The sequence below is a fragment of the Citrus sinensis genome, chromosome 3, assembly GCF_022201045.2.
Source record: "Citrus sinensis cultivar Valencia sweet orange chromosome 3, DVS_A1.0, whole genome shotgun sequence".
Taxonomy (NCBI): Eukaryota; Viridiplantae; Streptophyta; class Magnoliopsida; order Sapindales; family Rutaceae; genus Citrus; species Citrus sinensis.
The window spans coordinates 33,480,416-33,541,363 of record NC_068558.1 but is presented as its reverse complement, the minus strand read 5'-3'; the positions used below and the strand labels follow the sequence as shown (position 1 = coordinate 33,541,363).

The window sequence follows — 60,948 nt, the reverse complement described above, 5'->3', positions numbered from 1 at the left end:
TTTCCTATAAAAATCTTGGGAAAAAGAATACTAAGAGAGGATTCTTTTTTTTTTCTTTCTCTCTTTGTGGGTGACTAAACCCATTGGATCTTTTTCTCTCTCTACCATTGGAAAATTTCTCTTTCGCTTATTATTTCTTTAAGATTAATTATGTCCAATTCTTTTCCTTTGAATTTACTTAAAAGCTTTTTGTTTAAAACAATTATAATTAAGCCACGTGAATTGTGGTATGGGTTTTTCCAAGTAGACCCAAATCGTTGACTTGAGCGTTAGAGGGTTTTCGTCAGAAAAACTTCTGGCGCCCCCTGACTGTTCTTTGTGCTCGTAGGCTTGCGGGTTATCTGCTCATAGATCATTTGCTTATTGGTTATTTGGTCATCAATTATGTGCTCATGGTGCTCACTGATCAACAGCTCATGAATGTTATGCTCATAGTCGGAGGATTTTCTTGGAGATCGACCAGCAACTTCCCACCAAACAAATTTAATGTTGATGCAAGGATCGGAGATCAAGTCACTAACCGACTCATCCGGATTTTGGCATCAACATTTGGCGCTGTATGTGGGGAATCGATACAAAAAGCCAACCTTTTGTCTCTATCTAGGGCAGAATATTATCATGCACGAATCGCAACAAGCTCTCTTTTATTTGTGAACAAAAATGCAAAGCAGGTGAGTTTAAACTCGATGCTAAAACTGCTTGTGATCAGATTATAGTAATGTTCAACCCAATAATATTCATTGCTGATTTGGTTTTCATTAGTGCATCACGTTTCTCAGGTCGTGAAAAATAAAGCGATAAAACATATTTGGCATTTGAGCATTGTTGTTTCTCTAAATTCCTATACCAATTGCACAAAGTGTGCATACTCCTCATCTCTTCTCCTTTAATTGCTACATATAAAACTTGCCCAAACGCAAAAATATGATGAATTGAACGGTTCATCCTGGCATCAACTCGTTGTTCATGCGATAGGCTAAAAGGGGTGATGATATAATTTTACTGTGTATTCATGAATTCTTTGCTTGTTTGGGGGTGGGGGATTCCGTGAGATTAGGCCGGAACCAAGATTTTGATTTGGGGTTGCCAAAATGTATATAAAAAAAATATTGCTGTAAAAATAAAGTAAATGCTATTCAAATCTGAAATGAATGAAAATACCAAAAAAATTATATATTACACCATCTAATTCAATCATATACAAAAACCTAAATTATGCTTGAAAATTGATAATCATAATTAATAAATTAACAATGGATAAATCTTAATATGAAAGTAACAGACATAATTCATAAGTTAACACATAAAAAATAATGCCTCAAAATATAAATTGAAGTTTAAAGTTTTGAACGGAAGATTCCTTATTAATTAATAAGAATTCAAAGAAATTAGTATGGATAAAGCAAGCAAACCTTGATATTATATATAACCATGCATCAGTTCAACCTCATTTATGTAACATTCAAACAAAAAATCAAATGACTATTTTACTAATTGGTTTGATGGCAGGGCAGAACTAGAAGGTAATTTTGGGTTTGGTTCATCTTGTCATAAATTTCGAAACGGTATATTATGTGTAAAAAAAAGGGATACATGCAGCCCAAATTATGACCTCTGGAAAGTATCCTACTTATCCCACTCAACCGTCCTACATCAATAAGAAATTGAACCGAGTAGTTCAATTTTTAAACAATTTCACTTAACTGTCACTTTAATTCGAATTTCGTAGCAGTAGGGGGCTAAAAATTAATTTAGGTTAAACCTACCTCATTACATGTTTTTTCCGGGTGTTTGATGTAATTATAAATTATTACACTACTCTTTTAAAACCTTACATTAAGGGCAGGGGTGTACCGTAATTGTTGATTATGTTGAACGGCCAAATAGAAATCTATTCAAAGTCGCACAAGAAGTCCGTCAAAGACTTTCTTTGTTAGTGCCCATCTGAATGCTTATGGCTATCCACCTAAAAAATTTAATTTCTTCATGGAAGAAGAGATCTACTCACAACAATGACAAATTCTACTCCCATGACACACATGGGGTTGATCTAAACGCTCGGACACAATAAAGATAAAGCGTGGAGCTAAAACCACAAGGTATATAAGCCTCTACATGCCAATCGGGGGGAGCGATTAGATAATTAATTTGTTTTTGGCTTTGGTTAGAATGTAGTTATTTGGTTGTTGTTCATTGTCTTCGCCTGCCCCTTGATCAACTGCAAAACTTAATTTATTCTCCCATGTTGTTCCAATGTTATCACACTTCTAGGAAGAATTACAGTGTTACTGATTGTCTTGCGAATTTGGGAGATCCTCCTATGGTCATTCGGAAGTTTCTTTCTTTATAGACTGATGGCTTCTCCAATTATAGATTCAGTTAATTGGCTTTTTCCATTTAGGATGGTTATTTTACATTAATGTATTTTTTTCTATTATATTTTATGTATATTTTCTTATTCTAGAACGATGGTACTTTTTAAGAGGTAAGGCTCACTCTGTCCTCTAAACTATTTTTCTCTTTCTTCTTTATTTAATAGATTTCTCACTTTAGCAAGGTTGCTTTAAAAAAAAATTAAAAATTTAACAAGTCAAAAATCAAGGGGAAAGGCATCCACACCCCTAAGGTTTACTTAAATGATTAAACAAATCTCCTTAATATCATAAATTGTTGCATAGACTCTTTTTTAACTATTAAATACTTAATTACAACAACTCAATAATTGACTTTAAATAAACATGTATGATAAATATATAAAATAAGATAAAATTTTTAAAATATTTTGAATGTTAGAAAGTTTTTCTAACATTATTAATCTGTCATATTCTTTTCATAATAATAAAATATATTTGACATTATAATAATATTAAAATAATTGTACTAACATTCACAGTTATTTATAAAATTTGTATTATTTTATTGACAATATAGTTTTTAATTATGTCTATATTACTATAAATCTTAAAGTCAATTTTTGGATTCATATATTTTAATTAATAAAATCTGTTGGGATAGACTAATAATAACTTAATATTAAAAATAATTTTCATTATACATGTTATTTTAATAATTATACTTATTATAATATTTAATTTGTATCATATGATATTTATTTATTACCTTTTATCTTATTACTAAATTTATATTTATTTGAGATGTTATAATAAAAGGGTATAATAATCATTTATGAAATTAAGGGGATTTCGGTGACTATTTATGAAACTAAAAGCATCTATTTGATTATTTAAACAAACATTGGGGGTGTTAGTGACTTTTTCCCTTTTCAAAATTTTAAAGTTCGACAGAGTGTACTTACATTGGGAGGGTGCACCTCAGTTATTGATGTGCCCATCCAATAACATTTATATATTTTCTTTTTCAGGAGTTGATTAATCATAATAGAAGGGGTCGGCCTGCAATACATCGTTGTATCTGGTACAACCAATTATTATTATTTTTTTAATTAATTTTATAACCGGCCACCGGTTGTCTCTTATTGTAAGCTATTAATGTGAAAAAATTAAAGGTAAATATCATACAGCTACCGTTATTTTAAGTATATAACAAGGTTATCAATTTAAATTATAAAACTACCAAATACTCCCTCAACTTTACATGAAAATATATTTAAAAAATGAAACTTATTTTTTTTTTCCTCAAAATATGTGACATTACTACTGCAAATATTATTGAAATATAAATAAATAAATATAATTGTAAATTATTAAATATTTTAATACATTTATAAATTTAGTAATTTTTTGCATAAAAATTTATCATAATATTTTATTAATTTTCTATAGGTCAATGCAATCTAAATATTTAGATCACTAATTAATCAGATTTATTTTCAAATAATTGAAAGAAATCAATCCGATAATACATATAAAGTGATTCAAACCTCTACCCACTAATATGAGAATAATTTTTGTCTAACTTTTGGATAATTATCAAACAAGTATCTTGTTAATTATACCAAGCATTATAATTATCAATCAAATATTATTGTTTTTTATTATTAATTTCTTACTAGTGGCCAATATTATTATATGACATATATAGGCAGATTTAATGTATCTCAATCTCTTATGCAAATTAATTCATACAAACCTATGTGAAATTAATTTATTCTTTTATACTACATTATTTTGATGGTTATATTGATTCACTATTTTCAAATGATAATATTTTCTTAAATACTTATAATAGACACGTCTATACATTAATGGTGTGTTTACTTGAGTATTTAGGAAATGAGAATGAAGGAATGTGAATGAAACCCATATTTACTTAGTAAAATATAATTTGAGAATAGAAATAAAATGTGTGGGTCCCACACAATGTTGTATCCCTCTAATTTTTTCATATTTTCCAAATTATCCTCGTTCAAAGCACAATTAATTTTATTATTTTAAATGTCATTATTATTATTATTAAATTTTATTAACTTTATTATTAATTATTGTTATTATTATTTTTATTAATATTATCATTATTAACATTTATTATTATTAATTTTATTTTTTAATTAATATCATTTTTATAATAATATTTATACAAATACAGTATAACCTCTATAAATTAATACTCGATAAATTAATAATCTCTATAATATAATAATTTTTTGCAGTCCCGACTTAGGCCCTGAAGCTAAATTAATAATTTCAATAAATTAATAAGATAATTTTTTTGAGAACTCCTATATAACTCTATGGTCACATTTATATCATAAATTAATAATTGTAGAAATTATAAATACTATGAAATTACAAATGTAACTGATTATGTCAATTTATTAAAATATGAGTCTATAGTAACTTGTTTTTTCTTGAAGTTTAAATCTAGTTGAATCTCATCTTTAATTTTTAACAAGTTAACAAGTTACTATGAAATAAAAAAATACTTTGTGTTTGTTTATATAGACAATAATTTTAACTTAATTTATTGAATACATTTAATTTCTAATTTAGTTCATTGGATATATGACTTAGCTAAATTATGTAAATACATGAATACTCTTTAATTACGTAGATAAGTAGTCAAATTCAATTGATACAATTTAATGAAATTACATTTATTTTAGTTCATTGAATACACTTAGATAAATTTATGTAAATACATTAATTTAGTTAATCAAGTAGATAGGTACATTAGATGAATTAGTTCAAATTCAATTAATACAATTTAATAACTAACATTTAGTTTAGTTCATTGAATACATTTAGATAAATTTATGTAAATACATGAATTTAGTTAATCAAGTAGATAGGTACATTAGATTAGTTTTAATTCAATTTATACAATTTAATAACTAACATTTAGTTTAGTTCATTGAATACATTTAGTAAAATTCATGAATTTATTTAATCAAGTATACATTATTTATTTGATGAATTTATTTAAATTCTATTGATTATATTTGTAAAATACAATGAATTTTCAATTAATTAAATATTAGTTCTTTGTACTGTGAACACACTCTGTAAATTAATAATTTATTAATTTATAGATTAATTAATATCTCTCTAAATTAATAAATTTCTATGGTCCCGACATTATTAATTTATAGAGGTTATAATGTATTTAGTTAATGAAAATTACATTATTTAATATTATAGGTATTTTGGTAAATTGATTCTCATTCTCATTTCTTATTCCCATTTATTTTGCCAAATAAACAGATCAGTGACATTTCAGCACATTTACATTCTCATTTATTTTAGCTAAGTAAATATTAGAATCTCATTCTCATTTCTCATTCATATTCGAGTCTATTCTCATTCTCGACCCATTTTCATTCCCAACTCATTCCCATTCCACCCAATTTCCATTGCATGAAGTAAACGCATCATAAATGTAATGCTAATTTTTTATCGATTGAATTTAGTAGTATCAAAATTAATGATTGATAATAAAACTTATTTTTTTATGTTGTTAGTAACCATTATTACTTTGTTAGCCAATATTTAAATTGATTAAAATGAACTCAACTGAGATACTTGTTATCAATATTAGACATTTATTATTAAAAATTGTATATAATCTGTAGTCTATATATATGCTTTAAGAAATTTGTTTTGCATATAAAATTTTTTGGCAAAATCTATTTATGCATATTAAATTTTTTCAATTTAAGTAAATCATATTTATAAGTTAAAGTTTATATTAAAAAATATAAAACAAAATCAGTTTTTCATTAAAAAATAAAAAAATAAAAAAAATATAAATAGCCCCACCCTCGAACCCTAATTTCTGGTTTCTACCTAACAATCAATTTTTTCGCTGCCGCTGCACAAAACCATAGCTGCTGCCGCTCCCTTCTTTCTTGGCAGCCGCTGCCACTGCCGCTGCCACTGCCACTTCCTTCTGATCTGGTTGGCTACCAACTTTAGCACTCGGATCTTTTGGCATAAATGTGAGCTGCTGCTTCCTTCTTTCTTTGTTGTCGCTGTTGTTACCACTTCCTTCTAATCTGGTTGGCTAACAACTTTAGCACTCTGCAAATTTCACTATATATTTATGCACACTACCGTATTGTGCTAAAGTTTCGCTTTAATTTTGATTTTTAATTTATTACCTTATGTTTTGGCATTTTTTATATTTTATAGCTATTGTTGGATATTTTAGGTTCCTTGCATGTTTAGAAAATTAATTTTTTTGGGTTAATTTTATGATTTTGAGTTAGGTTTTGAAGTACTGTTTCGGTAGTGAGTGATGATATTTTTCTTCTTACTGTCAATATATATAATTACGTGACTAGATATTAGATTATTGCTGCTTCGTTTTTATTGGCACCAATTAGCTGCTGATTTTTAAGATCAATTTTAATGGATTCTTTAGTTTTGTTATTAAAAAATAAATAAGCCTTTCAATGGAGTTGCATGTCTTTTTGCTTTGATCTTTTACATATTGTATTGAGACAAAAGCTTCATGTGATTCTTTGTGATTTTTTTTACTTAGAAGTCTCCAATTCTGCAATATATGAAGGACTTATAATCTTCACTGGCATTGAAAGTTTTTGGGGGTCTTTTTCCTTTAGGTTATTGCGAAATGTCCACGTATTTTGGAGGGGTGCCGGCGAAGCAAGTGGTTTGGTTGGTTCTTTGGATGCTCTTCATTTCTTGCACTTTTTTTTTTGGAACAAGAATTTGGGTATTATGCAGTTCCAAATTCGAGAAATCTTTGAATTTCAGCATTTTTTCCCCCCTTTATCATAGCCAGATTCACCACATCATTTTAAGCTACTTGATCTTGCTCAACTGATTATTAGAGATTGTTGGTGCATATTCCTGAGGTAGCACTTTCGAATTAATTCCCTTTTCCTACTTCTTAGCGATTTTCAAATTTAGAATTGTAGTTTATCTTGGACATTTACTAGGAGAATGGTGATTATTACATGAAAAGTGACAAGAATGGACAAGTAGTAAAAAATATTGGGGACGTCTGATTGGTACATTTTCTTTTTCTTGGGAATTTTGATGTTATGACAAGATCTCTGCATGTTATGTTTTAAGAACTACTTGCTTTTTATTTATAACTATTAAAGCTGTTATGGCCTACAAATGCTGTAAAACTTGACACTTCTATTATTATAAACACGTTTCATTACAATTCTATTGTAATTAAACTTTCTTTTCTTCTCTTTTTGGCACTTTTGTAACGGGGCTAGTTTGCAGAGCAGACAAATGAAAAGCATAATGACTGTCTTTGTTTCCTTCTGGATTTATGTCAGCATAGCAGGCTTGCAGCTCTCTACGGTAAGCATGTTCTGTTTATTTTTTTCACTAAATCAAAAAAATATATTTATTATAAGATTAATTTTAAGAAAAAATATGTTTTTGTGATTGTAATTGTGTGATTGATTAGAGATTGTGTGTTTTGGATTTGATCTCATGGATTTAGAGTTGGATTATGTTTGGAATTGGAATAATGTGTTCATGCACATATGATGTTTGATGAAGTTTGCATAAGATTGATTCAATTATATAAGTTTTTGATGCTGAATTAAGTGGAGCAAAAATTTTTATCAATAGGTTGATTTCTGTTATGCAGGTGCTGTTTTTACTACTTTTTTTGCAGAAACACAGAACCTCAAAGTTTTCAGGCACTGCTTAGCAGCTGTTATATAGTAAAAATAGCATTTGGAACTTCCAGGTGTTGTTTTTGCTGCTGTTTATGTAGAAACAAAGCTCCTGAAAGTATTAGTGTTGCTTAATTGTTGTTTGACTTCCAAGTGTTGTTTAACGACTGTTATGCAGTAAAAACTTGACCTGGAAGTTTTTGGGTGCTGTTTTACTGTGGTTTATGCAGGAAAACAGTACCTGGAAACTTTCAGGTGTAGTTTAGCTGCTGTTTATGTAGAAAAACGGCACCTGAAAGTTTGTAGGTGACATTTTACTATTGTTTATAAAGAAAAACAGTACCTGAAAGTTTTCTAGTGCTGTTTAGCTGTTGTTATATGGCAAAAACAACACATTGAACTTTTCAAGGGTTGTTCTACTACTGTTTTTGTAATTGAAACTACACTTGAAAATTTTAGATGCTGTTTTGCTGTAATTTTGCTTCTAAAAGTGCACCTGAAAAGTTCCAGGTGCTGTTTGGATGCTGTTTTGAATATTCTTTAGTTCTTTTTTCTTATGTCTATACTTCATCTTTTTTTTTCTTTGGTAATATGCAGGTACAATTTTTGCAAGGTAGTATCCAAGCACGCTGTTATTTTTTTTTATTAAGAGGTAGTAATCTAAACTTTAGGCCTCAGTTTTTTCATTTTCAAGTGTATGATGGATAGGTATTGGATGTCATATGAATGATGTAGCTAAATGCTTTTTGGTTGTCTCTATTTTGGAAAATGTAGTGTCATTTATTATGAAGTAGTTATTTTATATTTTGAAACTGCCTAATTAATATATTCCTCACTTTATAATTTTATGGAACAAAGAGTTACACCCAAGGAGAGATAGATTTGGTTAGACGCGAGTGGGCTATGTGCACATGGAAACTTGCAGTTACATTGTTACCTGATTGATAAATTTAAAATTAGTCTATAAAATTAATAGAGATATTCCTACTCTTTCAAATGCAATGGTAATTAGTAATCTAGTGATTTATTAGTGCTCTGGTTACCTGAACAATGTGTTTGGATGTAATAAATTATGTCCAAAATAAATTATAAAAGTTGTGAAAACTATTATAAATGAGTAAACAAATAGTAAAATACATCCAAAATAAACAAGGTTTAGATTTAGACTGTATTTTACTTATAAGAATAAATCTATTTGCTGATAAATTTTTGCTAGTTATTTTTAGGTGCTTAGTTTTACTCACGAATGAATCTATATGCTTACAATTTTTGTCAGTTCTTTTTAGGTGCTTAGTTTCTTTTGCCTTTTTTGATCTTTTCATTAGGATGCTATTTCATGATGTATATTATTCATGCAATCATGAATTTGTACTGAAATTTTATTCTTATTTATTTCGATGTTTTCTCTTCTATCTTTATCGCTGAGATCAGTTTGTCGTTAAAGGAAAGTAGACATAAAAGTTATAAAGAATGAGTACGCCAGTTGAGAATATTTTTTATATTCTAAATATTGCTGTTAAAAAATTCATCAAAAAAATATGTTATAATTAGAATGTAGTTTTGTGTTTATTTTATATTTAAGTTTCAAATTTTCTGTTGAAAACAATATATATCTAATCCTGCCTAAGAATTTAGATCATGCATTTGAAATTTGAATATATATTTTTTTTGGGCCTTTTTTTCTAATATCATTTGTTTTTTTTTCCTTGTATGCAGAGATCCATGAAATCTAAATCTTAAATTAGTCGAATCTGAAGTTTAGCTTTTGAAAGCTATAAATTGATTTAATTTTGTATTAGTTCTATTGATGTTAAAAATTCGTAAAGAGCTATTTTCTCGCAAACTTGTAAAAAGAATTCTTAGCAGAAGTGGTTTTAGGCTTGTTTCCTTCTGTAATTCTAACTTTTTAGTGGCCCTCACTGTTAACATAAATATGTTAATAATATTGATTTTGATGATAACAAATTTTAAATGATTTTTGATAAAAGTATTGGAGCTATTTCTTAATAAACGAGAGCCTTAGTAATCATTCCATTCATGCTTCATAAAAGATGGACTTTAAAATTAAAAAAAAGATTCTCTGCAAAAACTGGTTTAAAATGCAATTCTGGTTATAAACGGTGAACCGTTTATTTAAACGGTTAACCGATAACAGCCAGAGAGCAAACATTTTCCCTAAGCTCTAACCGGTTATGCTTAACAGAAATCACCCAAGATTGGAAGGCTACTGGAACCTAACGGTGAACCGTTTATTTTAAACGGTTAACCGATAACGTCCAGAATTGATGGTTGTCCTCCTCTGGCACTGATTAACGAAAACTGATAAGGCTGAATTGTTGTGCAGGTTACTGGAGCCAAACGGCAAACCGTTTATTTTAAACGGTCAACTGATAATACCCAGAGAAGCCACTTTATGCAATCCCTTAACCGCTAAATGAAAACGGATTAACTAATATTCATTTTGCAGGTTACTGGAGACAAACGGCTAACCGATTATTTCAAACGGTTAACCGATAATATCCAGAAACGTTACTTCATGCAAGTCCTTAACCGTTTAGTGTAAATGGATAACAAATGCTCTTCTTGCAGGTCTCTGGAAGTTAACGGCGAAGGGGCAATCCTAAACGGCAAACCGTTTATTTGAAATCTGGCCCAATGGTAACTTTGACCAACCGAAACGGTTAATCGTTAATGGTTAACGGCGAACTGTTTTCTGCCCGACAGTTTGTAACGGCTAGATTTTCAAATCCAAGTATAAATAAGCTCATTCAAATTCAAAGAAGATTGATCACAACACGACCAGTTTGAGCTAATATTTGAGAATACAATCTTCATAGAGCTTAGAACACATTCTTGCTTCATCTACTCACATATTAAGCATCATTGTGTAATCTTATATATTATGAGAGGCAAAACAGTTTGTAATCTTTTACTTTGAGTGATTGTAAGTGTTAGGATACATTTGGGTTAAGAGATTGGGGATAATCTCTTGTTGTAAAGGTCCATTGACACCTTGGAAGTCAAGTGTAAGCATTTGAAGCCTTGGAGGCTTGCTTAGTGGAATCCTCAAGCCCGGAAAGCTTGGAGGCGTGGACGTATTCGAGGTTGGCCGAACTACGTAAAAATCTTGGTGTTTGAATCCCTCTTCCCTTATCTTTTTATATTGTGATCATCTTAATTGTTATTGCTTTGAATCTGATTTATAATTGTATTAAGTTTTTATTTAATAAATTGAATAATTTTTTAGAATCCCAATTCACCCCCCTCTTGGGTTGCATACTTGTATTTCAATTGGTATCAGAGCCTCGTTCTCTTATTAAGACTTAATCGTCTAGAGTAAAAGATCCATGGCAACCCTAAATGACTCAACCTTTAGAGAAGGGCAATCCACAACTAGACCACCATTTTTCGATGGTAATGACTATGCTTATTGGAAAACTAGAATGAGAATCTATTTGCAAGCCTTAGATTATGAAATTTGGGAAGTTGTTTGTGATGGTCCATTCATGCCTACTTTCAAAGATGAAGTAGGAGATGATATTCCTAAACCATCGAGTCAATGGAGTGAGTTAGAAAAGAGAAAGATGTCTCTAAACTCCAAGGCTATGAATGCTTTATTTTGTGCCCTTGATAAGAAATAATTCCATAGAGTATCTAGTTGTGAAAGTGCACAAGAGATATGGAACAAACTTGAAGTTGTCTATGAAGGGACAAATCAAGTGAAAGAGTCTAAAATCAGTAGATACACTCGTCAATATGAGTTGTTCCAAATGGAACAAAATGAAAATGTGTATTCTATGTACACTAGATTCACGGACATAGTGAACACCCTAGGTGCCTTAGGGAAAACCTTCTCAAATAGTGAGAAAGTTAAGAAAATCATTAGGTCACTTCCAAAAGAATGGAGACCTAAAAGAACCGCTATTGAAGAGGCCAAAGATTTAAATACTTTACCTCTTGATGATTTAATTGGTTCTCTTATTTCGTATGAAGAGGATTTAGCTGCAGAAAAAGGACATGAGGAGAAGAAGAAAAGCAGTGCTCTCAAAGCTTCAAAATATGATTGTGATGGGGAGAGTGAACCGGATGATGAAGAGCTAGCCATGCTAGCAAGGAGGTTCAGAAAATTCTTCAAGAAAACTGGAGAGCGAAGAAATTTCAGAAACTTCAAGAACTATAGGGAGAAGAAGGAGGCAATCACTTGCTATGAATGCAAGAAGCCTGGACATATAAGATCGGAGTGCCCACTTATCAACAAACTTAAGAAGAAAGCAATGGTTGCAACTTGGGATGATAGTGAGGAAGAATCAAATGATGAAGAAGGATCGCAAGAAGTATCAAACCTAGCACTCATGGCAATAGGAGGGGATGATGATCTCAATGAGGTAAGTGATCCTACCTATGATGAATTATATGATGCTTTTCAAGATTTGCATAATGAGTTGATGAAAATTGGTAAAAAGAATGTATGTCTTAAAAAGGAAATGGCAAAGCTTAAAAATGAAAATGAATCTCTAAATGCAAGAATTGTATGCCTAGAAGTAGGAAACAAAACATTGCATGATGAAATTGCATTATCAAATGAGAAACCTAGCATCTTACATGAGCATTTGAAATCACACATAGATGAGTTGAAAAATGAGAACGAATTGCTCAAGAAAAACAATAATGAATTGAATGAAATTGTTTTGAAATTTACAAATGGGCAAAAGATGTTGGATAATATGCTTAACTCACAAAAATGTGTTTTTGATAAAGGAGGACTTGGATATAAGCCTAACTTGAAGCAAAAGTATTATAAGAATTATTTTGTTAAAGCTACCTCCACACATGATCATAAGATTGTATGTCATTATTGTAATCAAAATGGTCACATGAAATTTAGATGTCCCGTGAAAAGGAATGCATATTATGGTATCAAATGCATTTGGGTTCCAAAAGGAACCGTTGCTAACCCTCAAGGACCCAAAAAACTTTGGGTACCTAAAACTTGAGATTTTTTCTTGTGGGGCTTGAAGAAGAAAAATAAATGGTACTTGGACAGCGGTTGTTCAAGACACATGACCGGAAATTATGCATGGTTCTCAAGCTTCACCAAAATTGAAAATGGTGGAGACGTATCTTTTGGAGACAACTCAAAAGGAAAAATTCTTGGAATTGGAAATGTTGGTAAAGTCTCTTCAACTCTAATTGAGAATGTATGTTTGGTTGAAAACTTGAAACACAACTTAATTAGCATTAGTCAATTATGTGACAAAGGCTATAAAGTTATCTTTGATAAATTTAGTTGTGTTATTGAGAACTCATGTGATGGCAAAACCTTATTTGTTGGAAATAGATGTGGTAATGTTTATATCATTGACATAGAATGTGCATCTAATCTTGATAAATGTTTTTCAGCATTGCATGATGATTGTTGGTTGTGGCATAGAAGGTTAAGACATGCAAGTATGGATTTGATTTCAAAAATTTCGAAAGATGATTTAGTTAAAGGTCTTCCGAAAATTGGTTTTCAAAAGGATAAAATTTGTGAAGCTTGTCAATTTGGAAAACAAATTAAAACTTCTTTCAAGAATAAAAACCATATTTCTACTTCAAAACCACTTGAACTTCTTCACATAGATCTTTTTGGGCCATCTAGATATTCAAGTCTAAATGGCAAATATTATGCTTTTGTGATAGTGGATGATTATTCTAGATATACATGGGTATTATTCTTAGCCAATAAGGATGATGCTCTTGATGCATTTAAAGTGCTTTGTAAGAAATTACAAAATGAAAAAGGGCATGGTATTGTATGCATTAGGAGTGATCATGGAGGAGAATTTGAAAATCATGCATTTGAGAGTTTTTGCAATAATCTAGGCATTGAGCATCAATTTTCTTCACCTAGAACTCCACAACAAAATGGAGTTGTTGAGAGAAAGAATAGGTCTATTCAAGAAATGGCTAGGACCATGTTAAATGAAAATGCATTACCAAAATATTTTTGGGCTGAAGCCGTCAACACCGCTTGTTATGTTTTAAATCGGGTGTTGATTAGACCTAATCTTAATAAAACTCCATATGAGCTTTGGAAAGATAGAAAACCCAACATTGGCTATTTTAAAGTTTTTGGATGCAAATGTTTTGTTTTGAACACAAAAGACAATCTTGGTAAATTTGATTCAAAATCCGATGTTGGTATTTTTCTTGGTTATTCAAATTCAAGCAAAGCTTATAGAGTCTATAACAAAAGAACTTTAGTTGTGGAAGAATCTATGCATGTCTCATTTGATGAGTCTAACCCCTCCTCTACGGAGAAAGTCGTTGTTGATGATGATGCAGGAGAAGAAGAACAAGAAGAAGAAGCATCAAATGACAATCAAGAGAATGCACCACATGGAATTCAAGAGGAACATCATGAAGAACCAAATGTGGAGCAAAATGAAGGTACTTCTCAAACACTCCCCAAGGAGTGGAGGTATGTCTCTTCTCACCCTAAAGATGTAATTTTAGGAGATCCCACACGAGGTATAACAACTAGATCATCACTTAGAAATACTTGTGAGCATAATGCATTCATCTCTCAAATTGAACCAAAATCCTTTGAGGATGCAGAAAATGATGAATCTTGGATTATGGCAATGCAAGAGGAGTTAAATCAATTTGAAAGAAACAATGTGTGGGAATTAGTTCCTAAACCTGAACATCAATCTATAATAGGTACTAAATGGGTGTTTAGAAATAAGATGGATGAATCCGGTGTGGTTGTAAGAAACAAAGCTAGATTAGTGGCTCAAGGTTACAACCAAGAAGAAGGTATTGATTTTGATGAAACCTTTGCTCCTGTAGTAAGGTTAGAATCCATTAGGATGTTGTTAGCATATGCATGTCATAAAGATTTTATTTTATTTCAAATGGATGTGAAAAGTGCTTTCCTAAATGGGTATATTATGGAAGAAGTGTATGTAAAACAACCCCCTGGTTTTGAAAATGAAAAATTTCCAAATCATGTTTATAAGTTGCTTAAAGCTTTGTATGGTTTAAAACAAGCACCTAGAGCATGGTATGATAGACTTAAGAATTTTCTGTTGGAAAATGACTTTTCAATGGGTAAAGCGGATACTACTCTATTTGTTAAGCATAAGAACCAAGACATACTTATTGTTCAAATTTATGTTGATGATATCATTTTTGGTTCTACTAATGAGTTGTTGTGTAAAGAATTTTCATCATGTATGAGCAAAGAATTTGAGATGAGTATGATGGGAGAGTTGAAATACTTCCTTGGACTTCAAATCAAACAAAACGAGGAAGGAATTTTCATAAATCAAGCCAAGTACGTAAAGGATCTACTCAAACGATTCGGCATTGATGATTCAAAGACCAAGAATACACCAATGAGCACAACAACCAAGCTGGACAAAGATGAAAAAGGTAAAGAAGTGGACATCAAAATGTATCGAGGTATGATCGGATCCCTACTTTATTTGACTGCAAGTAGACCCGATATCATGTTTAGTGTATGTTTGTGTGCAAGATTTCAGTCTTGTCCCAAGGAATCTCATTTGCTCGCTGTTAAAAGAATTTTCCGTTATTTGAGTGGAACCATAGATATTGGCCTTTGGTATCCTAGGGGAACTCACATAGATTTAACATGTTTTTCGGATGCGGATTTTGCTGGTTATAAAGTGGATAGGAAGAGCACTAGTGGAACTTGCTATATTCTAGGACACTCTCTTGTTTCATGGTTTAGCAAGAAACAAAATTCTGTCGCACTTTCAACTACCGAGGCTGAATATATAGCTGCCGGAAGTTGTTGTGCACAAGCTCTTTGGATGAAACAAACACTTAGAGATTATGACATTAATCTTGAACAAATTCCTATTAAGTGTGATAATACTAGTGCTATAAACCTTTCAAAGAATCCCATTCAACACTCTCGAACCAAGCATATAGAAATAAGACATCATTTCTTGAGAGATCATGTTCAAAAGGGGGATATTGCATTAGAGTTTATTTCCACGGAAAAACAACTTGCCGATATTTTCACAAAACCCCTTTGCGAAGAACAATTTTCAAAAATTCGGCATGAACTTGGGATGATGAAATTTTTGCATTAACATCTCTATTCATGCTATTGAGTGTACTGAATTGATTGATTACTTTTTATAAAGTGCTTGAGCTTGGTAGATAAATGATGATTTTGCGTTGATAACTCTTGATTATATGAATTGATTGGTTGAAAACTTGTCCATGAATCATGCATTAAATTGGCTCATAAAATATTTTCAGATCAATTAAATGATCTTGGAATATATTATTTGCTAGCCAAAAATTAAATCAAATGTGTGAAATTGCAGATAAAATAAACGGTTAGCCATTTCCTATAAACGGATCACCGTTTAATTCCAGAAACTAGATTTTGTGTTTGTCCATTTACCCTTTCACCGTTTTCCACAATCGGTGAACCGTTTTTCAACAGAGAATCCTCTTACAAGTTACGCCTTAGCCGTTAAGCACTTAGGCTTTCACCGTTTCCCGTTCTTCAGCCGCTGGAAGTTACCCTTTAACCGTTTCAATAAACGGTTAACCGTTTTCGCAAAGTATAAAACTGTTCAAAGGTTTTCTTCTCCTTCTCCAGTAACCCTCTCACCGTTTCCTCCATTGTTGCGTAGCCGAAGGTCTCCTTGTCCTCAAATCCTCATTTTTCTTGCTTTTCGTGCCCAATCAAATCCTCAAAATCATTTCTTATCACCGTTAGAACATTTCTACCGATTCAAAACTTCAAATCGAGCCCAAAATTCAAAAATCCCAAATCTCAACCCTAACTGTCGCGGGTCGGGTTTCTTCGTTCTTAATCCGATTTCCACCTCTCTTCAACCAAATTGAACATCCTCTACTCTTTCTTAACCCTTTTATCGGTTCATTTTCGTCCCATTACGCATTGCCATGGCTGAACCCCCTCGGAGAAATATCAGGCGTAAATCTGTGCCTCCAAGGAATCCCATACCACCTCGGGAGGTCTCTGAATTTTCAAGGATTCACTTCCCCACACCTTCCTTGGCCAAGCGATTCGAAGAACGCTTCGATGGTGGAAAGGTACTTGAATCCTTCTTTGTTGACATTGATGATTTTCGTAATTTGGTTGTATGTGGTAGAAGTATTCGGGATATGCTTCAGCCTTGGGAGTCTGGCATTGATTTTGATGACCGAGTTTATCCAAACTTAGTGCGAGTCTTTTATTCGAACATGGAAATCTCTGATACTCGCCCAAATAGGATAGTCACTCAAGTCGGCCGTGTACCCATAGAATTTGATGATGCGAACTTAGCTGACTTTCTAGGTATCCCTTGTGAGGGGCTTGACATTTATACCTCTAGGAAAACCCTCTCCTTTGATACTTTTTCTCATACTCATGGCGTCCGTAATATATGTCGTCGTAGAGACTTATCGGATGAGATTTGTATGCTTCCATTTCGGTCTCAACTTTTACCTCTCCAAGTTCGTATTCTTCACTCTATTTTACAGCACATAGTGACTCCTAGGAAGGGTCACTCGGATGAGGTTACGAGGTTGGACGTTGCCCTATTGGATAGCCTTCTTACAGACCGTCCCATTAACCTCGGGTATATTATTGTGCGACATATGTTGAGTACTCCAGTGGTCAACCACCGCTTGCTTCCTTATGGCAGTATCATCACTAAGATACTGCGACGCTTTGAGGTTCCACTTCTTGATACTGGTCACATGGAGACTAGACGGATTGGTCCCGAGGCCATGACTAGTATCGGTTTCTCTAGGAAGAATGGAGAGTGGATAAAGACAAGCAATGCCAAAAATCGGGATACCTTGATTGCTCCAGAGAACGATCGGATGCTCAATGATATCTATCGTCCCGATCAGCTTCCTGACTTTAGACTAGGCGCTCATTCTCATCCTCCGCGTCGCCGTTTTGTTCCTCAGCCTCCAGCTGACTCAGACTCTGAGGAGCGTGCGATGGATGCTGACATTCCCTCCTCTTCCGAGCCGCCTCCTGCTCCTGAGCCTTCTACTGTTCCCGAGCAGCCATCTACCTCTATGCCGCCCCCAGCTCCAGTTCAGCCCCCTGCTTCAGACGCAGTGCAGCAGATGATCACGGATGTTCAGCGGATTTCGGAGCGCCAGCAGCTGATTCTTGATCGGTTGGACACTCTTTCCCGTGACCACCAGCAGCTGCATTCTGACTTTCAGATATTCCAGCGGCAGAGCCTTGATCAGCAGATGGAGCTTATCGCTGGACAGCGCACTATTCTTGGCTATTTCGGCTATGATCCGAGGAGCACGTCTTCTCCGCCTCCGTAGTTTCTAAGCTTTGTCTTCGCACATACATTTTACATTTTGGTTGCTAGCATTCTTATTATTATTCTGATTTTGATGCATATGTGTGTGATGTTCTTGATGATTAGCTTATTGATGCTCTGTGATTGCCTAATTGGTTGGATATTGTAGAAATGGTTTCTTTGTGGATATTGGAGTGTTGGTATATTTGTGGATATTGAAGTGTTATTTTGTCTTGTTTATGGAGTTGTTGGCTTGTTGAAAGTAGAAGTTAATGTTGATCTAATTTTGGAAGTGTTTTATCTCATTTTGTATTTATGGTTTTACTCATTTTTAAGGGGAAACTCTGCCAAAATTTTCGCTTGCCAAAACCGGGCACTTTCTTTAACGGATTTGCGTATTTCTTATTTCCTCTTTTCTTTTTGATGATGAAGGGGGAGATAATTATGGTTTTTAAGATAGTTTTTTAAATGGGGAGATATTATTTTAAGATGGATTTAAAATGGGGCGATTTAAAGCAAAAATCCTTTTATTCACATTTCTCAATTTGGCCATACATTTAGGGGGAGCACATATTAAGGGGGAGCTAAACATTGATTAGAATTTGTCATCATCAAAAAGGGGGAGATTGTTAACATAAATATGTTAATAATATTGATTTTGATGATAACAAATTTTAAATGATTTTTGATAAAAGTATAGGAGCTATTTCTTAATAAACGAGAGCCTTAGTAATCATTCCATTCATGCTTCATAAAAGATGGACTTTAAAATTAAAAAAAAGATTCTCTGCAAAAACTGGTTTAAAATGTAATTCTGGTTATAAACGGTGAACCGTTTATTTTAAACGGTTAACCGATAACGTCCAGAATTGATGGTTGTCCTCCTCTGGCACTGATTAACGAAAACTGATAAGGCTGAATTGTTGTGCAGGTTACTGGAGCCAAACGGCAAACCGTTTATTTTAAACGGTCAACTGATAATACCCAGAGAAGCCACTTTATGCAATCCCTTAACCGCTAAATGAAAACGGATTAACTAATGTTCATTTTGCAGGTTACTGGAGACAAACGGCTAACCGATTATTTCAAACGGTTAACCGATAATATCCAGAAACGTTACTTCATGCAAGTCCTTAACCGTTTAGTGTAAATGGATAACAAATGCTCTTCTTTCAGGTCTCTGGAAGTTAACGGCGAAGGGGCAATCCTAAACGGCAAACCGTTTATTTGAAATCTGGCCCAACGGTAACTTTGACCAACCGAAACGGTTAACCGTTAATGGTTAACGGCGAACCGTTTTCTGTCCGACAGTTTGTAACGGCTAGATTTTCAAATCCAAGTATAAATAAGCTCATTCAAATTCAAAGAAGATTGATCACAACACGACCATTTTGAGCTAATATTTGAGAATACAATCTTCATAGAGCTTAGAACACATTCTTGCTTCATCTACTCACATATTAAGCATCATTGTGTAATCTTATATATTGTGAGAGGTAAAACAGTTTGTAATCTTTTACTTTGAGTGATTGTAAGTGTTGGGATACATTTGGGTTAAGAGATTGGGGATAATCTCTTGTTGTAAAGGTCCATTGACACCTTGGAAGTCAAGTGTAAGCATTTGAAGCCTTGGAGGCTTGCTTAGTGGAATCCTCAAGCCCGGAAAGCTTGGAGGCGTGGACGTAGGCGAGGTTGGCCGAACCACGTAAAAATCTCGGTGTTTGAATCCCTCTTCCCTTATCTTTTTATATTGTGATCATCTTAATTGTTATTGCTTTGAATCTGATTTATAATTGTATTAAGTTTTTATTTAATAAATTGAATAATTTTTTAGAATCCCAATTCACCCCCCCTCTTGGGTTGCATACTTGTATTTCACTCACGTCAGTTCACTATTGTCACAAATTGGTTTAGTGATAGATGTTGTCCTTTGTGTATTGGGAATTTTTATTTCATTAATTTTTAAGTACATCGGATAAATTAATAGGACATTATAATTTTATTTGCAAATAAATGCCAACAAATTTAAGAATAAAAGACCATTTGATCTTGCTAATTCTTGATGTATTGTTATCTTTCTCTTTATTCCAAAGATCACTTGGTCGTTAAATGAAAGTAGACATAAAAGTTGCATCGAATAATTATGCAAGTAGAGAGTAATTTTTATATTTTGAATATTGCTGTTAATAAATCCCTTAAAAAAATATATGTTAATGAAAATATATTTTTGTGTTTATTTTAGATTAAAAGTCTGAATTTTTCTATTGAAAATCAAATTTATTTGATCCTAACTAAGAATTTGGATCATGCATTTGAAATTCTAAATATTGTTATTTATTTTATGGTTGCATTGTGTTTTCTAATGTCGTTTTTTTTCTTTTTTATGTGTAGACACTTACAAAATTTGGTAAGAAAATAAGTTGAAAACGTTGACCCAAAAGTTGGAACAACTTACAAAGAATTTGATAAATTTTAATGGAAAATATGGATTTGAAAACAGAACTTGATATATTTACCTAAATGTTGGAATTCAATAAAAAGAACAGAAACATAGAACCAATAAATTGTGAAAAAAGGAGTGAAAAAGTATAACCCCAAAGTTGGAACGACTTAACAAGAGTTTGATAAATTCCAATAAAAAAATAGAGATTTAAAAAATAAACTTGAAACATTCACCCATATGTTGGAATTCAATAAAAAGAGTAGAAATATCGAACCAAAATTTGATGGGAATAAAAGTTGAAGAGGTTAACCCAAAGGTTGGAAGAACTTACAAAAAAATTGATAAATTTTAACGGAAAGTAGAGACCTAAAAAATGAACTTGATATATTTACCTAAAATATTGGAATTCAATAAAAAGAATAGAAATTTAATACCAAAAAATGGTGGAAATAACAATTGAAGAGCTTAACCCAAAAGTTGTAAGTACTTACCAATAACTTGATAAACTTCAACAATAAATATAGATTTAAAAAATGAACTTGAAACATTTATGTAAAATATTAGAATTTAATGAAAAGAGTAGGAATATAAAACCAAAAAGTGCTGGAAAAAAATAGTTGAAGAGCTTAACTTAAAACTCGGAAAGAATTACCAAAAATCTGATAAATCCAACAACAAGTAGGGATCAAAAAATAAACTCGAAACATTCACAAAAAATATTGGAGTTTAATAAAAAGAGTAGAAATATAGAATAAAAAAATAGTGGAAATAAGAGTTGAAGAGCATAACCTAAAAGTTTGAAGAACTTAACAAGAATCTGATAATGTTTAACAAGTAGTCGAGATCTAGAAAATGACCTGAAATATCCAAGCAAAATGTTAGAATTCAATGAAAATAGTTGGAATATAGAACTAAAAAGTGGTGAAAATAAGAGTGGAAGAAGTTAACCCAAAAATTGAAATAACTTAACAATAATTTGATAAATTTAAACGCGAAGTAGGGATCTAAAAAGTAAATTTGATACATTTACCCAAAATATTGGAATTCAATAAAAATAGTAGGAATATTGAACCAAAAGTAGTGAAAAAACAAGTTGGAACCTCTTAGCAATAACTAGATAAAGTCTAATAGAAAATTGAGATTAAAAAATAAACTTGAAATATTAACCTGAAAACTGGAAATTTAATGAAAGAACTGGAGATATAGAACTAATAACTGATGGAAAAATGAGTTGAAACAATTTACCAGAATTTGATAAATTCCAACAGAAAGTAGGGATCTAGAAATTGAACTTGAAATATCCAAACAAAATTTTGGAATTCAATAAAAAGAGTAGGAATATAAAACTAAAAAGTGGTAGGAACAAGAGTTGAAGAAATTAACCCAAAAGTTGAAATAATTTAGCAAGAATTTAATAAATTCAAATGAGAAGTAAGGATCTAAAAACTAAACTTGATATATTTACCCAAAATATTGAAATTCAATAAAAATAGTAGGAATATAGAACAAAAAAGTGGTAGAAAAATAAATCGGAATAATTTACCAAAAACTAGATAAAGTTTAATACATTACAGAGATATAAAAATAACTTGAAATATACACTAAAAAAGGTGGAAGTTAATGAAAAGAGTGAATGTATGGAACCAAAAACTAGTGGGAAAACGAGTTGAAACAATGTACTAAAATTTAGATAAATAACCACGAAAAATAGGAATTTGAAAAGTAAACTTGAAATATGTATTATAAATATTGGAATGTGACAAAATAAGTAGGAATGTAACCATTTTGTGACATGTTTATATTTTTTTATATTTTTTGTACTATTTTTAAATTTAAAATTTTTACAATCTTTTTCCTCATTTAATTACAATTTTATCCTTTTTTTCCAAATTTTTTCACATTAAAAACAAATAAAAATATAATTTTCATTATATGATCCGGTTAAAAACCGGTTGTACCGGTTGCATGCATGCGCTGTATGAGATACAGTGCTGCATGGTAGGTTGACTCTAGAAAGATAAAATTCACTTGAAACACATGTCAAACATTTATTAAAAAATTTTATTGCAGTTGTCGCATCTAAGTTTTTCTCGAAAAAAATATAAACGGTTATTCTATTCCAATTTTTGGATTTTAAAATTGAGATTTCCAATATTTTTAATTATCAGGATTATTCTATTTCTTCCTTCAACAACTTTTACTTTCACTCGAGAACCATTAAAAAAAAAAAAAAAAAAGCAACATCTGTAGCCAATCAAAATGCAAAATCTCAATATTTCACAATTTAAAGAAAGTAATCATATTTAATTTAGAACCAATTAAATATGGTGACAAGAATATCCAAAATAGTTAATGAAATTTTTTACAATAGTAATGCTGATGGCAACACCACAGGCTCAAGCAACAAATAAACCCTATGCTATTACAAGCATAAATGCTTTTGACAACTACAAGCAACTTGTGGGCTGAACTAATCCAGAGGCAGATCCATCAGCATACAGGATGCTTCCGCCGGTTGATTTTTATACGTAAGCTTGACGTCTTCTAATTTTATCCTTGAGCATGGGTTCTTTGAACTACAATCAAAATTTACAGCTACTTCTGTTGCTGATGTTCCATGGATATCCTGGTATGTTACATCACTAATCCCTGAAACTTGTTACATCACCAATTACATCACTAATTGGTATGTGTATTGCAATAATACAATATGTTACTTAAGTTTAATTAAATATCCTTTTGATATCTCACCTTGCCAGGGCATCCTTCGTTATTAGGGCAATAATTTTGATCAATAAAGATGGGATTTTGGACATTCTTCATGACTGCATGTTGGAAAAGGATATTTCTGGCAAAACCACTGCTTGGTCTCCTCCATGACTTTATTCTTAGTCCATTTTGTGTACCTATAAATGTCACATTTTGCCCCCCAACTTCACTCAAATCTTTCCCCAAACTCCCAATGCTGCAAAATATTACCATAAATTGATGTCGTAAATATTTAAAATAAGAATATTAAAATGATAATATAATATCAGGAGTTTTCTTCCCAAACTTCCATTCCGCGCACAACAATCCAAACTCTTTTTAATAAAAATATTAAAATGATACCATCAATAGAAGTTACCAGTGGGTTAGCTAATAACTCTTAAGAATTAATGGTACCATGCGAAACTAAATCCCTTAAACAACTAGTAATGTATAAAAAAATCATTTGGTCAACACTCATAAACCTTTTTTCAGTTGGGCAGTTGAAATCCACATGTGGTGAACTTGTAGTCGATTAATTAACTTCTGCTAAATTTTGATTAACATAAAAGCAATTGACTAAAACAAGTCACGTCTTTGACCTGAGACATAGGATTTATCCCTTCGGTGTTGAATTTGGCGTGCAGAGGGACCTAACTGGTAACTGCTCTTTCTTGATAACCTAGTAATGTGGCTTGATTGTTTGCTTAATCTGAGTAATTGAAACAAGTCAAACAGTAATATGCATCAAAATTGATAAAATAAGAAAAAATATTTGTTTTCTTTGAAACTTTATGACATTTCATTAATCTAGTTAAAAAATGTCAGCACTGATGTGTCTTGCTGCATAACCCATATTCGCAACGCATTTTATCCACTTTCATTGAAATTTTCATTTTTTCGCGTGGCTTTTTAATATTTTTCTTAAAAATCAATAGTTGATGTTGGTGGAACTGCGCTCCGGATTCATTTTCCATATGTAACTAGAGCTGAACTTTGAATATTATATATTTATTTTGAGTCTAATTTATTCTCTCAAAAAAGCAACATACGGGCATAATTTTAGATAGCAGCAGAAAAGCAGAAAATGGATAAGCACTTTTTTCTGTTAATTTATTAACTACCTTTGAAATCTCCCATCTTACCAAACCAGATATAGATATGCACTTGTCTTTTGTATGAATTTGATGCTTCTGTCATCAAACATCATCCAAATTTCGGTTAAAGGGTAGTAAATTAAGATCGTATTAGTTAACGCAAAAATCACTCCCAAAATTCGGCGCAGATTGCATTCACTGTTAGTGCTATTGCCATTTCTACAGTTCATTCAAATCCTATAAATACCCATTTAAATCTTTTCAACTTCACACTAACTCCTCAACGTCTCAAATCTATTTCTCTCATTTCTATCAGTAAATTTAAGCTTTGAAACAATGTCAACATCAACGTCTTTGCCTATTAGTTCTTTAACATTTCTTTTGATTCTCTTCTTTAGTTCATCTTTAGCAATTCCCTTGAGTTACAATGTGCTGAGCTTTGGAGCCAGACCCGATGGCCGGACTGACTCAGCAAAATCCTTTCTTGCTGCATGGGCTAAAGCCTGTGGCTCGGCGGAGGCCTCAACCATTTACGTGCCACCGGGGAGGTACTTACTACACAATGCTGTGTTTCAGGGCCAATGCAAGAACAATGATATTACCATACGTATTGACGGGACTCTGGTGGCTCCAGCTGATTATCATGTTATTGGAAATGCCGAAAACTGGATTTTATTTGAGCATGTTAATGGGGTTTCTATTAATGGCGGCGTTCTTGATGGCCAAGGTGCTGGCTTGTGGGCTTGTAAAAAGTCAGACAATAGTAATTGCCCCAGTGGCGCTACGGTAATTAAGTTGAAATATCATCCTATATCCAGTCATAAATCAAGTGCCTTTTGGCTTGTCATATTGATTGGCTTTATACTTTAATTATTAGAGTAGATAATCCTTCTTTTGTATATACATGAGCAGACACTTCGCTTTACCAACTCAAACAACGTTGTGATTAACGGATTAGCATCCGTAGATAGCCAGAAATTTCATATTGTCATCAACGGATGCAACCATGTGAAAGTACAAGGGGTCAAAGTTTCGGCCTCCGGTGACAGCCCCAACACCGATGGCATTCACGTTCAATCATCAAGTGGTGTCACAATTTTGGACTCAAAAATTGGGACTGGTGATGATTGTGTATCAGTTGGCCCAGGCACCACCAATTTATGGATTGAGAATGTCGCTTGTGGCCCTGGCCATGGTATTAGGTAAAATTAAAAAGCATAATAATTTGTTTTTCTCTTCATTTTTGGTGTTATAAATATTTAGTGCTGATTAAATTGGATATTGTGATTTTGTTGCAGCATTGGCAGCTTAGGCAAAGAGCAACAAGAGGCTGGAGTGCAAAATGTGACAGTAACAGCTGTGACATTTACAGGCACTAAAAATGGAGTGAGGATTAAGTCCTGGGGGAGACCAAGCAATGGATTTGCCAGGAACATTCTTTTCCAACACGCTCTTATGAACAATGTCGATAATCCAATCATAATTGATCAAAATTACTGCCCTGACAACAACAATTGCCCTGGACAGGTACGATATTTATTTATCTAAAGTTTGTAAATGTAATTATTTGAACGTTGATGTGAATACAATTCAACTCAATAAATTTTTTTTTTCCCTTGTTCAATAGGCTTCAGGGGTTAAAATCAGTGATGTTATATATCAAGATATTCATGGAACTTCGGCAACGGAAGTTGGAGTAAAGCTCGACTGCAGTTCGAAGAATCCATGCAGTGGAATTAGCTTGGAGGATGTGAAGCTCATTTACAAGCATCAACCAGCTGAAGCTTCCTGTGCCAACGCTGATGGATCGGCCTCTGGATTTATTCTGCCAAATAGTTGCTTGAAGACTTGAAGACTTGGAGTTGTGAAAAGTATTTGAGTAGGAAAAAAAAGGCATAGGAAGCCGATCATGATTATATAGTTAGTAGTACGCAGAATTAAAAAGAAAATGAAAAAAAAAAGGGCATAAGAAGCCGTTCAATATACTTAGTACTAAGGTTGTTCGATTTTGTAAAACTACGCCCATTGGGCTTGCTAGTGGCAGCTCTTACAATGCGCCGAAAGTATTGCTGTCTCTTTTCGCACGTAGAAACTCATAATGTTAATGAATATTAATTTATCTTATGACAACCTCTATTTTCCAATTTCTGTTTCTTAATGTTAAGGCATGGGGTTTCTAACATCATAAGTTTCAAAAGTCATGTTTAATTCAACAAAAACGAAAAGTGAAAAAAAAATACAAAAGAAAAAAGAAAATAAAAACGAAAACGAAAAATTTGACTGTCTGGATTTTCTTAAAATCAATTGACACATTGTGTGCATTGTGGGTCCTGATTTTGGACTCACATCTAATCGTAAAAAAGACAACCTCCATGATTGATATCAGCATGTCTTGAACATTTCGTGATGCTGTTGAAAGCCGAGGGTCCAAAATTTCATTAAGTGATATGCTCCTGATGAAAGATGATGACGAAATTGAAGAAATAAAATCTCTGGGATGATTTTCCTTTATCACTTCTAATGCCAGTACTCCAAAGCTATACACATTGCATTTTTTGGTAACCATCATTGTGTTGGCAAGCTCAGCAAAAGTGAATGATCAAAATCATCATTTGGATATGACGCCTATTAATGTAAAAGTGATCGCTGAGTTTATTTAAGAACGCATACCTGGAACAACATATCCAAATGGCCCCCAAATTGAGTCCAATTGGACGAATCTGGCTTGAGGAATTTTGCGATTCAAACAGAGCTTCATTATCTAAACCAGCAACACATTCTTGCTTGATAAGTCTCGATGGATAATTGGTGGGAAGCAGTCATGATGCATATAAGTCAAGGCATTAGTTACACCTTTCATCAAATACATTCTCACAGTGCAGCTCATGAATTCTTCTATTGTTGCATCATTGCTTAGAATTGTGGTCACACTACCCGTTTCAATATATTTAGACTAAATACGAGCGCCACAATGTGAATAGTGTTGGGAAAATATGCTCTTGAAAAGCATATGTGTTTATTTAATTGAAATAAATAATTTTTCTGATTAATAAAATAAATGAGGTATTTTATTCAAATATCTTAATTGCATTAATATTTGTATTAAAGTCCATTTAATCATATTATATGTATTTTTGTGATCACCATGTGGATTCACAGAAGACATAAATACAAGTTATCTTATGATTAAATAAATTTAGTTCGCAGTTGATAAATAAAGTTGGGCACTTTATTTAGGTATAGACTGTAATAAATTCATTGAATGATTTGTCTTAATCATGTATGAATTTATTGATGTAGTACGACTACATTGAACAGGATCACATATGAGATTTAATTAACTTTGTAATAACTGTCAGACTTATTAAATCTCATAGGCGTTGATTTTACTGTAATCTTAATCTTGAGTTAATTATGATTTCATGATTGTAATTGTTATTCCATTTGAGTTACCAATGGGCACGACACATCCTTGTGGTCAAGATTACCCGGTATCTTGGTGGGAGCAATTATGAGTATTAGAGTTATGGATTAACAATATAGAATTTGTACAACACATCTCTTGATGGGTTTTCGGCACTTGATCATAAAATTCTCTGGCCAGAGTGTGTCAACATATTTAGTATGTTGAAAATGATCATTAGAGAAAACCAGTAAGGATCAAGGAAAAAGATGTTATTAAATTGATTGGACAGTTGAGATATCAATTTAATTAACGATGTGGTACAAAGGATTGTGCAGTAAAGAAATCAATATGGCTTGGGACGAATTATTATTCGAGCATACAATTATGGAAGTCAGTTCCAATCTTTTAGTGGAGTAGATTTGGAATTAAATAATTGGGCTAGTTTAATTACAGGCCTAATTATTGTAGCCACTATTGTATGTTCCCAAATGATCCCCGGGTTAGCTTATTTAATTGACTGCACCACTACTGGACTAATAAGTAAGATAACTAGCTATTTGGGTCAAAGCCTAAATATATCATTTAGTGGGAGGCTCCATTTAATTAGCTTTTGTATAAGGGGCCTTATGTTATTTTACAAGGTGGGTCCCCTATTGAAAAAGCAAATAAACGTGAGTTTTATTTAGGGCATTTTTTGAAGCCTATGGTTTTCACTAAAGGGTGATATAAAAGGCTTATTTTTCCCAAAAGAAAAAAGTGAAGCCACTTTATATAGATCAGAGAAAAAGATTTTTCTCTCCATTGTTGAGAGAAAAATTTTCTCGTGCTAGTTGCTTTGGTAGTGATAAAGGCGCCCACACGTCAAGTGCAGATCGAACCTGAGTCATAACCTGGAAGATCATTGGTGACAGTTCGTGATCTAACAAGCGTGGTGGTCACGAATCGTGATCTAACAGGAGTGGTGGTGGCAGATCGTGATCTAGGAGCCTAAATCACTTCAGCGGAAAAAGCCAACTCGGATTTTCAAGGTACGATTTCTAAAATACGAATTCTTATATATTATATGAGAGCGATCTTCAAAAGGTTTTATAAAAATTTTAAAAACCTAATTTTTCCCCAACAATTGGTATCAGAGCCATTTCATATTAATATATATGAATTTCGTATGAAATTAATCTTGAAATTTATGTATTAGAGTGGCATATTTTATTCAGATATATATTATTTGTTTAATATATGAATAAAGCATGTTATGGTTTGTCTTGATTCATGGTTAGATTTTTCGATGTATTTTTTCGTTTGGATCTGTAACAAGAGGGGTGGTCTTTTATCACCATGTTTCCCTCTTGATTTAGTTTATCGTAATAAAAATTTTGTTAGCCAAAATTAGCATCAGATAATTGTAAATCACTGGAATATTACGGAAACTTGCTGGAAACTGCAGCAACGAACCAGCGCACGCAGCAGTCGAGCGGCCAGCAGCACACGCTGCTGCGCAAGCAGCGCGCGGCCAGCAGCTCATGCTGCCAGCAGCTCATGCTGCCAGCAGCATGCGCAGCGGCCAGCAGCCACGCTGCAAGCAGCGAGAGCTGCACACGCAGCAGCTGCAGCGCGCGAGCAGCAGCTGCAGCGCCCAAGCAGCAGCATGAACATGGGCTGGAGGCGCGGAGCGTTCTGGTTGGCGTCTTTCCGGCGTCGATGACGGCTGTCCGGTGTGGAAACAGTAAAAAACGGCTGCGTTTTTGTGCTGGTGGCGGCTGGGGAAGAACAGGAAAAGAAAAATGTGATTTTAGGGTTCCATGGTTTTTATCATGGAAGTCCCTATAGTTTCATATTTTTTCAGTTGGGCAGAAACGTTTTTAATTTTTTGCGTTTAAATCCAAAAATAGTTTTGGGTTTAATGAATCCTAGTTTTAGGCCCAATTTCAATTGGGCTTAATGGATTAAAATGCATAGACAAAATTAAATACATTAAATTTATTTTTGGTCCAAAAATTTTATAAAATATTATTTATTTATTTCTTTTTAAAATTAAAAATTGGACCAATTATAAATTTAAAAGCCCAATTTCCCCTAGTCCATTAACAAAAACAAGATTATGGAAGATGGACATTGATAAGAAGCCCAATGAAGATTAGGCTTAGGGTTCATGTATTTTTCATTATTAGGAAAGCCATGAATTAAGATTATTTAATTGTTTTTCTATATGTTATGTTTTGGATGATCACATGCCATGATAACATGTCATATAGAATAGGTAGTGCCACTCTATGCATAATGATATATGTCATTCATTAATAATGAATTTCATTATATTGTTTGAAATTTGCACATGCTTAATAATATTTGATATCATCTAGATAATATTATAGGAAGCATGCAATTAACAATATGTATGTTTTAAAAAGGAAAAACCAATTTTAAAATATTGAGTGGGAGAGGGAAAATTCAAGATAATTTTCCCACGGGCTCCATTGTTAGTTCAATAATAAAATTATATATATACCTCGACTTCATGATACGGTGATGCTCCCTTCGGAGGGTATATATATTAGATATTTTATTTGATGAACTTCTTCAAAGATAAAATTGAAATATTTTTCAATCGATTGTTCACCCCAACGGTGACTATTGATATGAAAAATACGTAGATTGAAACAATGGTTATACACTCAACTAAAGTTTGTTATTAACCTTCCCAACGAAGCTCTGTTAACAAATTTAGGCCCAAAGGGATAACGATAATTATTTATCATGTCTCTACATGAAAGTAAATAATCTAATGGATAATTGGGTCTAGTAAGTGTAGACATGACTTCCCCAACGGATAGCTTGTCAAAGCGGTACTAGATTATCGTTACAATAAATTAAAATGCATTTATGGTTTTTTGCATTTTTGTCATTTATTGTGAATATTGTTTCAAAGTATTTATGCATGTGTATTTTGTTTTTTCAGAAAATGTCTTCCATCAACCCATTATTATTTATCCTTGTTAAAAATGAACTCACTGGCGAAAATTATTTAGATTGGAAACGCAATCTATTTAATATCCTCACTGCTAAAGGAAGCAAATATGTGTTGACCCAGCCTTGCCCTCCTGAACCATCGTTATACGATTATAGAAATCAGAGGGAGCCTTATGAGAAATGGTGCGAAGCTAACAAAATGGCTAAGCGCTATATATTGGCTTCGATTTCTATGGAACTGCATAAGAAACATCGGAGCATGGAAACAGCCACTGAAATAATGGCTAGTCTTCATCAGATGTTTGGGCAAAATACCCATTTTGCCAGAGAAGCAGCATTAAAACGTATTACGGATACTAAGATGGAAGAGGGCACAAAAGTTCGTGATCATGTCCTCAAAATGATGGACTATTTGAATGAGGTAGAGATTCATGGTGTTCAAATCAATGATAAATCAAAGATTAACATGGTGATTGAATCTTTACCTGATACATTCAAAGAGTTTAAGGTCAGCTATATCTTAAACAATAAAGATATGACCTTAATTGAATTAATGCACGAACTACATGCTATAGAAGAATTTTATAATAGCAGAAAACTTCCTGAAAAAGGATTCTCTTCAAGGCTTAAGTCGAAAGACAAGAATGAGCAAGCAAGAGTTGGGATCGGCAAACTGTCCATTAAAAGAAGTGGCAAGCCAAAAGGCAAGTGTTACAAATGTGGACAGAAGGGTCACTGGAAGAAAGATTGTCCTAAGATTATTAAAATCAGGTATAGGAAATCTTTAAGCTTCCTAATTAGTTCAGATTTCTATTGATTCATACAATAATGAATTCTGAGATAACTAATCTTATTTGTAATTCATTTATTTGGTTTTCAGGAAACCAAGAGATTAAGTGAAGAAAGCTTCAAACAGCAGTTGAGGACGTGCTAGTTTATATCAATTGAAAGACTAGATCAATTTTACAAGACTTTAGTTTTGATATTTGTCTTTATTTTTCCAAATATTAGAGGAATTTAATTTCGGTGGCTTGTTTTAATAAACAGGAGTACACTGTTATTTATGGATCCTCTGTTTATTACTTATTTTGGTTATTTATAAAGACAATTTATATCATAGAAGTACATTGATCTATTCAAAGTAAGATATAATGATAAAAAGTATATGCATTTATCTAAGAAAAGAAATGTTTCTTCTAACCAAAAATCACCTCTGATATTTATGCTTGAGTCATATAAACTATAATAAGATTTTAAGAAAATGATTAATGATAGACTTGTTGGCCTATTAAGATTGATCATTGTAACTCTATAAATCTTATTTAGAAAAGTAATATGACAAGGATGCTCTTTTTGAGCTAAAAGCGTAACATTGTATTTGATGATTTAGCGCATACAAATGTATACGGACTAATCAGTTTACATGTTATAAGAGGTTATGAGTATTCTATCAATCTTGTTGATGAATATTCATTTTATTTATGTTTGTCTAAGTGCGTCATGATTCCATTGCTTTTGAAATTCAAAAGAGTACGTGGATAAGACAGAAGCAATTAGACAAGAATATAAAAGAACTTCGATATGATCGAAACAAAGAATATCTCTATGGAGAATTCAAACACTATTTGGTTGTTAATGAACACTATGATACAATAGTGTAATTAAATGGAGAAACAAGATTCTTTTGAAACTACTAAGTTTAATTGAACTTAGTTTCATCTATCTCGGTGTCTACTACTCCAAGATATTATGAAAAAGTCACAAACATAGTTTGAGACACATTCGTATTTGGAGTTTACTAGAATCAGAGATAGAGAAGATGGATTCGTGTTCAGAAGCTTGCATGTTTTAGGTATCTTAAAGGAATAAGGGAAAGTCTGAATTATAGTCCTCAAGATAGGAATGTATTTATAGAAATATTCTTTACTTTCTTTGAGGAAGACTATATAATGACTTATAACCTAAGAGTAAGGTAAAACTAGAGAAATAAAAGAGATCAGGTTGATGCTCAGCTTTCAACACCTGTTATAGAACAGGAAGAACAGCAACAACCAGCTGATCAGTACAGGATTATCCTTGAACAACCATCACTTTTAGAACCTCGTCGTAGTGGGAGGATAACTAGGTTACCTGCGAGATACATGCTTTTGGGAGAAACCTATACGGCTATCTCAGATGAACATGTACAAGATCCAACTAGTTACAACGAAGCTCTAATAGATAGAGATGTTGAATTTTGAAAAAGGCCATGAATCAAGAAATGGAATCTATGTATTCCAATAAAATCTGGGAACTTGTAGAGGCACCAAATGGGGTAAAACCTATAGGGTGCAAGTGGATTTACAAGAGAAAAAGAGGAGTAAACGGAAGGGTGGAAACATTTAAAGCAAGATTAGTAGTTGAAGGGTTTACTCAGAAAGAATGAATCGATTACGAGGAAACCTTTTCTCCGGTTGCTATGCTTAAATCTGTCAGAATTCTGCTCTCCATTGCTGCAGTGCTAGATTATCAAATTTGGTAAATGGATGTCAAGACTGCCTTTCTTAACGAGCATCTTGAAGAAAACATCTACATACAGCAACCAGATGGATTTATACAAAAAGGCCAAGAACACATGGTATGTAAGTTGCATAGATCCATTAATGGATTGAAGCAAGCATCCCGGTCATGGAACATCAAATTTGATCAAGCGATTAAATCGTTTGGATTCATTCAGAACATTGATGAACCATGTGTGTACAATAAAATTCAGGGAAATTTTGTAGCCTTCCTAGTTCTTTGTGTAGACAATATTCTCCTGATTGGAAATGATATAGGAGTATTGACTACAATAAAGATTTGGTTAGCAAAACAATTTGATATGAAAGACCTAGGAGAGACAAGTTATATTCTTGGTATCAAGTTACTATGAGACCGGAAGAATAAAACTTTAGCCTTGTCTCAAGCGGTCTATGTCGATAAGATATTGGCTAGATTTAGCATTGAAAATTCCAAGACTGGTTTATTACCATTCAGATATGGAATTACATTCTCTAAGGATCGATCACCTAAAACATCTAAAGAGATAGAGAGAATGAGACGAGTTCCCTATGCAGAAGCTGTGGGAAGTCTCATGTATACCATGCTTTGCACTAGGCCAGACATCTGTTTTGCGGTAGGGATGGTTAGCAGATATCAATTTAATCCTGGACCTCAATACTGGGCTGCAGTCATGCATATTATAAAGTATCTGAAAAGAACTAAAAATTACATGCTTGTGTATTCTGGTGATGAACTCATTCCAGTGGGTTATACTAATTCTGATTTTTTGTCAGACAAGGATTTTAGAAAATCAACTTCCGGCTATGTGTTTACATTAGGAAGTGGAGCTATTAGTTGGATGAGTGTGAAACAATCTTGTATCACAGACTCCACAACTGAAGCTGAATATGTGGCTACATCTGAAGCTACAAAAGAAGCTATATAGGCTCCGCAAGTTCCTACAAAATCTTGAGGTGGTACCTGTTGTAACTGCACCCCTTAAACTATTTTGTGATAATGGTGGTGCGGTAGCTCAATCTAAGGAACCAAGGAACCACAAGAAACAAAACATATTGAAAGGAAGTATCATCTTATAAGGGAATAGTGTAGAAATGTTATATGACAGTACCCCAAATGGCATTAGATGCTAAATGGCAGATCTTATTACAATGGCCATTAATGGGAAACCTTTATAACCTGCACTTAGAGCCCTAGAGCATGTGCAATATGCCAGATATGCTTTGAGAGCTAGTGGGAGATTGTTGGGAAAATATGCTCTTGAAAAGCATATGTGTTTATTTAATTGAAATAAATAATTTTTCTGATTAATAAAATAAATGAGGTATTTTATTCAAATATCTTAATTGCATTAATATTTGTATTAAAGTCCATTTAATCATATTATATGTATTTTTGTGATCACCATGTGGATTCACAGAAGACATAAATACAAGTTATCTTATGATTAAATAAATTTAGTTCGCAGTTGATAAATAAAGTTGGGCACTTTATTTAGGTATAGACTGTAATAAATTCATTGAATGATTTGTCTTAATCATGTATGAATTTATTGATGTAGTACGACTACATTGAACAAGATCACATATGAGATTTAATTAACTTTGTAATAACTGTCAGACTTATTAAATCTCATAGGCGTTGATTTTACTGTAATCTTAATCTTGAGTTAATTATGATTTCATGATTGTAATTGTTATTCCATTTGAGTTACCAATGGGCACGACACATCCTTGTGGTCAAGATTACCCGGTATCTTGGTGGGAGCAATTATGAGTATTAGAGTTATGGATTAACAATATAGAATTTGTACAACACATCTCTTGATGGGTTTTCGGCACTTGATCATAAAATTCTCTGGCCAGAGTGTGTCAACATATTTAGTATGTTGAAAATGATCATTAGAGAAAACCAGTAAGGATCAAGGAAAAAGATGTTATTAAATTGATTGGACAGTTGAGATATCAATTTAATTAACGATGTGGTACAAAGGATTGTGCAGTAAAGAAATTAATATGGCTTGGGACGAATTATTATTCGAGCATACAATTATGGAAGTCAGTTCCAATCTTTTAGTGGAGTAGATTTGGAATTAAATAATTGGGCTAGTTTAATTACAGGCCTAATTATTGTAGCCACTATTGTATGTTCCCAAATGATTCCCGGGTTAGCTTATTTAATTGACTGCACCACTACTGGACTAATAAGTAAGATAACTAGCTATTTGGGTCAAAAGCCTAAATATATCATTTAGTGGGAGGCTCCATTTAATTAGCTTTTGTATAAGGGGCCTTATGTTATTTTACAAGGTGGGTCCCCTATTGAAAAAGCAAATAAACGTGAGTTTTATTTAGGGCATTTTTTGAAGCCTAGGGTTTTCACTAAAGGGTGATATAAAAGACTTATTTTTCCCAAAAGAAAAAAGTGAAGCCACTTTATACAGATCAGAGAAAAAGATTTTTCTCTCCATTGTTGAGAGAAAAATTTTCTCGTGCTAGTTGCTTTGGTAGTGATAAAGGCGCCCACACGTCAAGTGCAGATCGAACCTGAGTCATAACCTGGAAGATCATTGGTGACAGTTCGTGATCTAACAAGCGTGGTGGTCACGAATCGTGATCTAACAGGAGTGGTGGTGGCAGATCGTGATCTAGGAGCCTAAATCACTTCAGCGGAAAAAGCCAACTCGGATTTTCAAGGTACGATTTCTAGAATACGAATTCTTATATATTATATGAGAGCGATCTTCAAAAGGTTTTATAAAAATTTTAAAAACCTAATTTTTCCCCAACAAACAGAGGCCATAAAATTTCACAATATTTCGATACCATAATTCTGGCAATGCCTTGATTTCTCGTTTCTTTGTTGCATGCTTTTTTCTTTCGTTATAAATCATTTATATAAATATGCAAATGAACATGTACATTCATAACTGATTCTTATATTTAAAAGAATAGACATGGCATAGACACAGCTAATCATCAAGAATTTGTGTTTATCAGAAGAGGCATGTATGCAGCACATAAATTATAAATTCTCACAAACATATGTGACATTGTTATAAATTCTCACAAACATATGTGACATTGTTATAAATTCTCACAAACATATGTGACATTGTTATCTTACTCCGTGTTATTAATTTCGAATTTCGATTTTTTTTTTAAAAAAAAAACCTTTTCACTGTTTATAACTCATATCAGTTTTTTATGATTGAATTTAAATCTATGTGAACATCTGCTCTAAGTTTCCTATCATAAATTGTGGAAAATAATTAATTTCACTATCAAGTTTTGTTGGTTTTATTGGTTTTGTTTGTACTCTTGACTCTTTTAGGGCATGCATTGGAGACGGCTTTAGCACTAAGCCAACTAGGTGGTCTCCTAAGGCCCCAAATTTTAGAGAGGCCCAATATTTGACATTTGTTTAATTAATACGCTAATAAATAATTATTCTTCTAAGATTTCAAAGATTTTATTTAAGTTATGTATATAAGAAAGCCTAACTTTTAGATCTGTTCCTATTATTACTCCCATTTATAATTATCCAAAAATAAGATTTGTTTTCTCAATAAAAATTGTATATTTGATAATCTTCACATGTGGTAGGATTAATAGTTTTACAATTAATTATTTATTTTATTAATGTTTCCAAGGAAAAAAATAAATACTTTCACTTTTCGAAAAGAATACTCTATTAAAATTACCAGCATTAGATTTGACTTTTAGTATTCCTTTAAACCCTATTAAAAACCTCAAAACTAATAGACATTGAATCAACAATAATCTTAGCTAAAATATTTCTTTATCTCTTCTCTACAAAGAAAATTATTCTCTAAGAAATATATTGCTATAAACTAATCATCATATTCATCTCAACTAGACAACTTCTATGTGCTATTCTTCTTTTTTTTTTTAAATTATTATTATTCTTTTCTTTTACCAATTTAATTTATTTTTAATTTTTATATTGGTATAGGGCTTGTGTAATCCAAAAGAATTTAGATTTTAAGTTATTTTATATATCCTTCAAAAGTTGATGTTGTTCAATGTACAAATACCTAAAAAGAAATTCGCCTAAGGCCCTGAATCCCTTAAAGCCAACCCTGGATTACATGATGGGTATAATTTTATTGTGTTGTTATTTTGTTGCATTTTTACCAAGAATGTGTGTGTGTGTGTGCAGTGGCAGACCTAGAAACTAAAATGACGAGGGGCTTAGTTCAAAAAAAAATTAATTTAACTTAGATTTTTTTTAATGTTCACTTGAATATATATTAATTCTTATAAACTCAAATTTTATTACTTTTTTAAATTCTAAATAATAATAGTAATAAATTATTATTTTTAAATGCATGAAAATATCATTTTTTGAAGTAGTATTTTAAATGCGTGAAAATATCATTTTCCAAAGTAGTTTCCACAAAATATTTTTAAAAAAAATAATGTGGCTAATGGGATTTGAACCAAGGTTTTGAAACCATTAAATAACACTCTTATCATTGAACTACAAGTCATTTAATATATAACAAATGTGTCCAAAGTTTTTTATCTAACTTTTTCAGAAAGAGTTTGGGGTACATTTAAAAGAAAACTTAATGGTCCAGGAGGGGCTGAAGGCCCTCCTGGGCCTTAATTGGGTCCGCCCATGTGTGTGTGTGTGTGTAACAGATTCAATTAACATGTTTTCATTATTACATACTAAGGTCTAGCTCCTCTGGTTAGTAGGCAACCTTACCAAGACCTAGGTCTTAGGTTTGTGTCTCATATAGTATGTGTCTATGTTTAATTGATTTTTTTAAATAAATATTTTGTTTATTAGGGAAAAGAACATGTGACATTGCGTGGTCTGGCGAAATTAAAAGATTTAGCATACACTTCCTCAAATTTTAAGAAATAGTCATATAAACTTATTTTAGGACACATAACACATTTATTCTTTTTTGGAAAATTATCAATCATTCATCCAAACAATAATTTGTTTTCGAAAATACCAAAAAAGTTTAAATTTGTTCAATTTTACACTCATTGTTTTCAATTTATATCAACCGTCCACCAAAATATTAACTTTGCTAGAGTACTTATAAGGATCTAAACAAAATGACTACTTTACTATTTTTAACTTAATTAAATTAAAAACAAAAATAAGTAAAACATCTCGCCATATTCTTCCTTGTCATATCTCTCTAAATTTTTAGTATTCATGAAATAAATATACAATTTGTGTGAAATCCTTCATTTGCCAATATCGTTTCCCACCAAATCCTTCAACCACCTTTGATTATTGACAAAACATGGATACATTGGACTACAATCAAACTTTACAACAACTTCTGTTGCTGATGATCCATGAATATCTTGGTATGTCATATCACTGATTTTAACTCCTGATGGCTGTTGAATATAGAAAATATAATTATTAAGTTTAATTATATCTCACAGAGCCGTGGCAGCCACGCTTTCCCCTGAACCGTGGCGTAACACGCTAGATCCCATGTTTTGCCCATAACGCAGCAGTTGGAGTCCCATACCGTCTCGAAAAGAGCGGAAGACTAAGATTCAGAGGAAGCCTATAAAAAGGTAGCCAACGAAGGTAAAAGGGTTGGCATTCTTGAGAAAAGAGGAGAAAACCACAAGAAACGCCATAAGACCTGTGGCAAGCTTTTCCCGAACCTTCATATCTGACTTGAGCGTCGGAGGGTTTGCGCCGGGAAAACAACCGGCGTACTCTGACTTATCTGTGTACGCAGGGACCTCTGGAGAAGAAGCCTGGCGAGGAGACCTCCTGGTCGTGACGAAGTTGATCGAGCAGAGATCCTGATCGTAGAACGAGGAGAACCGGAATCTCGCATCAACATTTACTACACTTCTCAAATATCTTGCAGTTTAAATTATATGCTACCTATCATTTTGGACAGTTGTTTCATATTAATTTCTTATTCGATCATACCCATGTATATGATGAATGAATGATATATTACTAAGATAAAAGAAAAAGGATATTGATTGGAAAGGAGAATTTCTTTTGATCTTTAATACTTTTCATATTCACCACGACGTTACTTATTATTTAATCATTTAACTTTACGATTAAAAAAAATTAACATACAAAAGTAAAATTATATATTAGACTAGACAATAAGATGAAAACTAATTTTTACCATAAACTCCATTAAATCGAATTCATTAATTTTTTATTTTTTTTTGAGCGATGGTTGGGCGATAGCCATCTCTCAATCCGGGCAATGGGCTATCGCCCAAACAGAGTGGGTGGGTGAAAGGCCGTCTCCGGATTTCAAATTTGATTTTAATAGGAAATGATAATTTTAATACTTTCAATAGGCAGAATTTCGGATCAAACATTAGTTACCCAAAACATATGACTGCATTTCTTTGAGTACAAAGGAGTGAAGTTTTGATTTTGTCTTATACGGCAATTAGTATAAGCATCCTCCAAGAAGCCCAATGGGTTTTCTCAGACAGGCCCATGGAACATTCCTAAGCTCACTATAAAGGAAATGAAAAATTAAAATAGGCAATTTAACGCAAGAATTAATTTTATTTTTCACAATTTCAAGCAACTATTTGGCTGAACAAAACCAGAGGCCGATCCATCAGCATTCCTACACGATGCTTCAGCTGGTTGATTCTTGTAAATGAGCTTCACATCCTCCAAGTTTATGCCAAAGCATGGATACATTGGACTACAATCAAACTTTACAGCAATTTTCGTTGCAGACGCTCCATGAATATCTTGGTATGTTACATCACTGATTTTAACCCCTGATGACTGTTGAATATAAAAAATATAATTATTAATTTGAATTTTATTCACATAAACGTCTAACATTCTCACATACAAACTTGTGATAAATAAAATACCTTTCCAGGGCAATTCTTGTTGTCCGGGCAGTAATTTTGATCAATTACGATGGGATTATCGACATTCTTCATAAGAGCATGTTGGAAAAGAATGTTCCGAGCAAATCCAGTGCTTGGTCTTCCCCAGGACTTAATCCTCAATCCATTTTCAGTTCCTGTAAATGTCACAGTTTTTACTGTCACATTTTGCACTCCAGCCTCATGCAGCTCTTTGCCTAAGCTACCAATGCTGCAACGAATTCACAATAGTAGCACTAAATATTATGACATAAAAAAAAATGCTATAAATAAATCATCATGCATGTTCTTTATTTTCTACCTGATGCCATGGCCAGGGCCACAAGCAACGTTTTCAATCCATAAATTGGTGGTGCCAGGGCCAACTGATACACAGTCATCTCCAGTCCCAATTCTAGCGTTCAAAATTGTGACATCACTTGATAATTGAACATGAATGCCATCGGTGTTAGGGCTGTTTCCCGAGGCCGAGACTCTCACCCCTTGTACTTTCACATTGTGACATCCATTGATGACAACATGAAACATCTGGCTATTTTGGGATGTTAGTCCGTTAATCAGAATGTTGTTTGAGTTGCTAAAGCCCAGTGTCTGCTCATTTACACAAGAAGGAACGTTATTAATTATTTTAATCTGAGGAGAATAACCAAAACCAAAACCACTTAATTTATGACTATAATTAAAAGTAACGATCTTCCAACTTACCGTGGCACCGCTAGGGCAATTATTATTGCCTGATCGTTTACAAGCCCACAAGCCAGCACCTTGGCCATCAAGGATGCCACCATAAATATAAACGCCATTAACATGCTCAAATAAAATCCAGTTTCCCGCATCTCCAATGACACGATAATCGGATGGAGCCACTAGAGTCCCATCAATACGTATGGTAATGTCATTGTTCCTGCATTGGCCTTGAAACACAACATTGTGCAGCAAGTACCTCCCAGGTGGCACGTAAATGGTTGAGGCCGCAGTTGAGCCACAAGCTTTAGCCCATGCAGCTAGAAAGGCTTTCGTTGAGTCACTCCGGCCATCAGATTTGGCTCCCAAACTGATCACATTGTAAGTGACCACTGGAATTGCTAAAGATGAACTAAAGAAGAGAATCAAGAATATTAGTACTAAAAGAATATGCAAAGACATTGATTTTGCCATTTTCTTGAAAACTTAATTTGAAGATAGGAATGAGAGGAATAGATAAATAGTTTGAGGATTGAATGTTTGTTTGATGGAATTTGAAACGATTTAATGGGGGAATTTATAGGATTTGAATTGAGTGAAAGCAAGCTGCAAGCGCCGAATTTTGGGAGAGATTATTTTTGCTTTAACTAATACAAACTTTATTTACTTAAATGCCCTTACTTGAGACTTGGATAATATATATTTGATGACAGAAGGCTACAGATGCAAACAAAGGACAAGTGCACATACATGGTTTGTAACTTTGCATGATAATGGGAGATTTCAAAGGCAGTTCTAATAAATTAACAGAAAAACGGAAAAAGTATTTATCTAATTTCAGCTTGTCGGTTGCTATATAAAATTATGCCCTTATGTTTGCTTTAAGCACAAGATCAGGCAATTCCCGTGGAACACATTTCTGAACTATTTCCCCTTATTGCTTGAAATGGCAACCTATTCTTCGTTTTGACATTTTGTTTCCTCAATTCATGTGGATCAATCTATTCATTTGTGAACTATTTGTTATCGTCGCTTCAAATTGCAGCCTTTGCATAATTTTGTTTTTGTCCATCATGCCAAAAAATTACTAGAAATTAACAGTTTGTGGCAACAGCTAGCCAGAATATAGCACACATAGTTAACGGAGCTAAATTTCAAATTGCTATATCAAAGAATGTAGCACAAACACAACTAATCATTAAAAAGCTGTAATTATTAAAAGAGTTATATATGAGTTCGTTCAATATCTTATTAACTGAGTAAGACCACCAGTATAAATTCTCACAAACATACGTGGCATTGTTATATTACCGTCATGTTATTATTGTTAATTTTCTAATTTTTTGAAACTTTTTCGTTATTTGAATCTGCATAAGCATATCCTCTAAGTTCCCTGTTATATGATGTTAAAATTATTAATTACGCTATCAAGTTTCGCTAGTTTTATGGGTTTTGTCTGTACTACTGACTCTTTCAGGGCAATGGGCATGGCGCGATGGATGCAATTTTATTGTATTGTTATTTTGGTCTTTTTAGCAAGAATAATATGTGTGTAACAAATTCAATTAAGATACTTAATAAATAGAAAAAGAATTGTGACACTCTGCGAAAAGTTACAACAAACACTTCTTTAAAATTTTAGAAACTGCAACATGACTCGGAGGCTAGGACTTCATATGTGGAGCAAAAAATGGAGAAGTAATCGGCGGTTCTTTTTAATTATAACAACAATTTCAAAAGAGGGAGAAAAAGGAAAAAAAAAAGGATGAAGAAGAAGAAAAAGGCCCTCCAGTCTCTAGATGTTCATTACTTAATTGCTTTTCACTCCTTTCTGCTAAAAGCATTCCATATTAATTAATCAATTACATAGCCGTCATAATTGTTGCTTGTAATGGATTAGTATAAAAAATGAATAAACTTTTAACAAAAGAGTTTCCCCACCCGGGCCACCCCCACCCCCGACCCCATACCATTACGTAATATAGACCTACTTGCTTGAGATATGGTAAGAATGAGATGGGGTTGGGGGGTGCTTCCATGTGGCAAAATATCATTTGCGAGTTAGCTTACAAGTTAATCAGTCACAGCACAGCAAGCCAAGTGAGTTTAATGATAGAAATCAATTTTTATTTATTCTGAAAATGGTCGTGTAATGATAAAATAGAAAGTTTAATTGTTGCAATAATATATGTTTTAGACATTGTTTTACGACAGCAAGAGACGTATTCTAAAATCTTCATGGTAAAAAGGTATGTAGGACATTTTTATTTTGAATAGCACAATAACATAGTAATTACCTCAATTGATTTCAATTTCAATAATTGTTCGTTGTTTTTACTATTTAACAGAAAATTGAGGAAATAATTATATCATATTTTGTTGGGTTAGCTATGTTGCCACATCGCTCATTTTAATAAATGATGTTTCTTGGTTCTCATAAGGATATAAAGGGATCAATATTAATATACAATGAGCCAATTCATGGGCACTGGCCACAGACGTATTTAGAAGTACTTTTAGCACGAGTTAATGTCATCAATGTACACTCATCGCACAGACGAATGCTGCAATTATTCGTGCTTTAATTGATGTACCGAGGGCTACATGCATGGTGCATTACCAAGTTTTTGGTGTTGGAAATACGAATTGATATTGCTTCTTTGAATTTCAAAACCTGCCGAAACATCAATTTCAACATAGAAAAGAACTCCATAAGTAGCAGCTATTGATACTGTTTATGTCACTGTTCACAGACATTGTTTATCAGATACTATTTACAACACTGTTCATCCACCAACAACTACAAAATTTGTCAAGGCGTGCACAAAATACTATCCTTTAGACCGATTTCCGCTCCTCTACGAAGATTTCCCAATGAAAAAAAGAAAACAAATAATGCGGATTGATCTTCAGGATTTAATCATGATACTGCTGCCATGTCGCTCATTTCGATATATATGAGTTCTTACAAGGATATAAAGGAATTAATATTAATATATAATGAGCCCAATTAATGGGCAATGGACACAGACGTGCTTAGAAGTACTGTTAACACGAGTTAATGTCACAATGTACACTCATCACAAAGACAACGACATCAATTATTCATGCTTTTATTAGTGTACCGAGGGCTACATGCATGGGTGAATTGCCAAGTTCTTGGGGCTCCCCTGTTTAATGCAATTTTTGTTTGCTACGGATAGCAAGTGATTGATCGAGTACTGACCAGCACACACACTGGAATTCGAGAAATCATAAGTATATTGTGAGGCTTATAGTTTACCATAAAATAATGGAGTTACCTCTAAAGGAAAGTCTTTAGTTAATAGGCCTCTGACGATGTAGAAATATAAAGATTGAAAGATAAGAGAAACTAGATTTTTGAATAACGAAATTTTATTAGGAAAAGTTTGAACGAACAAAATCAAATTTTTTGGCCCCTTTTATAATAATCTTGAATATCGCTAATTTATCGAAATAGACAAATTTGAAATATTATTTTATAATAAAATTCTCGTAATCTTAAGGAAACCAAAACAAAAAGCACTTAAATATGATATTTGAAAAGAGATAAAAATCTTGAAAGTAATAGAAAAAATAGGAAAATATTTTAAAATTGAAAAAAGATTGGGAAAGAAACAAAATTATTGGTTCGACGGCATCTTGTCACAAGTTTCGAAATGATATATTATATGAAAAAAAAAATGAACAATTGTAGCCCAAGTTATGACTCTGAAAAGTACCCTGGTTATCCTACTAAACCGTCCTACATCAATCAGAAACTGAACTGAGTAGTTTAATTCTTAAAGAATTTGTTGGGAAAAGGACTCACACAAGCAATTGCGAATTAAGCGGAAATAAAACTCTTTTCCACTTTGTGTTATTAAAATAGGATGTGTACCATAAATAATAGGCAAAAAAAAATCAATCAACTGAATCTAAAATAATAAATCAACTACAAAAGACACAAATTTTTACGTGGAAAACCCAAAGCAAGAAAGAGTACGGGGCCATAGTCTGATACAATCTTCCACTATATTAATGAGATTACAATACAAGTTTTTCTCTAAATAATATTGAAGGCTAACAACATCAACAATCTCAATATTCTTGGCTGCAGTAATAGCCTAATATATGTCTCTCTAACATCTCTACTTTTATGTATTTAAGTCCCTTGTGATTTAATTATGTGTGTTTTATTATAATTAAGTATTTTATGTATTTTAGGGGGCATCATAGTCATTTCACAGTGAACGAGAGATCAGATAGCAAAATGGACAGCAATTTTGAACTCAGGACAGTCGAAAAACCTTAGGAAGAGTATAAAAGGATAAACGACATTGTTCACATATACGGTACTATTCATTGTACTGTTCACAATACTATTCACATATACAGTATGATGATGTGGCATTGATTGTTGACGTTGACCGATGATGTGGCATTGATTGATGACGTGGCAACATTCGATAGGACGAATGATGTGGCATTGAGTGGTGTTGACTGATGACGTGGCTTGACCAATAATGTTTCACGATCCTATTGGACTAAAATGTTAATGTGGCATTGACTGATGATGTGGCAGTATGTTAGTGGACCAAAAAATGTGCGTATGATACATGCATATACACGGAATGATAGCCCTGATGATGTGTTCTATCCAATCAGAACTTGTCACATGTCACAATCCTGAGCGTCTAAATTGTTTTAATCCAATGACTGTGATTTACTTATTGTATCTATAAATAGGGGGCTCCCCCCCTAATTTGACACCCCTGAATCCATTTTTGAGCTCATTTTCTATAATTCCTTCTCTGTCTTGTATTTTCTACATATTTTAATAAATTTCTATTTTACCCCTAGGTCAATTATGAGTAGCTAATTTTCTTTCAAGCTTGGGTTGAAGATGAAGTCTCAACATGTTCCATGGGCTTAATTTGGCAAATTTACTTTCTCTTCCCCTTTAATTTTTGTGGATGATTTGACTTTTTATCAACAAATAATAATAATATTGTCTAAATATTACACTGGTATAACTGTCTTCCCAATGCAAGGTTATTACTATTTGGCACGATAAGCACTTAGCACCATATTTGTTGGAGTGAGGTTCATGAAGAGTGGAAACCCTCCCTCATGATTTATTTGGCACTAATAAAGAATATTAAGCCAATGATGCATGTTGAGTGCAGATCCATAAACCCAAGCTAAAATGACCCGCCCCGAATCCCCCCGGGCAAGTCAATCTAGTCTCATCAAAACGGACTTGATAATAATCTAATTAGTAAGGATTCTGCCGAAAATTCGGCAGAGGCTTCTATATATATATATATATATATATATAACACTCCCAATATGAAAATATGTAAAACAAGCACTCCCAATATAATTCAATATACAACAAACTCCAGTGATCAACATCATCAACCAAAATGATGAGTTTCACTCAAGATATCTCCAGAGTATCAAAAGATAATATTATAACTAATATTAATATCTCAGTTAATTCTTAATCCCAAAAGAATAATATAACAAAATTATACAATCCCAAAAGAACGAGATAACCAAGATGTCATAATAAAAACATTTATATCTTCTAACACCATCATGTGGCCAAGACTCAATATATATTTACAGTCGCTGGGTCGGTCTGGTGTACCTGCAACCTCCTGGTGGGGGGGGGGGGGGAAAATAATAAAAATGGGGTGAGTTTAAAACTCAGTGAGTGGATAGTAGTTTTTGAAAACTAATTCTTACTTTAAAAGAAATAATCATATCATTTCCAAACACGATTTCATCAAACCATATGCGAGAAACCAATAATAAATCATTTAACATTTAAATCAGATTACTAACCATGAAAAGCATATATAATATCGTACTAAATAACTATGGAAATCATATCACAATATCATATAAAATACACAAATCTGAAAATCATCACAAACAAGTACCCAGGGAAATAATCTCGTCATATCCAGACCTCAACGGACAGGCAATGACGTACTATCTGGGCACCGTCACGCCCCGGAGCTACACGGATAGACAGGGAAATACCATCTCATATCTCATCATATATGTGCATCCATAATCTAGTCCCCAAAGGACAAAAGCACCCAAGCACACGACCCAAAACCTCTGTGTGTACTCAGACGGGCCGCAAAGGCCTGTATCTCATCTGTATCATCTGTAGCTCAATATTTGTCTGTATCTCATATTTGTATCTCTGTAATCATCATACCGCATGCATATTCCCCCAAAAGGCAAAAGCGCCCAAACACACGACCCAAAGCCTCTATGTGTATTCAGACGGGCCCCAAAAACCTCTCATCTCATCTCATTTATATCACTATATCTGGTGGGAAGGGTACTGCCTAATGATTTCAAAAACAATCACTATACTCACATTCGCATATCTTTTAACCATACTTTAAATCATACTACATTTGAATCCACTTTTCTTATCTTTAAAATACTATCATGCTTATTCAAAGTCGATACGCAAAATCATTAACCAAACATTTTAATAAAACACCAATGCGTGAATAAAATCCATTTTGAGGAAATCATTAAATCATAACATTTAAAATACTTATTTCGCAAACATGCTTTACTATTATAATCAACTATGAACATAAGTTTTATATATTCCACTCACAGTGACGGTGTTCACGCTCGGTTATCGTCCACGTCCACGAATCGGTTCTCGCTCGCGGATCCTCCTAAATCAAGGAAACGACATAATTATTTTCTGTAAATCGAAATTATGACTTAATTTATGCAATAAACTCGAAACGAACATCTATCCATAATTCACAACTCCTGTGTCGGTAAAATTACTAAAATGCCCTCGAGTCCGTAAATCATTAAAATATTCTGAAATTATAAATCACTGAATTACCCTCAGAATCATAATTACACACAATCTTCAATTCTAGGAATTACTAAAATATCCACAAGCTCATAAATTACAAAATTGCCCTCATAGTGTGAAATTACCGAAATGCCCTTGCCTGTCAACGATCATCGGAATTTAGTCAACACTGGCTGAGAAGCTCAAGTCTGAAAGTTCCAATCACGCTAAGTTCAATGGTACCGGCAGTGAGCTCCAACGCGTGGCAACGACGCCGGAATCTAGCTCGACAGCCGTGAATTCCAACAATTGGCTGACAAAAAAACAGTGACTCCGGGTGCCTATGGATGGTCAGAAATGGAAGAGGGAGTCGTGAGGAACAAAATCCAACTAGTGGTGTCACCCAAAACCGACGAAAATTCCGGCGGAAGAAAGCGAAACATTTGCGGGTTTTCAAGCTTCGATCGCTGGCGTTCTGGCTGCATTTCAGCGGCGAGAATGGCAGGGAAATGACGGTGGCTGAAAATGGGAGATACGGCCGGGTCACGTTCGCCGGTTGGGTCGGGTTTTTGGGTCGGATTGACAGCTTCTCTCTGACTTTGTCACACGTGCATATGTTCCCCTGTTTCCAGCTTATTATTTTGCTTTTACTAACTTCTTAATGGCTTCTTTTTATTTATTCATTTTTTAATTCACATATGTTACACAAGCACTTCATTTTAATAGTTTTCATCGTAAGTTGTTCTCGCCTTTCTAATTTAAATTTTAGGACAGTCTAAATCACTTTCAATGCAAATCCAACCACCCACATAGAAAATTAACTTTGCACGCAATTAAAATCCACCTCTTTGTGGGATCGACACTCATTACCGTTGATCTATTCTACAATAGATTTGTGCAGTTGTGAGTTCAATAAAATTTGCACAACATTCAACACTTTTTTTAAATTTATTTTAGATTCTTCATTCCGCAGCCTATCTGTAACTATATCCAAGGTTAATTTCCTATTCAGCTTTGATTTATTCACTAACACCACTAATATCTTCCAACTGTCAGGTAAAGAACTAAGTAACAACAATCCTTGTAACTCATTAGCTCATATAGTTTTCATAATTTTCATCGTAATCAACTGATCAACCAAGCCCTAAAACTCGCTAGTGTGTTCAGTTATACTACCCCGTTTCTTGTGTTTCAAATTAACAAACATTTTCATCAATTTGGCTTTGTTCTATGCTATCGGCTGCTCATAAATCATCTCTAATTTTCTCCAAAGAACATCAACCCTGGATTCCTTCACGACATGATGGTACACACTCTAATCAATCCATGATCTAATAGTACTCATGACCTTTCTGGTTTAATTGAGCCCATTTCTTATAATCTAAATCGGTGCGTCTAGCTTCTTTGCCTTTAATGGGTTCATGTAAGCCTTTCATGTACAACAAATCTTCAATCCAAGACTTTCAAATACTATAATTCTATGACTTTAATTTAATCTTGCACGCCAAGGACTTCTCCATCTAAACCACACAAGTAATAAAAATACAAAACCTGAAACTCCGAGACACTTTATTAGGAAAGGGACTCACACAAACAGTTGTAAATTAAGTGAAAATAAAACTATTTCCCTCTTTATGTGATTAAAATAGGATGTGTATCACAAATAAATAGGCAAAAAAATAAACCAACAAAATCCAAAGCAATAAATCAATCACAAGAGACACAAATTTTTACGTGGAAACCCAAAGTGGGAAAAATCACGGGACCGTAGTCTGATAGTCTTCCACTATATTAATGGAATTACAGTAAAAATTCTTCTCTAGATAATACTAGAGACTAACAACATCAAAAAATCTCAATATTGTTGGCTTACAGTAACATCTTAATATATGTCTCTCTAATAAGTGAGTATCTCAAATAATAGCCAACGAGAGAATAAAATAAAAATCAAGACCAGTAAGATTGTAGAGGGAGATGCTAGGAACTTACCCTTAAAATTTGGGAGAAAACGGAGTTAATTTTGCCTTCTGATCGTCTAATCAAAAATTAAAAATCTTACCCCCAAATTGTAATAGTCAGCCACTTGCTCCTTTTCTTCTCTCTTCTTTCTGTATTTTTTCTCTTTTTTTCAGCCGCCTCCACTTACTCTTCTAAAGCCACGTTCTACAAACCGAATTTTATTGTAAAACTTCACGTAGCCCCTCAATCTTTCTTTAATTATTTAAATACCTAAATGAATGAAAATTGGATTTAGGCCACCCAAATGAGATAAACCCTACCTCATTACTTGTTTTTCCCCGATGTTGATGTAATTATAAATTATTACACTGCTCTTTTAAAACCTTACATTAAGGGCAGGGGTTTACTGTAATTGTTGATTATGTTGAACGGCCAAATAGAAATCTCTTCGAAGTCGCACAAGTAGAAGTCCGTCAAAGACTTGCTTTGTTAGTGCCCATCTGAAAGCTTATGGCTATCCACCTAAAATTTTAATTTCTTCATGGGAGAAAATATCTACTCACAATAGTGACAAATTCTACTCCCATAACACGCATGGGGTTGATCTAAATGCTCGAACTCAATAAAGATAAAGCGTGGAGCTAAAACCACAAGGTATATAAGCCTCTACATACCTATCGGGGGGAGCGATTATATAATTAATTTGTTTTTGGCTTTGGTTAGAATGTAGCTATTTGGTTGTTGTTCATTGTCTTCGCCTGCCCCTTGATCAACTGCAAAACTTAATTTATTCTCCCATGTTGTTCCAATGTTATCACACTTCTAGGAAGAATTACAGTGTTACTGATTGTCTTGCGAATTTGGGAGATCCTCCTATGGTCATTCGGAAGTTTCTTTCTTTATAGACTGATGGCTTCTCCAATTATAGATTCTGTTAATTGGCTTGTTTCATTTAGGATGGTAATTTTACATTAATGTACTTTTTTCTATTATATTTTATGTATATTTTCTTATTCTATTCGGGTAATTTTTAAAAACCACCCCTGAGGTTTGGGCTTGTTGCAAGTAGATGGTGAGAATTTGTTTATTTGTAAAAAACCCCCTACCATCAGTTAACTTTAACATTGACCGTTAGTTGACTATACAAAGACAATATTACCCTTAACAATAATTTGTAGACGGAAATAACTAAAAAAAATTAAAATTGCTGGCTATTTTACTCTCTTTAAATTATTGATATTTTCTTAAAGTTCCTACAAGAAAGATAAAATTAAAAATTTAAAAAATCCTCTTTAAATTATTGATATTTTCTTAAAGTTTTTACAAAAAAGATAAAATTAAAAACTTGAAAATGAAATAGTTATAATTTTTACCTATGATATTGTAAATCTTTGGAATTGACAAAGATAAAATTGTCAAAAAATAGGGTTTGTGCTTTTCGCGCCAACAATTTTAATTTTTTTTTAGTTATTTCCATTTACAAATTGTTGTTAAGGGTAATATTGTCTTTGCACAGTCAACTAACGGTCAATGTTAAAGTTAACTGACGGTAGGGGGTTTTTTACAAATAAATAAATTCTCGCCATCTACTTGCAACAAGCCCAAACCTCAAGGGAGTTTTTTAAAAATTACCCTATTCTAGAACGATGTGGTACTTTTTAACAGGTAAGGCTCACTATATCCTCTAAAATATTTTTCTCTTTCTTCTTTATTTAATGGATTTCTCACTTTAGCAAGGTTGCTTTAAAAAAAATTAAAAATTGTTAAATGATCAAACATATCCCCTTAATATCATAAATTGTTACATAGACTCTTTTTGAACTATTATATACTTAATTACAACAACTCAATAATTGACTTTAAATAAACATGTATGATAAATATAAATTAAACCTAAAATCATATAATTTATAAAATAAGATAAAATTTTTAAAATATTTTGAATGTTAGAAAAATTATTCTAACATTATTAATTTGTCATATTCTTTTAATAATAATAGAATATATTTTACATTATAATAATATTAAAATAATTATACTAACATTCACAGTAATTTATCAATTTACATGTGTGGCTGAGATTCGTAATTCATCTAACCTAAATTTTATATTCCACATGTACCATTAAGGTGAGATCTATGATTATAATGTACAAAAAGGTGGGGGGTGGGGGGAATTGTTTGGCTCCCTTGGCACAACACCACTGACTTTGAATGTTTGCAACTGTGGTTAGTCGAGTACGAGTAATAATACTGGGTGATAATTGGAGTTTCATGGGTGAGATTTCTAATTCATTATAGACTTTTATTTTTAAAAACAAATTATATAAGAAATGGTATGATATGGTACTAAATACCATTTCTTTTATAAGGATGGTAGCATATATCAACATAATTTTGACTGTTAGTCGATCAGTTTTATCTCCTTTATCACTTCATTAATTAGTTAATTCTATGGTAACTATCTTTAATTAGGGTTCATTACACCCCCGATTGTCTAATCTTCTTTTGTTCTATATTACATTTTTTTTAGTAAAACAATCTTTTCTGAAAAATAAAAAAACAAATTGCTTTCGAGCTCATCGTATACCTATTTAACTAATTATAAAACAAACTTTGTGGTGATACCATCAATAGAAGTTACCGGTGGGTTAGCTAATAACTCTTAACAATTAATGGTACTATGCGAAACTAAATTCCTTAAATAACTAGTAATGCATAAAAAAATCATTTGGTCAACAGTCGTAAACCTTTTTCAGTTGAGCAGTTGTAGAAGAAATCCCCATGTGGTGAACATGTTATCGATTAATTAACTTCCCCTAAATTCTGTTTAACAAAAAGCAAATGACTAAAATAAGTCACGTCTTTGACTTGAGACCTAAGCTTTGTCCTTTCGGTGCAGAATTTGGCATGAAGAAGGACCTAACTGGTTACTACGCTTTCTTGATAACCTAGTAATGTGGCTTGATTGTTTGCTTAATCTGAGTAATTGAAACAAGTAAAACAGTAATATGCATAAAAATTGTAACCAAAAAAAAAAAAAAAAGAAAGGGGGTTGAACTCATCTCAAACATCCATTTCGAAAGTAGGAAAATTGCGGCTAGGAAACTTCTTCCCATCTGAATAATCTTTGATAAAATGAGAAAACATATTTGTTTTCTTTGAAACTTTATGATATTTCCATCAATTTAGTAAAAGCAAAAAATCGTCAGCACTGATGTATCTTGCTATGTAACCCATAGTCGCAACGCATTTTATCCACTTTCATTGAAATTTTCATTTTTTCACATGGCTTTTCAACTTTTTTTTTCTTTAAAAATCAATAGTTGATGTTGATGGAACTGCGCTCCGGATTCATTTTCCATATGTAACTAGAGCTGAACTTTGAAATTTTCGGAAACAAGGGAAACTTTATTTATGAATTTAGCCTTCCGACCTAGAGCTGGCAAAATGGGTCATTGGGTCGTGTTCGTGTCGTGTCAGCTTCCGGTCGTGTTAAATTTAGCTTGACCCAAGCCCGACCCATTTCATAATTATGTCAAAATATTGTGACCCAAACTCGACACGGAAAAATAATTGGGTTACTCAATAACCCACTTAATATCTATATATTAAACAAAAGTTACATCAAATATTTACACACTGTCATACATACATACATACATACATACATAATTTATCGATATTATAAAATATACATATCTACCAAAATATTACATATTTACACTATTGAAGTTTTAATTATATGTATGTAAATAATATTATATATCATTTTGATAAAATATATATGTCTACCAATATTTTACGTATTTACACTATTGAATCTCTAAATGTATTTAAAATTTTATAAATAAAACACTATGTTTATATTCATCCTTTTAAAGAATAAAAATAAAAGAGAAAATCATCTCTAATATTTGAGTTTTGATTACAAGAACTTGTAAATTATTTTAAAATAGAAAATATAATTGGGTCATTGATCGGGTAAATGGGTCAAGAATTTTAATCCTAACCCGACACGGAAAAAAATTGTGTCGACCTAGACCCGACCCATTTAATAATCGTGTTAAATTTGACGACCCATAGCCATTTATTTATGTCGTCTTCGTGTTGGGTAATCGGGTTGTGTCAAATTTTGCCAGCTCTATTCCGACCCAAAACCACTATCTGTGTTTTGAAGATATGGTCATTAAGAATTCAGGAATTTCAATATTCTTATTAGGCATTTTCTAAAATTGTGGGTCAAACAATAATTCAGTTACTTTCAGAAAAAAGAAAAAGAATTACAATACAAGGGTCATGCTATGATGCTGTTAAGTATTAATAGTCGCATAAATATGAACTGTTGGATTTAATCAATGGCTTATAAAATTAGAAGCCAATTAGTGAAATATTTTAATTTTAATAATTTAAAATTAACAGGCTATCAGAACAATCTATTTAAAGATTAAAAAAAAGTTACAATCTATCTAAAATTATATATATTTTTAAACTATTGTTTAATACTAACATAATTGAATATTATTTTTAATAATAGTCTTTCTTTCTCACCAAAAAGTTAGTAGATTAATAAATATAACGCCAAGAAATTAAAATTGTATTGTTCCAATTATAAATAATAAAAAGAGATCACTGTTAATATGTGTTGGTGAAGTTTAAATAATATTTCAATATTTATTACACATAAATCTAAATTAATATGTATATTTGCATGTTTAATATTTTTTTTGTTAGTGATTAAGATAATATTTATCATTTAATTAAAATAAAATTCTATTCACAAACATATATATTACCTAGAAATGGAAAATTACCTATGGTTTATTAATAGGTAATTTTCTCACATAATGCTCCACTACTTTCCTGTAGTTCCACAAAATAAGTGCAACTACTTTTGACTAGTTCAAAATTAATTAATACCATAAAATAAAATAAATAATTTTAATTATTTTAAGAGTTTGTATCATTCCTTCCCCCTTGAAAATACCGTTGTTCTCAAGGGTAGATTTTTTTTAAATAATTTGCTTTCTCTTCCGTTTCCAATTCATAATTAGATATAATGATGCCTTGAAGCTCTTTTGAAAATCCTCCATTGATCCAACCATATTCTTCATCTCAATTTTTGGCACTTTACCGATGAATAATTTCTCATCATGGTGGCTAGGCAATTTGGCTTTGTCCTTAAAATAAACACTCTGCACCTTTGACTTGTAAGACAAACCTTTTGAATGTTGATTTATGGAATTTTCTTCAATGATGCCACTACTTTGCTGCATTGTTTAACACCTCTCATGCGTTGCATTTGCCAAATTGTCACTTTGTTGGAGACGTTGAACTTCAACCAAAGACGTAGAATTTTCTTTCACATGTTTGATATGAGAGCTACCTGAGTTCAACCTTGCATCCCATGTTCTTGATATTTCATCCATTTTGCACAATAATTTCTTGGTAAGTTCCTTCTGCCAAAGAATTATACCCTCCATCATTATCTGAATGCTCTCAATTCTCTGCTCCACTGTAAGGATTTACTCCTTTTTTATTACCAAGCTCTTATACCAAACGATACAAACACTAATGTTTATAAGAAGAAATCAAATGAAATAGAAAAATTAGATACAAATGTGTTGAACATGTGCATGCGTGTGGCAAACAATTGCATGTGGCTAACATGCAACTTTTGACTCTTGGCATAAATTTGTTGAGTAAGTGGGAGGCATGCAACTTTTGACTTAAGCACCAAAGTGGAAATTTAAGAGAAATTTATATTATTTTAGTGCCCACCATTGTTGATTTTTGGGCATTGCCTGACCTATAATTAGCGGCTTCATTTGTCCTCTCCATTCATCCCATTTTCTCCAATTCAAGTGAGAGTGCTAAGAGGTGTAAATTAAGAGTGTTAGAGCTTTGAGCTCTAGTTCTAGTGTTTTTGAGAATTTGGGTGTAATTGGGTTTTGGGTTGTGAGATAAAACATTACAATACTTGTAATTTTCCTTCTATTTTTGCCCATGGACGTAGGCTAAAAGTCGAATCACGTAAATTTTAGTGTCCCTGTGTGATAATTATTTCTCAATTTCACTTTAGCTGTGTGTCTGCTTCACCCACCGAATTTACCAACAAAATGGGTTTAAATCGAGGAAACCCAAGCCTCCAAATAAGTATTGGTTATTCGAAAAACCAATAAACTCCCAATTACAACTTTTATGTTGCCAAAATAATAAACTCATGATGCTTTTTGTTGAATAATATCAAACTTTGTAGAATAAAGCTTATTTAAGATTACAACCTAAAAATTAGTAACACTAAGAATGTTCTCACATAATGCTCCACTACTTACATGTAGTTCCACAAAATAAGTGTAACTACTTTTGACTAGTTCAAGTAACTACTTTTGACTAGATCAAAATTAACTAATACCATAAAATTGAATAAATAAAATAAATAATTTTAATTATTTTAAGAGCTTGTATCACTTTGTCATTTTTTGTTACGGTCTCTTTAAGTTTGTTATTTCTCCTTAATAACCTTTGTCGAATCAAATTTTAATTTCGAAAAATAAAATTATCATCTCTCTCACCCACAATTTCAAAGAGGTTAATTTCCACTTGTGCATAAAGTGAACTAGGGTTAAAGTGCTTAAAAATTAGGAATGAGAAAAGAAAAAGGTCCGGATCAACCCAAAAGTAGAATTATGTCTCTTGGGAAAGGTAAAGGCGACACATTATACGTCGAAAATTAGAAATAAACAAAAGGATTTGGTCCCTATCCTGATATAACAAACGCGGCCGAACTAAGCCACCGTCACAATTGATTCACAAAAAAAAAAAAAAAAAAAAAAAAGAAGTTCTATGATTGATGTGCTTCTCTTTCTAAGTGGCACAATACCATTTGTGAGTTTGCTTGCACGTATGTTCTTCAATCAAAGGAAGCTATGCGAGCCTAAATTATAAGCACAAATCCCCATACAATCAACCCTCCTCCTTCTTTATGTTGTTTTTATTTTTTTTTAATTTCAAACGTGCATCTCCATTTAAAGCATTGCATGATGTTTTAATGAAAAAATCGTTTCATCTCGCACCGTTCCTCCATTTTTGCTAAGCTCACATGTTCTGTAGGTTATATAAATATTGATTCCTTCATATTCTTTAAAAACAGCAATAATTATTTAAGCCCTAAATTCATGGCAATATTTTGTTTTTGGTTTTAGATTAACAGCAGAGACAGTAAATATAAATTACTTCAAGAGTCCATTAATTCATGTCTTGAACACTCACATGCGCAGACAAAGGTGTATTTTTAAAAGAAAATTTAAAGATAGATGTGATTTGTTGAATTCTGGCAATTACTCTTAATTAAATTTTCGAAAGGATATTATTGTATGTACAGAAAAAATTAAACAAGTTTTCAACACCTAAAGAAATCCAACATGATTTAATTCATCTAAACTAAATTTTATATTCCACATGCATCAGGTTAGTCGAGTACTGGTAATAATAGTGGGCTGGTTGGAGTTTCATGGATGAGATTTCTAATTCCCTTATAGACTTTTATTTTTCTGAATATATATATATATATATATATATATATATATATATATATATATAATGGTATGATATGATATTCCAGGTGGCATATATCAACATAATTTTGACTGTTAGTTGATCTGTTTTTATAGTTGATCAGTTTTTATCTCCGTTATTACTTCATTACTTAGACATCATTTTTAAATTATCCAAGGTAGCGATATTATGATATACATCTACGATCATAGTTTAGGTTTAGATTTTTATAAAATAGGGACATCTGCTCCTAATAACTTCTATATGATTAACATATTTTTAGTTCAAAATAAAATAGCATAAAAATTTTCTCTTTTTTTTTTTTTTTTCAAGTTTTCCTTCAAATATATGATTATTGGACCACGCATGCTCAAGGAAGCACGGTCAAGACAGTATTAGTAATACAAGGGCTCCATATTCATTTCATGTCTTTATTTAAAGCATTGGTTGGACAATTCTTTTAAAGCCTTTTACTTTATTAATTATAAAGGCTTCAAGCAATTTTATTTTATTTATTTATTTATTATTATTATTTTTCTTTTCTTTGGGTTTATACTCTTGGCGATGGCAAAGGGCACTGTAACAAATCAAAATCATGGCCTACATAATCCCATGACTCAAATCTGAACAAAAGTTCAGATTTATAATCAAAATCTGGCCTGCATAATCACATGACTCAAATCAGATTATAAGTTGTGCTAACTTATCTTTAATTGTTCATTACGCCCCCCATTATCTAATCTTCTTTTATTCTACATTACATAAGTTGAAAATCAATCTAAGGATGTTTGGAAGCTAAGAAAGTGAAAGAAAATTAAAGAAATGGAAACATCTAGATCATTCGATTTTATTCATCACAAAAAAAAAATTGAATGAAATATGCACACAGAGATTGTTTATATACACAGCTGATGCTCAGCTCGATTGGTTTACAAACTACTGCTAATTCTAACTAACTATAACAACTTCCGCTGATTATCACGTGTACAAGTGATTACATAACCACCAGGTGCCAGCTGGCATGCCATGTCATCAACTCTCAACCGTAAGCTGGAGCTGCAGCTATCCTCTGCTTTATCGTCTATGCTACTGATGTGAGCTTCCTTAATAACATATTCTTTTTTTGTTTTGTAAAACAATTTTTTTCTGAAAAATAAATAAACAAATTTGGCAGTCAAGCTCTTCCAACAATTAATGGTACTGTGTGAAAGTAAATCCCTTAAACAACTAGTAATGTATAAAAAAATCATTTGGTCAATACTCATAAACCTTTTTTCAATTGGGCGGTTGAAGAAGAAATCCGCATGTGGTGAATTTGGCGTGCAGAGGGACCTAACTGGTAACTGCTCTTTCTTGATAACCTAGTAATATGGCTTGATTGTTTGCTTAATCTGAGTAATTGAAACAAGTCAATCAGTAATATGCACAAAAATTGTAACCACTAAAAAGAAAAGGAAAAGAGTTGAGCTTTATGTCAAAACATCCCTTTCGAAGAATATGTCAATCAGCAATTGCGGCTGGTTATAAGACTGAAACTTTTCCCACTTGAATAATTTTGAGGGTAAAAGCTTGTTTAGTCCCTATATTATGAGGTTAGTGTCCATTTAGTCCTTATATTTTTTAAAACACCTCAAAATGTCACTGCTGCTAAATATTGACACTCATGTCATTATTTTTTATTCTTTTTAACTTTTTTTTACAATATTACACTAACTTCAAAATATAGGGACTAAACGGACACTAACTTCAAAATATAGGGACTAAACGAGCTTTTACCCTAATTTTGATAAAATGAGAAAAAAAAATTATGTTAATTACAAAAATAACATCTAGATAAAGAGACGTACTATGATAACGAACTTTGTTTACTCTCCACTGATTTGTTTTCTTTAAAACTTTATGATATTTCCATTTTAGTATAACAAAATGTCAACACCGATGCATCAACCTTTTTAAGCAATATGCGAAACACATTTTATCAACTTTCAACGAAATTTTCACGTGGCTTCATAAGCAATATGTATCAAATTCTTTTTTTTTTTTCTTTCACGTGGCTTTCTTAATTTTTTTTCTTAAAATCAATAGTTGATGTTACTGGAACTGCGCTCTGGATTCATTTTCCAGATATGACTAGAGCTGAAATTTGAATACTGTACATTTATTGTGTGCCTAATTTAGATCAACAAATTAACGTCACGTGAAAAACAAAAATTTCCGGAAACAAGGAAGCCGTGAAACAAGGGAAACTTTATTTATGAATTTAGCCTTCCGACACTGAAGAATTTGTAAAATTGATAAAGTGTTGCTGTTTGGCAACTGAGAAAACAGAGGAAATTTTATTATTTCGTTAATGAACTGAGATTTTGTACATAATGACAATCTAGAATATGTAGCTATTTATACATGCTTTACATACTCTAACTGATTGCTCACTAACTAATTATTAAAACGAATCTCACTTAGCTAACACATAACCAAATACAGAGTGTGTATTGTGAAGTTAGTTAGGCTGTTCACTGCTGCTGACTTGGATCTTCTGACGTGGCACTAATGACAGCTGGTAACTTGACGCTCTTGATACAAAGCTTAACACCGGGTTGATTCTTCTTCTTCACTTCTGCATAATGAGCTATCTTCACAGACACCAAAACAACAATCTGTATATAGAAGAAATGGCCATTCAGAATTCAGGAAATTTCAATATTCTTATTTACTTTAAGAAAAAAGCAAAAAAAAATTATAAAACAAGGCTCATTCTATGATGCTGCTATAAAAATTACAATATTAATAGTTGCATAAGCATGAACCGTTCGATTTAATCAATGACCTGTAAGATTAGAAGTTAGATAGTACAATGTTTTGATTTTAATACTTTAAAGTTTTAATTAACCAGTTATCAAACAAATTAAACGTTTATTTAAAGATTTAAAAAAAAACAGTTATATCTATCCAAACTTCTGAATTTTTTAAACTGTATTTTAATATTAACCCAACTGAATCTTAGTTCTTAATAATATTCTAATGGATAAGATTTAACACTTTTTATCTGTTAATTTATTAACTACCTTTGAAATCTCTCATCTTACGAAACCATATGTGGACGTGCCCTTGTCTTATGTATGTATTTGCTGCTTCTGTCATCAAACGTCATCCAAATTTAAGTTAAAGGGTATTTTGGTAAACTAAGATCGTATCAGTTAAGGCAAAAATCACTCCCAAAATTCGGCGCAGATTGCATTCACTGTTAGTGCTATTGCCATTTCTACAGTTCATTCAAATCCTATAAATACCCATTTAAATCTTCTCAATTCCACCCCAACTCCTCAACGTCGCAAATTTATTTCTCTCATTTCTATCAGTAAATTTAAGCTTTGAAACCATGTCAACATCAATGTCTTTGCCTATTAAATTTTTACCATT

At 32.6% G+C, this 60,948-nt stretch overlaps 4 protein-coding genes across 4 annotated transcripts in view; 3 read left to right on the top strand and 1 right to left on the bottom strand.

The window, feature by feature from the left end:
* Window positions 1-392: 392 nt before the first annotated feature.
* Window positions 393-16,134, top strand: LOC127900768 (uncharacterized; the record flags this gene model as incomplete). Its single annotated transcript, XM_052435983.1, has 3 exons — window positions 393-671; window positions 13,102-14,355; window positions 14,650-16,134. Coding segments are annotated over exons 1-3 (3,018 nt in total), but the record flags the coding sequence as incomplete, so codon positions are not given.
* Window positions 16,135-24,965: 8,831 nt separating this feature from the next.
* Window positions 24,966-26,758, top strand: LOC102621782 (polygalacturonase-like). The gene is made up of 4 exons (XM_006478499.4): window positions 24,966-25,458; window positions 25,585-25,874; window positions 25,971-26,199; window positions 26,300-26,758. Exons 1-4 carry the CDS (start codon window positions 25,009-25,011, stop codon window positions 26,522-26,524), a joined length of 1,194 nt encoding a protein of 397 aa, XP_006478562.4. The 5' UTR covers window positions 24,966-25,008; the 3' UTR covers window positions 26,525-26,758.
* A 13,386-nt stretch (window positions 26,759-40,144) lies between these two features.
* Window positions 40,145-41,637, bottom strand: LOC112497086 (polygalacturonase-like). The gene is made up of 4 exons (XM_052436392.1): window positions 41,185-41,637; window positions 40,781-41,070; window positions 40,462-40,690; window positions 40,145-40,369 (listed from the first exon to the last, which is right to left on the bottom strand). Exons 1-4 carry the CDS (start codon window positions 41,635-41,637, stop codon window positions 40,145-40,147), a joined length of 1,197 nt encoding a protein of 398 aa, XP_052292352.1.
* A 19,221-nt stretch (window positions 41,638-60,858) lies between these two features.
* The window catches only part of LOC102618118 (polygalacturonase-like), a 1,884-nt gene continuing 1,794 nt past the window's right edge, over window positions 60,859-60,948 (top strand). Inside the window, exon 1 of the mRNA XM_006493078.4 lies at window positions 60,859-60,948. This exon is cut by the window's right edge and continues 409 nt beyond it. Within this exon, the coding sequence (XP_006493141.2) occupies window positions 60,908-60,948 (41 nt within the window). The 5' untranslated portion in view covers window positions 60,859-60,907.

Coding starts and splice junctions, on each gene's coding strand:
- LOC112497086 (XM_052436392.1), bottom strand. CDS start 41,637: ATGGCAAAATCAATGTCTTTGCATATTCTTTTAGTACTAATATTCTTG. Junction 41,071..41,184: donor ATTGCCCTAGCGGTGCCACG/GTAAGTTGGAAG, acceptor GTAAATGAGCAG/ACACTGGGCTTTAGCAACTC. Junction 40,370..40,461: donor ACAAGAATTGCCCTGGAAAG/GTATTTTATTTA, acceptor TATATTCAACAG/TCATCAGGGGTTAAAATCAG.
- LOC102621782 (XM_006478499.4), top strand. CDS start 25,009: ATGTCAACATCAACGTCTTTGCCTATTAGTTCTTTAACATTTCTTTTG. Junction 25,459..25,584: donor ATTGCCCCAGTGGCGCTACG/GTAATTAAGTTG, acceptor ATACATGAGCAG/ACACTTCGCTTTACCAACTC. Junction 25,875..25,970: donor GGCCCTGGCCATGGTATTAG/GTAAAATTAAAA, acceptor ATTTTGTTGCAG/CATTGGCAGCTTAGGCAAAG.